At 46.2% G+C, this 58,884-nt stretch overlaps 1 protein-coding gene across 1 annotated transcript; it reads right to left on the reverse strand.

Moving 5' to 3' along the window:
• Window positions 1-5,970: 5,970 nt before the first annotated feature.
• Window positions 5,971-24,929, reverse strand: LOC144120104 (uncharacterized). Its single transcript, XM_077652557.1, has 5 exons — window positions 24,878-24,929; window positions 21,336-21,450; window positions 20,385-20,766; window positions 18,883-19,111; window positions 5,971-6,256 (listed from the first exon to the last, which is right to left on the reverse strand). The coding sequence occupies exons 1-5, from the start codon at window positions 24,927-24,929 to the stop codon at window positions 6,246-6,248; spliced, it is 789 nt and encodes a 262-aa protein (XP_077508683.1). The 3' UTR covers window positions 5,971-6,245.
• Between the last annotated feature and the right edge of the window lie 33,955 nt (window positions 24,930-58,884).

Genomic DNA, 58,884 nt, shown 5'->3' on the forward strand with positions numbered 1-58,884 from the left:
GGTATCGGGAGCCTGTGGGGATCGAACCCCGCGCCTTCCGCATACGAGGTGGATTCTGAAACCTCGAATACCCCCCGCCACCTGGCGTGCAGATAGAAGATAAATGTCAGGTGGAAATAGTGTTTAGTCAGGAAATATGTTGACCCCGAACTCTCGCCAAATGACATAGATAGGGCCCATCGATTAGGGCGGTACTCTGATTCTGGATGCCGTCCGGTGATTGTGAAGTTCAACAACTTCAAAACCAGAGAAAAAACTGTGAAGTGGAAAAAGGACTTAAAAGAAGAAGACGTTCAAGTGACAGAAGATTACTCGTATGCTACACGCCAAGCACGCAAAAAACTGATTGTCTTCGCCAAATCACTGCCCGGGTCCCCATCTTTTAAGCTAAAATACAATAAGTTGGTCGTGAATGACAGATCCTACATGTATGACCCTGTAAACGATAAAACATTTCAGATTACCGGAGAACGCGCCAAGCCGATAACCCAGCACGCGCTTTCGTCTCTCTCCGCTGCATCTACCACTTGTAAATCTGCCTAACGGTTACCGAGGGGCAGTGATCATTGTCTAAGCGCGGCTCAAACATCAGTTTTATTTACTAATATCCGAAGTGTCATCAAAAGACGTACAGAAATCTCCTCTGCCATAAGTTCGTGCTCCGCTGACATCGTCGTCCTAACTGAAACTTGGCTGCATGAATACATACGTGATTCTGAAATATTCGATTCACCAAATCATTTCCACTTCTATCGTTGTGACAGGAAAGATCGGCAAGGTGGTGGCGTACTAATAGGAGTCAGTAAAAAATCGAGTCATATTCTCTCTCTTCACATAACATCAAGCATCGAAATTATATGGGTATCTCTTCAACTAGGATACCAGAGAATAATCCTAGGCGCATGCTACCGACCGCCTAATGCATCTCCTACATTTGTTGCAAAGCTTCATGATACCATTATTGTTATAGTAACGTGTTACCCTTCGTCATCAATCTTTCTGTTGGGAGATTTTAACTTTCCGGGCATCGACTGGTCCTCGGTGCAACCATCCTCCTCTTCGGCACTATGCAAGGAATTCACTAATTTATGCTCGCTGTTTAATCTTACCCAAAGTGTTACTCAGCCTACAAGAATTACTGAACTTACAAGTACATTAGACCTCGTACTAACAACATGCCCAGAACTGTGCTCAGAAATAACTTACATGCCCCAGTTAAGCTACCCTTCTTTGCTCAATTTTTCTGTCAACATTCCCATACAAAAGTCGGCTAGTCACACTAAAATAATACGCATGTATCATCGCGCCCATTTCAACAAAGTTAGAAATGAACTCGGTTCTTTCCTGGCCACTTTTTTCGACGAATTCGACTCGCGATCGGTAAACGCAAACTGGCTCTTATTCAAGAACAAAATCTTAGATCTCACCAGCCGTTTCATACCCAATGCAAAAAAAAACAGCGCGAACAAACGGGGACTAGACGAAGAATACACAGGAACAAGCGCTGACTCTCAACTAAAGTTTAATCACAGGAAGCACACTTATAAAAGGAAACAGAAAACGAAAAAAACACAAAATCAGAACGCATGTTTTACTATGTGATGTCCAGATATGCAACCTCACAGTCACGCAGGAGCAGGGATGGTTGGCTGACACATAATCTTGGTTTCTTTGTCATGTTATACGCCTCGATAATTTCCCTGGTCAACTGGTCGGGGTGTTTGTACAAAATATCAGTAAAATGCAAGGACGGAAAACATGATTGACACTCTCGGCAATGATACTGACATTTTACTGACATTTTGTACAAACACCCCGACCAGTTGACCAGGGAAATTATCGAGGCGTATAACATGACAAAGAAACCAAGATTATGTGTCAGCCAACCATCCCTGCTCCTGCGTGACTGTGAGGTTGCATATCTGGACATCACATAGTAACACATGCGTTCTGATTTTGTGTTTTTTTCGTTTTCTGTTTCCTTTTATAAGTGTGCTTCCTGTGATTAAACTTTAGTTGAGAGTCAGCGCTTGTTCCTGTGTATTCTTCGTCTAGTCCCCGTTTGTTCGCGCTGTTTTTTTTGCATTATGTATCACCAACTCGCCCGCTTATCTATCCTGTTTCATACCCAGTCGCGTAATATCTTATCAGCAGCATGCGCCATGGTATAACGCGTATCTTAAGCGCCTGTCTAACTGTAAGAAACGCTTCTTCCGTTCAGCTAAGAATCGCGCACTGAACATAATTGGTACCGTTATCGCTCTGCAGCTTACACTTACAATTCTGCGGTCAAGAATACCAGAATAGCACTCTACCGGGTATGTTGCTCAATAACCCAAGAAAATTTTGGAGCATCATTAACCCCTCTGAAACGTCTAGAATAATACTAACGAATTCAAGTGACGAACCTATATGTGATACTTCCTGTGCAAATGTACTGAATGATGTATTTTCGAGCTTTTTTTCAAGTGGTGAAACTACGAATATCTCTCAACTGTCTCATAATAACTTTCTCCCAATGTACCCTGCCATCATACATCCTGACGGTATAGATAAAATAATTCATAATCTTAAGATATCCTCCAGTGCTGGCGTTAATTGCATTACTACAAAGTTCCTGAAAAGTACTAAAATGTATTCATCGCTTGCCTTAACTAAAAAATTTCAGCAATCTTTGGAAAACGACGAACTACCGGCCGATTGGAAGATAGGTAAGGTGGCTCCTGTGCATAAATCTGGTAATAAACATTCGCCTTTTAACTACCGGCCCATATCTATTACCAGCATCACATGCAAAATCTTAGAGCACATACTCTTTTCACATTTCTCGCTTTCCTTGAATCAAACTCATTTTCCATCCTTCTCAGCACGATTTTAGGAAATCCTATTCATGCGAAACACAGTTACTCTTATTCGCACACAAACTCCACGCAATTTTAGATTGCCGCTCGATCGCCGACTGCATCTTCCTAGATTTCGCAAAGGCATTTGATAAGGTTTCCCATCATCTTTTGTTACTAAAACTGCACATGGTGGAATTAGACACTGACATTCTAAAATGGCTCGAAGTTTTTCTTACCCATCGTCTGCAATTTGTTGCTGTTAAGAACGTTAATTCCACCGTTCACCCTGTCCTTTCCGGTGTGCCCCATGGCACCGTCTTGGGACCCCTGCTTTTTCTTATATTTATCAACGACTTACCCAGTAACCTTTCTTCTTCTGTACATCTTTTTGCCGATGACAGTGTCCTTTTTCGGGAAATAACTAATATTAGTGACAAACACATAATTCAGTCTGACCTTAACGTTATCTCAACATGGTGTAAAACTTGGAATATGACTTTAAATGCTGAAAAGAGCAAACTAATGCGCATTTCTCGCGTTAATTGTGAATTGCCCGTATATACTCTTAATGATGTGTTGCTTTATCCAGTTACAAGATATAAGTACCTCGGAATTCATATTATGTCTGACCTTAGCTGGCATGCGCACATTGAGCATATCACTAACATAGCTAATCGCATGCTCAGATATCTGAGACGTAACTTTCACGCAGCCCCAACTAACATCAAACTTCTACTCTATACGACACTCGTACGTTCACAACTAGAATATGCTTCATCAGTCTGGGACCCTGGTGTTAAGAGTTTGAGCGACCTACTGGAGATGGTACAACACAAATCAGCGCGGTTTATTCTCTCTGACTTTCGGCACAGATCAGCACAGATCAATTTCATTCACTTATGAATAACCAAAATAAGACTTCTTGAAAATGTTGCGATTTTAACACCTTGGAACACGCAAATTATTTCCATGTGATGCGTTCTCTGTTGCGTTCGAGCAAGCATTCGTACCCTAGCTCACAGGCAGCACGCACGTGCTGGTAGTGTGTCCGTGTTCTCTCTGTTCGTGTGTGAAAGTCTATACACGCGGTTCGCTAGTCGTGTTCAGAAGATGTCTAGAAAATTGGAACGACTCAATCTTCACATTAAGAGTAGACGCGATGGTGTCTTCTCCTCTTTGTATGCGCCCCCTAGTGGCACTCACGCGTGATGGAAACTTTCCACACATGCCGCCATGGTCTGCTCCTCCTGGCAGCCGCCGCGAGAAGGTGACACTTTTCGAATACACGGTTGTAGATTACATATCACCAACTACACACTTTGTTAAACCACAAGTATCATTTAGCAACCATAAAGCGCATTTACTTACAAAGTACTAATCTCAAAAATCGATTAAAATTATCGATCGCCACTCTGCGATCATAATAATGAATAATAATAACAATTGGTTTTTTGGGGGAAAGGAAATGGCGCAGTATCTGTCTCATATATCTTTGGACACCTGAACCGCGCCGTAAGGGAAGGGATAAAGGAGGGAGTGAAAGAAGAAAGGAAGAATAGGTGCCGTAGTGGAGGGCTCCGGCATAATTTCGACCACCTGGGGATCTTTAACGTGCACTGACATCGCACAGCACACGGGCGCCTTAGCGTTTTTCCTCCATAAAAACGCAGCCGCCGCGGTTGGGTTCGAACCCGGGAACTCCGGATCAGTAGTCGAGCGCCCTAACTACTGAGCCACCGCGGCGGGACATCGTAATAATGAATGTTTTCTTTTTTTTGGGGGGGGGGAGGAAATGGCGCAGTATCTGTCTCATATATCGTTGGACACCTAAACCGCGCCGTAAGGGAAAGCAGAAAGGACGGAGTGAAAGAAGAAGGGAAGAAGAGGTGCCGTAGTGGAGGGCTCCGGAATAATTTCGACCACCTGGGGATCTTTAACGTGCAGTTACATCGCACAGTACAGGGGCGCCTTAGCGTTTTTCCTCCATAAAAACGCAGCAGCCGCGGTCGGGTTCGAACCTGGGAGCTCCGGATTAGTGGTCGAGCACCCTAACCACTGAGCCACCGAGGCGGGTGACTCAGCGATCACTAATCATCTATTACCGCTCACCATTACTCATTACCAATCCACAATCGCTTCACCGATCAGAGTCATTGATCACAATTACAATTACCGATCACATTACCGAGTACCAATCTACAATTACAATTACCGATTGCCCACTACCATTACCATTCACACTCTGGGATACACTTAACGACATACTACGCCACTACATACTCGCACACATTTAATACCTACGCCGGATCGATGCCGGCCGCGGCGGTCGCATTTCGACGGAGGCGAAATGCTCGAGTCCCGTGCACTGTGCGTTGTTCACTTTAAAGAACCTCCAAGTGTTCGAAAATATCTGGAGCCTTCCATTACGTCGTCCCTCATAGCCTGAGTAGCTTTTGGACGTTAAACCCTTTGAACCACACCAAACACACCTCAAACACACGTTACTAATACGCATCACAACGCCTTATCCAGGAGCTCATTTATCAAGCTTGAACCAACGTTCTGCCGCGCGTTCAATGGTGAAATGCCGGCTGCTATTTTCAGACATTTTACAAACTCGTTGCGAAAGTGATATGTACGCTGACATGCTAGGTATTCTTCGTGCTTTCTTTGGCGGCCGTAGTAATCCGACCAGTGGGTCCGATTTTAGTCAGTTAAAAGAAGCATTTCCTCGTCTTGAAGACTGGCCCCTCGAAGCCTCTTAGAGTTTAAGCCTTCTCTGCCGCTGGTTGTGGATTTTTAATACGCAGCACTCATTCAGTTGACTGATAATGGAGCTGTAGAGTCTAAACATCAGGCAGAAATCTCAAAGACGAACACCTTCATAGGGCCTGTCGAAAAACTTGCCTTCATCACTATGCACGAGAAAAATCGCAGCCGTGACAAGAGTCCACTGAAAATCCTGTGGAAACACTTGCGGAGCGCCAGAAACAAAGTGCTCTCACGCCTTGCGCGCTCTCATTGCAGAACGATGCTCCCACCGTCAGTGCGTATGCACACAGCGTCTCTTGCACTCGTCAGCCGTGCGGAACCTATTGGCGCCTCGCTGGCACCGGTAGGGCAGCAGTGTCGTGGGCCCCACGCGCACACACGCCAGCCGCCTGCGGCCCGGCGTGCCTGCGGCTGCGAAGACGGGATAGCACAGCAGTCGGTGGCTGCAGTGTTGCTTAGGCTCGGGCATCCGGCAGCGGGCCGAGTGCCCGGCCCGCGACTGCTGGACGGCGCAACGCGAGCGGCAGGCGCTTCGCCACCGGAAGGCCGGGGGATCGGGCGCCGGACACTGGCCCAGCGGGTAGCGCCACTCGAAGCAACGTGTGCCGTTGAAGAACCACAGCGGACGTTTCATGTCGTCCCTGCGAGATTTGCAGACATCAAGATAAAAGCGTCTACGAGTAACGATATTTCTTGCTACGTGTTATATTTTTGTGTAGCAATTCAAGAACTTTTTCGTGGCGAATTAGGTCCGTTCTCGGTAAATACCTCTGCCTCGAATTTTAAATGATTACAGAAGTGTTTTAGGCAGAACACTTCGAACCTTCTGCCAGCATGCCCGTGTGAAATGTCCGCTGGAGTGGCCCCAGTTTTCGCGAAGGATAGTGAACGTACTCCTCGCTAAACCTCAGATATCTGGTTCTAAACAACGTTAGCGCTTAAATCTGTAACCTTCTGAGCAGAAATCGAAGCATTTGGCGGTGCAGTGAGAGTTTTCCATTTTAAAGGGCGCAAACACCAAGATCTCTCACCAGTCACTCGAAGCGTATCGGTTCACGTTGCCCTCGTCCTTGATGCAAGCGGCATCGACGGAGGCATCATGTCCCCGGAGCAGGTTTAACTACGTTCTACACGCCTGGTTCTTCAATGGGCATGAAAGAGCAGCAGATATGCGAACGCGCCAAAACTACTACTGCTTTCTAATGCAGGTTAGTCCTAATCTTTCCTCGTTCTGTAAACCTGCTGCTTTTTCAATGCCCAAATGTTTTGTTTAGCACTGGTACTGGATTTCCGCATGTGTTGAAGTTACTTTTTTGGGCAGGGATATGGAACTGAACCCTGGGCCTCCCTAGGATGATCAAAGCAAGAATCATAACAACGTTGTCGCGTTACTGAAAGCACTGAACGGTAAAATAGACAAAAATCACTCAAAATTCCTGTCCCAGATTTGCAAAATAAAGGAAATGAAAATAAATCTCGAACAGCGAATGATCAATTTTCATGACCGACTAACGGCTGTGAAAGCTGACTTTGCTGCTTCACAATGCTGCTCTGAAAATGATATTGCCCGTTCAGTATCGAACGCTACTCACACCGAAACGACCGCCATTCGTACACGCTTATACGAACTCGAAAACTGATCAAGGCGCGAAATCTTGCTGTTCTGCGGTTCTCCCGGTCAGCACTTGGAATAATTGGCGGAATCGGAAAAAGAGTTAGCGACGCCATTTTATCATCATTAAACATGCAGCTAGGTGATGAAGCTATTATCCGAGCGCATAGGCTGGGCAAGTTTGTTATAAACAAATGTCGTCTGGTGACAGCAAAGTTTCTGAGCTTCAAAATCAAAGAAGCCGTTTTTTTCGATAGGTCAAATCTAAAATAGTCAGGCATCTCTGTTTGCGGAGACTCTAAACGGCTACTCACACCTCACGAAAAAAACTACATGATTTTCGAAAAGCCAGCGGTCATCAGTTCTCATTTCGATACAACGAACTTTTCTTCGGGAAAAAAAATTGTTTATCTATCCCCTCTACCGGACAGTGTGTGAATGCGAATATGATATTTCTAATGATACGTTTGCGCATGTCAACGCTGCCGAGCCTGCACCTCATGAAAACGAGCAAGCTTTATCTTAGCAATCAAACTGTGCTCGTGTTTCTGCAAGTGAAATTTGTTTTCTGTTTTTGTTCAAACACTAGAAGTCTAGTGGACAAGCGTGATGGCCGGTGTTCCCTCACTGATACTTGTAACACCGATGTTTGCATACTCACTTAGACTTGGGTCAACGCAAAGATTTCTAACAACCAGCTTTTAAACCGCGAAAATTCCTTCAACATATATCGATGTGATCGTGCTCTTAGATCAGGCTGAGATGTCCTAATTGCCATCGCAGACTATATTCACAGTTCTCATATGCCTATCGTCTCCTCCTTAGAAATGTTGTGCGCTTGTATACGCATTAACCGCCTTGACGTGGTTTTCTTCACATGCTACCACCCTTCCTCATTTTGCACCGATCTTCATGATGTAATAAATATTATCGTCGTCCGATTGCCAAACTCACTTATATTCCTGCTGGGTGATTTTAATTACCCTAAAGTAAGTTCGTCTGATCCGTTTGCCACCGACCAGTCATTTCAAACCGCAGCATTTCTAAACGAGTGCACTGATTTCAAGTTCTCGCAAATCATAACGCAACCAACATGAACCATGACAGCTAGCAATAATGTCCTAGATCTGATTCTGGCTACTTCCCCGATGTTTTCTTTCAGTCACTTTTCTACCAGGCCTCAGTGACCGCACTATCATTCTATTCTCGTTTACAGGAACCGTGAGTCGCTCCGCGCTAGCGCCAAACTTCATGAGAAATTGCAAGGCAGAATTTGCTTCAATAAATAGAGAACTCGGAACATTTTTCGATGAATACCTACCAAATGTTTTTGCACCTACTCTCGAAGAAAACTGGCCTTTCTCTAAAGGAAGTCAATTCGCTAACAAATAAATACATACCCCTACTTGTCATAACGGGCATGCAGCGATACCCATAGTACATTTCCTTAAAACGGCTACAAAATAAAACGTATAAAAAATAAATAAGTGCGGAGTATTTTCAAACATCTTTTTGCGACTGCAGTCTGTTTCCCTACCTGTTGTCGATTACATGAACTTTCCTCCAATGGACACTACTTATTGACTCGGTCGGTGTGCAGAACTTAATTAGGAAATTAAAATGGTCTTCGTCCTTAGGGGTAGAAGGTATTAATTTGCATTTTTTAAGAGTACTGTTGTGTACTCACTAATAATCCTTTCTAAACTGTTTACTCAAACTTTTGCATTCTTCTGTGTTACCAAACGATTCTAAGGTGGGAAAGCTGGTACCGTTATTCAAGTCCGGTGACGTGCTTTCACCCACTAACTTAATTTCTTTAACTAGTTTTCCATGCAAAATCTTCGAACATATAATCTATTCGAACCTTGTGATAAAAACTCATTTTTAGGAACCATCAGCATGGGCTTCGCAAATTTTTTTCGTGTGAGTTGCCGCTCATATCTTTCTAGTGATGAAAGTGATATCTTTCTTGCTGCCATAGACCTTGGATCCTACATCGTGTGCATATTTCTAGATTTCTCTAGAGCATTTGATCTTCTTAACCTTCAATTACTTTGTATGAACCTTAGCAGGCTTACATTGATTCCAGCTTTTTAGCATGGATCGAAAATTTTCGTCGCAACAGAACACAGTTTGTATATGCCAATAACTGATTCCTCTTCTGCAGTTTACACGGATATACCCCAGGGTTCTGTGCTGGAACCATTACATTTCCTTACCTAAATTAATGACCTGCCTGACCAAAATAACTCTTCTATTAGATTGTCCGCTGACGACTGCGTAACTTAAAGTACAATTCGATCGCTCATTTCGCCCAACTTCAGTCTGACATTAAAAGAATATCGGACTGGTGCAGCACCTGGAACATGCGCCTTAGCCCTTAAAAGTGGAAGCAATGCGAATTTCTTGGAGCACGCCTGTTTCCACTGTCCTTTTTAACTACCAGATTGAAGGTCTTTCCCTGGAATGCGTAACATCTTACAAATACCTAGGTGTTTATATAACCAACAACCTGTCCTTTGTAAACACACATAAATTTCATTTGCAGCAATGCCAATCGCCGGCTTGGAAAGTTAAGGCAAAATTTCACTATGGCACCCTCCTCCTTAAAGGAGTATGGACACCCAACTTTTGGGTTCCTGTTCCTTGTTTGTAATGATGCGGAAGGCACTATTAAACACGGATTACCACTTGATATTCTCCTGCGACCACTAAATAATTTATTATCGTATATATTTCTCATGCTGTTTCGGTCTCGCTATTAGCAGCGGAATGTGGACTGTGACGTCAACGTGTGTTTACAAGTCACGTGAGACATGAAAAAACTGCAATATAATTGCTGCTTTCACATTCATTGTCATTCCGGCTCTTTAGGAACGCAGGCTTTAGCACTGCATTAAATTAAAACCATGAAGCAGCGACTGTATGGACGTTTTACTCTGCCTCACGGGACACAAAACCACCCCTTGACGACACAGCCGTCGTTCGACTATTGAAACCGCAACCGCAACAACTTGACCGAAAAAATTCGATTATACGTTATTTAGCTGCCGTAAGCGAATATCACATGATGATTCATGCGTAGTAGTGGCTTCCAAATTGCTGTGGAGAAGAAAACATGCCACGAAAATGAGGTGTCTATACTCCTTTAAAACTTTTACTCTAAATCACCCGTACGCTCAAAACTGGAATATGCATGCTCGGTGTGGGATCCTGCTCTTGAACGTCACACTGATACGTTGGAGCCTGTGCAAAATCATACTTCACAACTACTCTCGTTTATCCAGTGTATAAAGTATGAAAGCTACTTTGAACCTTCCACTTCTTTCCCCACGAAGAATAATGTGTCGCTTACCTCTCACAAAATTTATCAACACATCGCAGTCTTAATGAAGCGCAGCTCTGAACCTGAATACATTTTATCCCGTAGAATCCACCTTCATAAAGTAGGCATCCCCTTTTGTCGCTTGAACACGTATTTTCACTCATTTATTCCCAAGACAAGCAATAAATGGAAGCACCTGCCCACCTCAATTGCCACAGTTACCGACTCAGATTTGTTCAGATCTTCTCTTGAACATGTTCACTCCCAGTAAACTTCATTTTTGCCGCCTTATTGTTTTTCTTCCTATCTTTCTTTTTTCTCTGTACTTTCTGTGCTGCCGCAAATCCTGTGTTGTAATTACACACACACACACACACACACACACACACACACACACACACACACACACACACACACACACACACACACACACACACACACACACACACACACACACACACACACACACACACACACACACACACACACACACACACACACACACACACACACACACACACACACACACACACACACACACACACACACACACACACACACACACACACACACACACACACACACACACACACACACACACACACACACACACACACACACACACACACACACACACACACACACACACACACGCACACACACGCACACGCACACACACACACACACACACACACACACGCACACACACATGTATATATGTATATATATATAAAGTACAGAATGTCCAGGCTAAGTACAGAATGTCCAGGCTAACTTTAGCCAAGGTTTAAAAAATAAGATATTTGAGGTAGGCCAGGGAAACCATTTACATACACCTACCAACTGCCTTGCGCATCAAAGGATTGTTATTGTTTTGCTCTTCCCATCCGCCCCCCCACCCAAACTAAGTCGCTCATCCTGAGAGACAGTTCATAATAGCCGAGTTTACCAAATTGCTCACTGAGAACATCATGGAAACTACCCACAGTCCTTGGGTCTTGCTATTCGTCCTTTTGAAGAAAAAGGTCGGCTCAAAGTGTATTGGTATTGATTGTTATTACCTAAATACGGGCGTGTACTACCTGCCAGAATAGACGGCACCATTGATTGTCTCTATGGTAGTCGGCAAGTACTGTGAGAAGATGTTTGAGACACCTCATGGCCTACATCAACTTAAAGTTATGGTTTTGGCTTACACAGTGTGCCGGCCAACTTCAAACGCATGATGGACGTCCTTCTTTAAGGAATCAAGTGGTACTAGTGATTTTACTACCTGGACGACGTCGCTGTCTTCTCACTTGCCTATTCTTCTCAGATTGATCACCTTTCCAAAATGCTCAGGCGTATGGCCTCCTCGAGTAGCTGGATGCTTGTGCCCCAAACAAATCTGAATTTGTTCCGGGAGAAAGGGGAAATCAGAACATCAGGAGTATTCACCCATAACCAGTGTAAAACTGAAACGGCTCTTAATAAGGTACGGAAAGTTAGAGAATAGGTGAGCAGAATGATTCAGCGCGTCTCGAATAGACGTGGAAGCCACCGGGGCAAGCACGCTCTGATATTAGCCCACGCTTTCGTGTCTATCCGGATATTATACTCAGTCCCGTACCTGAAATTCAACAAACATGACGAGGAGCGCCTAAACGCGTTTATCAGGAAGGTTATTAAGCGCACACTCGACTTTACGATATCCATGTCGAATCGCAGACTTTAAGAGCTGGGAGTCCTAAATTCACTGCGAGAGCTACGCAGAACGTTCAGTTGTGAAAGTTGGTACAGATGCATCTTTTGTAACACAGCGCGAACAACGTCGGACAAGAATTAGAAGGACACGGGCCGAGCGCTGTGAGAGAATTGCACGAAACGGGACGTCAACCTTATGCGTTTTTGCACTGAAAAATATCTCCAGGTGAAGTTTCTTGCACTTTCCAACCTGTGTGCACAGCTGTTCAATCGAAGATTGTTGAGAAGTGCCACGGGTTGATTCTTGGTCTCAGCTTCCTTCAAGGGTAAAACCTCGAAGTTCTTGACAATCGCTGGTAACGCTTTTTCTTGGAATTGCTGTTCGGAAAAGACAGCAAAGCCGCCTTCTTTATCCGACTGAATCAGCCTCAAGCTATGCGACCACGCGCACTTTGCTATGGCATGTGCCGTACTAGGCTTCTTCTTTTACTCCTTCGTGCGGTCAAGCACTTGCACACACTCAGTAATATATCGGTGTCTTTCATTATCCTCCACCTTTCTTGCAACTGACCTTGACATTGAAAGTTTTTCCGCCCGGTCTAGTCTTGGCTCGAAGGCATGTTTGGGGCCGAGCTTGAGAACGTCAGTTATGTCCGGCGGGAGCTGTTCATCGGAAAAGATGAAAACCTTTCCTTCTTGGGTAGATCCTTTTCTTCTTGGGTGACAGTCGGGGACGCACAGTGTTTCAAAGGAACTCGCTGAGCTGGTCCGACGTGACGCACTATCCACGGAATGATCTCCCGGAAGCTTTGTCCGTCTTAATGACACCCGCAAGCTACTTCCAAGCAACCCTTGAAATGTCTAGCCTGTCGCCAGTACTCAAAGGCCAATATACGGCACGACGTTCTGCTGTGCCCGGCGGACGGCTGCAAAAACCCACAGGCGGCAAGAGCTTCCGTGGAAGCCACTCCTAGCTTCCCGTACCAAGATGCTTTTCTGGCTTGGCAGACACAAACGGCGATCAGCGGCGCGATCACTGCCGCGAACAACGTCGGACAAGAACAAGGACAAGGGACAGCACTCGTCCCGTGGCCTTCTTGTTCTTGTCAGACGTTCTTCGCGCTGTTTTACAAAAGAGCTACGCGAAGCACGCATCATGCATCAATACACAAGACTACCCCTTCGGGTAGAAGACTTCTTGACAGATTACACCTCTAACTTACAGGCGCAACACTACAAACTGTTAGAATTCTGGAACATTTTGGGCAGAGGCCTTCGGGTTCGACCTTTTGCCGAAGGATATGACGCAGGACATGCTTGCCGGAAGACGAGAAGAGCGTGCTTGAGCTCTCGAACGCTATATGGTGATAAAACAGGTATCCGTGGCGTGAATGTAGCCGGTCGCAACCGCGAGGGGTGGAATGCGGCGGCAGTCATCCACAGAATAACACAGGTAGACGGGCTCTCCTTTAAAGCGCCGCATGTAACACAAGCCGAACAAATTGCTATCGCATTTGCAGTCTCGAATTCTAATTCGCGCGTGGTCATCACTGACTGACGGAGAGCCTGTGAGAGCTTCACACGGGGTAAGGTGCCACTTTTCGCCCATAGAATTTTGCAAAATAGCACGAGGAACGAGGATCCCGCACCCAGTTGTCTAGACCCGTGGGCATCAGGGACTACGAGGAAATGAGGCTGCGGGTACAGCTGCTCCAGTACTCATTTAACGGGAACCCCTAGTTTATTTCATGCATTTTGGGACACAGGAGAGACCAAACCTCTTCAGTTCCTGCCAAATATTGCATATTATTGCGAAACTGATCGCCGCTACGCAGCCCCTGCAAAGGGACTCAGAGGGGCTGACCAGCGAATTCTGAGACGACTCTAGACGAACAGTCTTCTCTTTTCAGCAATCTTGAAACTCTTTGACCGGACAGTCAGTGGTACTGCCCACTGTGGGGAGTTGGCTGACATCTACCACAGAGTGTGGGCACGGCAACACAATCCGGCTCTTACCCTCTATCCCAACCCTACTAATGAGGACAGGGAGGCGACTCTGCTCGGCTGCTCTGAACTACTTGCTCAAGAGGAGTTGGTCGTGAAGGCACGGATGGCGGTATGTTCCAATGGCGTCTCGGACTACCCCTCATATACCACGCAATAGTTTTTCACCATCCTCATCGATCTTCTATGAAGGCACGTCGCATTTCCCGGGAAGGCTCAGGCAAGAAAAGGCCTTTGTAGCTCGGATCTCAAAGCTTACCACTTCGCAAGTCTTGGGAAACTTCCCTGGGCCACCACCCGCCCCCCCCCCTCTCCCTCGTAGTCCGTTAGGCGCTATCTTTTCTCAGCGGCGACCCGGGCCCTAACTAGTAATCGCCTCCGCCAGCCGCACACTCTTTACATCAGAGCACAATTATTCTACGGAGCTGTGTGCTTAGCCCTATTGTGGCCGTTGGGAAATTCCAGCCGTATTTATACGGCCACTTTTTATAGTACTCACTGCACGAACTCTGTTGACTATATGGTGATAACCCTAACGGGCCGTCCTGTTCGTTGAGCCCTGCTACTAAAAAGTACGATTAGAGGACTCTGTTTAAGGCTGGTAGGCAACACACACGTACGCCGGCTGCCCTCCAAAAACCCCGTTGGCTCGTCTGAGAATGCATGGAGTGCCTGTGACGCCGGCCTGCTCTCGCTCTCTGCTTTTGCTAACGGTGGCGCAGAAAATCACCAGGATGCTGAGCTCCGCTGCATTTTCAACCACCTCAGCTCCGCCTCATATGACCCTTCGATGTGCCAGTTTTTTTTCCGTGATCAAGCGCCATAACGCCGTAAGAATAACCCTTTTGGCTCCTACCTCTTCATCGTTCTGCCCAAGCACCTTCACAGTGCTGTACTGCGAGAACTGCATCAACTCTCCACTGCTGGCCATCTGGGTGTCTTGCGCTCTTAAGACCGCGTGCATCCTCGATTCTAATAGCACCACCTCTATCCTTTTGTAAGCCACTATGTTGGTGAATGCGGCCTCTGCCAGTGCCGCAAATGACCAACATTCTCCGAACAGGCCTTTTCAGTCTAGTGACGTCTCACCCGAGTCCAGCCGTCCCACCTTGTCGGACTGGACCTTCTAGGTCTAATTCCCGAGTCCACCTCTAGAAATAGATAAGTTGAAGTTGCCACGCACTATGCCACCCGGTTCGCAATCAAATGGACACCCCCCTCCCCCCACCAGTAGTGCTATTGATGTTGCGGATTTTCTTCAAGACCTAATCGGACATCATGGTGCTCGCCGCCAACTCATTGCCGAACGTGGCCGTTCCTTTATCTCCATGCTTGCAGCGACATAAACCTTCCTGCTCCAGCAAACAAGATAACCAGCGTTTGTCACCACCAAACAAAAGGCCTCGCAGAGCGCCTCAACCGCATCTTCACAGATATGCTTGTAATGTACGCTTCACCAGACATTCGTGACGGAGACATAGCTCCCCCATATGTTACATTCGCTTACAACTTCTCCTGCCATCACACTGCCGGTTGTTCCTGTTTATATTTTGTCTACGGCCTCTAGCCTAAATTAACTCTCCACAAGTGCCTTCCAACCTCTTGTGCTCGCTGTTAGAATGCGCTCGCGACACAACTGCTCGTGCTGACGACGTCCGTCCACTCGCATGCTCCCGGCTACTTGCCACGCAGGCCTGAAATAAGGAATCCTACAGCTACCGTCACCGCATGGCATTCTTCGCTCCTTGGTACCTCGCCTATCTTTGAAAGCAATCTCGTGGCATCAAACCCCACGAGAAACTTCTTTCCTGTTATGCTGCCTCGTATCGTATGCTCCATCAGGTAACCCCCGTCACCTGGTAGATCGCTTCGGACTTCCCCGGAGACATCACGTCCCGCTGAACACGATGGCGCGTACGCATCGCGCCTGAACCCCTACAACTAGCCGTGACCTGAAGCTTCCTAATGGACACTGGGTCGCTGACCACGTAACCAGTGCTTAAAGTCAGGGGGTCTCGGGGGTCTCATACGCCCCACCCCAGGGATCTGGGAACACGCTTTCTTGAAAGCAGGGACTGGCAATATTCGATGCATTAAACCGTTTCTTATTCTTCGTGTCAGGGGGGGGGGTCGGAACATCTCTTTATCGTTGCCAAACTCTCGCTGTGATTTTTGTAATAATCATTAACATAATTATTTAAAATTCGAAAGAGAAAAATTGAAAGTCGGCAGCACTACACATACAGTGGAAGAAAACCCGTGCCCTTACATCAAGAGCAAGTCTAGAGCTGACCGCCCTGCTCCAAGGCTACACAATAACGGCCACAGTGGCATAGCGTGGGGATATAATTTATTTTTATTTTTGTCATACAAATTAGCAAACACTGTTAGAACCCATTGCCATAGTCTACTGTGCGGCTCAATCATGTAGAATCTTAAGGTTTGACATATACACTTATCTGACTCTACCTGGCGGTTACTAATATGTGCTATACGAAAAGCACAAAGTTCACATAACGAACACAGTAAGCCACTCTTCCAGGTAATAAATATTTTGCCATTTCATCTTTTACGCACATTCATTTACCACTTCCGGACGCGAGATGCTGGAACTGGTAAAGCAATACGCCTTCTTAGGGCAGGCAGTGACAGCTGACCTGAATCATGAGAGGGAAATAATTAGAAGAATAAGACGGGGTGGAGCGCATATGGAAGGTTCTATCATGAATGACAGTTTACAGCCGCCGCGGTGGCTCAGTGGTTACGGCGCTCGGATGCTGACCCGAAAGATACGGGTTCGATCCCGGCCGCGACGGTCGAATTTCGATGGAGGCGAAATTCTAGAGGCCCGTGTACTGTGCGATATCAGCGCAATTTAAAGAACCCCAGGTGGTCGAAATTTCCGGAGCCCTTCACTACGGCGTCCCTTATAGCCTGAGTCGCTCTGGGACGTTAACACCCTCATAAACCATAAAAGACAGTTTACTAATATCCCTTAAGAGAAAAGCATACAACAGCTGCATCTTACCAGTACTCAACTACGGCGAAGAAAAGTAGATGCTGAGGAATAGGGTTCAGCTTAGAAAAAACGCAGCGAGCCATGGAAATAAAAATTATAGGTGCAACGTTAAGAGACCGGAGGCGAGCAGAGTGGGTGAGGGAACAAACGCGGGTTAATGACATCCTAGTCGAAATCAAGAGGAAGAAATGGGCTTGGGCAGGGCAGTTAATGTGAAGGCAAGATAACCGCTGGTCCTTAAGGATAACGGAGTGGATTCCAAGAGAAGGCAAGTGTAGCAGGGGGCGGTAGAAGGTCAGGTGGGCGGATGAGATTAAGAAGTTAGGAGGCATCGGGCGGCAGCATCTGACAAAGGAAAGGGTTATTTGGAGAGACACGGAAGAGGCCTTTGCCCTGCAGTGGATATATTCAAGTTGATGATGATGATGCTGTACACAATAGAGTAAAATGTAATAATCACATTAATGCCTCTGTTTTGTTCATCTTCTTGACCTACAAGAAAACTCTCCTACGGAAACTTTAATTTCCCCCAAATAACATCCTAAGTGAACGGCTGGTACAATATGCAGGTAGCAAGGTTTACAACAGTTTAATGGCAGAGATAGAACAATGTTATAAAACTTGTTAATTATTAAAAACTTACTCAAATTCATTTTATGAAACCTATTTGACCAATGGGATGGTTGTTTTGTGTTCGTGTCTGCTGTACTGTGGAAATTTGGTTAGATTTTGTAGAGAGTAAAAAATGCCAGATGATGTATTTCATCTTTGTGCAGTGTTTGTGGTCTTTCGCCGATATTTTTGTATTTCTCATTTTCCCACAGAAACTGTGGTTTTGCCTGCATATATGTAAGTTTCTTCAGGTCTGTGACATGAACTAAACAAATGACCCTTAGAAATGACTTTTACCGTTTGTATAAAAACAGCCGGCAGCCATTTTCTCACTGCCTCTTTTGTCCACTTCGGCTCGAATCACTAGAGAGCCATATCGTTGGAGCCCGACTTTAAGCGTTTCACGTTACGAGGGTGGAGATTGTTGGTGGTCCCTGAATGCCTTCTGTGGAGGTGGTGTTCAAAGGGAGGTATAACCTGTCTCTGCATCGGCTTGCGATGGTCTGCCAGGATCACGGTGGTCGACAAAGCGAGCGTGTACGATCGAGTGCTTCGAGCACGAAATGTTCGCATACCTCATTTGAGAAAGACATCCAGAGAAGGAAACAGACATTGAGGAAGGCGTGGAAGTTGTGGCAGTGATAACTGATGGCCTCTTAGAGCAATCGAGTGGAAATGAAGGGAGGCGTACCCTGGAGAGACAGAGAGCTGGTAGATGCATTACACAGCGAAATTTTCTGCAGTAGTGTATCCCCGGCCGGCGCAAAAGAACGCCGAAGGGAGATCGGTGGGAGAGGAGTCTTTTGCCCTGCTGTTTCCCTGCGCTTGGCGTCAGGAGCGATGATGAAGCTGCATAATGAGGATCAGTTCTGGTAAACGTCGTGGGCAAAACACGTTAAGTCTTTTTAGTAGTTCGCTCCTAAACGAGGCGCTATATTGGTGGAGCATTGCAACTCAATGGATCGTTCGAATCAAATAGACCTTAAACGCTTGTGCAGCAGTGTACACGTACCTCCCGCATGCACCAAACAGCGCCCTCTGGCTGCAGCCGTGAGCCCTCTTGGTGGCGTCTTTCGGCAGGCGGACGTGGTGGCGAACCGGTTGGCACTCTTGGCACACACGTGCGCGCTGTCGTCGGTGGCCGCTGTGCAGAGGCCCTCGCTGCGCTTGTAGTAGAAGCGGGAGCGGCGAGGCCGCGCGCAGTACGTGTACCACACGGCGCCGCAGCGGTTCCCGTGAAGCTGCGTACGTCAGTGTAAGCAGCCATCATTTCTTGCATAGTCCACGCAGAGCCGAGAAGTGCGATGCCATTTCAGCTGTAGTTGTAGGTTGGCTGGCGTGACTCATAGAAGGCCGGACTTGAGCGGAACCAACTACTTTTCACTAATCTGATTGTCTCCGCAATAGTCACTACAGAAACGTTCACTAGTGCACTTGCGTATTTACGACGTTTAATCAACAAATAACAAGCTCAACGACAGCGTTTTAGCAGGTTATTTGAATGACGGTGCCTTCTCGAAATATTCACTAAAGCATAGGCAAGTTGCAATTAAGTAGTATCGATGCTGAGCTTAAAGGCTTCGTCCGAGCCTTCTGTAAACTGCGATTTCTTCAATATATTCCCTGCTATATTAGGCCAGCCCGAACACAACGCGCCGATTTATGCGAATCATTGTGTGTAAATAGTACGTTACTGCTAGTGAAATTCCTGAATTCCTCTCAAACGAAGATTTCGTAACGGGCGAACTTTTTGTGCAAAAAAACAATCAAGTTTCGGCGCCAAATACGGCACTATTGCGCGACTTTTCTGAAAAAAACGTAAACAGCATTACAATGAGCCCAAATACTTGTATCTCGTTTACACTAGCTGCACAATAGCGCGGCTGGAAAGCCCAGAGCATTTCGTCTAGTTATGTAAACCTAACATTATTAATAACAATATTAGTTAATATCATCGGGTTAGCGGCATCGATTATAAAAGCACAATATACTAAACGTAAAAGCCAACTGCAATCAGCGATAAGGCCCGCAAACCCCCGGTAAGCACTATTTTCGTCTCATACAAAGCAAAATTCCTACCAAATCAGCGACTTCTTTTCCTGAAGAGACTTCCGCACGGTTTATTGCAATACTCTAATGTTAGCTCTCTTCCTTCCTAAAATTGTTTACATCGATAGTATACAGTGGAAGGTTTTTGCACTGGGAAGAACACTCTTAAACACGTACAGCTGCGGACGTAAATAAATGGAGAACGCTATTCCGTACTAATTGCAATCACGCTTTCCCTGTCGGATATGAAGTAGTATTCCTTGTTCATGAGCAAGCGCACTTGGGTGCACTACGAGCTTTGACACACCAGAGTTCCCATTTACATTTATGCATCGCTTGAAAAAAAGAAGAAAACAGATTTTTACGTTTTCTTTTGTCCCCAAGATGTCCTCACCAGAGAGCGAAAGCAGCTACTAGTGTGACTCCATCTGGAAGACCAGTAAAGCGGCTTCTTTACGCACTCACCCGGTCTCGGCGCAAACTCATTGTGCGGCGGAAACCCGAGGACCCTGCGCTGGCATCCGCGGAGACCACCGCTGTGTGCGCCACCAGGTGCTCTCCGCTGGGACCACCGTCACGCAAGGAAGACCTTGCGTATCTATAGGAGAGCTCGAGGACGACCGCCGAGGCGCTCAGCGTAAAGCCTAGAGCGAAGACGCAGAGAAAAATTCTCAGGCCCCACGAGCCCAGCTGTAGGCCGCTGGCCGCGTCGACGTCCACGCGAGCCCGGTGTTTGTGACTGCAGCGCGGCGAATGCGCCCTGGACAGGTGCGTCGAGCGAATGTCCTTTGCGACTGTTTTGGGCCTCGGTAGGAATGTCTCCGATGATGTTGTTGTTGTTGTTAGCCTATCAAAAAATGGCACATACCCACACTGGGGGATCGGCCGATGGGCGCCCACCTTCTTCTTCTTCTTCTTCTCCTCAAGTAATATGGCACATACCCACGTGGGGGGGATTGTCCAAGGTATAGGGTAGAATGCCAATGAAGCATTTGCGCGGGGAAGGAAACGTCAGAAGACTGAATCAAGATAAAAAAAAATTGGGAAAAATAAAATGAATTCAAGAGGTATGAGTCATCCGGAATAGAATCAATCTAGCCCTTTTTTGGACATGCGAAAGAATTTTGTGTATAGCTAACAAGATAATCGATTAGTTGCACTTATGTAATCGTGAAGGTAGCCGCATACACTGCTTAACGGGAATCCCTTGGCACTCGCACCGAACGATAGAAGAACCTTCTTCTTCTTCTTCTTCTTCTTCTTCTTCTTCTTCTTCTTCTTCTTCTTCTTCTTCTTCTTCTTCTTCTTCTTCTTCTTCTTCTTCTTCTTCTTCTTCTTCTTCTTCTTCTTCTTCTTCTTCTTCTTCTTCTTCTTCTTCTTCTTCTTCTTCACCCCAGGTACATGGCACATACCCACGCGGGGGGACTGGCGCCCACCATGACCGGCTCTTCTTCTGCAACCACGTGCCCGCGTGGCAGTACCTTGCTCCCCATCAGTTTCTTTTTCAACGACAGCTGCCCGTAACCTTCCTCTGCGTGGAAGGCGTAGATTGCGGACACCGGTACTGATCCTGCGGCAATCATCATCATCATCATCATCACCATCAGCCTGAATACGCCCACTGCAGGACAAAGCCCTCTCCCATGTCTCACCAATAAACCCTGTCATGTGCCAGCTGCGGCCACATTATCCTTGAAAACTTCTTAGTCACATCCGGCCACATAACTTTCTGCCGCCTCCTGCTACGCTTGCCTTCTTTTGGAATCCACTCCGTTGCCCTTAAGGACCAGTGGTTATCATGCCATCGTATTACATTCCCTGCCCAAGGCAATTTCTTACTCTTGATTTTGAATAAGAATACATTAAGAATTATATCCTATATGATATGAGACAAGCAGCGGTGACGCGTGGGTCTAAAAACTAACATGCGGAAAACCACAAAACTGTTCAACAGTCTTGCAAGGGAACAGCAGTTCACAATTGGTAGCGAGGTACTGGAAGTGGTAAAAGAATACGTCTACTTAAGGCAGCTAGTGACAGGTGATCCTGATCATGAGAGGGAAATAACAAGAAGAATAAGAATAAGGTGGAGCGCAAATCGTAGGTTCTTCCATATCATGAATGACAGTTTACCAATCTCCCTCAACAGTAAGGTGTACAAAAGCTGTATCTTACCGGTACTCTCCTACAGGGCAGAAACGTGGAGGCTAACGAAAAGGGTTCAGCTTAAGCTAAGGACAGCGTAGCGAGCTATGGAAAGAAAAATGATAGGTGTAACGTTAATAGACAGGAAGCGAGCAGAGTGGGTGAGGGAAGAAATGCGGGTTAATGACACCCTAGTTGAAATAAAGAGGAAGAAACGGCCTTGGACAGGGCAAATAATGCGAAGGCAAGATAACCGCTTGTACTTAAGGGTAATGGAGTGGATTCCTAGAAAAGACAAGCGTAGGGGAGGCAGAAGGTTAGGTGGGCGGATGAGATTAAAAAGTTTGCAAGCGTAGGGTGCACACAGCTGGCAAAGGACATGGTTTAATTGTAGAGACATGGGAGATGCCTTTGCCCTGCACACAGGGCAGAAACGTGGATGCTAACAAACAGGGTTCAGCTTAAGTTAAAGACAACGTAGCGAGCCATGGAAAGAAAAATGATAGGTGTAACGTTAATAGACCGGAAGCCGGCAGAGTGAATGAGGGGACAAACGCGGGTTAGTGACACCCTAGTTGAAATCAAGAGGAAAAAATTGGCTTGGACAGGGCACGTAATGCGAAGGAAAGATAACCGCGTGTTCTTAACGGTAACGGAGTGGATTCCAAGAGAAGGCAAGCGTAGGGAAGGCAGAAGGTTAAGTGGGCGGATGATATTAAGAAGTTTGCAGGCATAGGGTGGACACAGCTGGCAAAGGACAGGTTAATTGTAGAGACATGATTACGCCTTTACCCTCCAGAGGGTGTAGTCAGGATGATGATGATGATCAAGCGTTTGCTTCCTGACCCACTCTGCCTTATCACTTCTTTTAACGTTACACCTATCATTTCCCTTTCCATAGATCGCTGTGTTGCCCTTAACTTAAGCTGATCTCTTTTCGTTAGCCTCCACGTTTCTGTCCCGTAGGTGTGTACAGGTAAGATACAGCTTTTTTAGACGTTTCTCTTGAGGGGTATTGATAAACTGCCATTCATGATCTGAGAGAAGCTGCCACATACGCTCCACCCCATTCTTATTCTTCAAGTTAATACCTTCTCATGATCCGCATCTGCGGCCACTACATGCCCAAAGTACACGTATTCCCTTACCACTTCTAGCACCTCACTAACAATTTCGAACTGCTGTTCCTTTGCAAGACCGCTGAACATTACTTTTGCTTAGTGCACGTTAACTTTAGGTATTACCATTCTGCTCTCCCTGTCTAACTCATTGATCGTATTTTGCAGCTCATCTCCTGAGTTACTTAGCAAGGCAATATCATCAGCCAATCGCAAATTACTTTGGAATTCTCCATTATGTCTTATTCCCCACTGTTCCTAATCCAGGCCTCGGAACACCCCCTGTTAACAGGTTGTGAAAAGCACTGGCAAGATCGTGTTCCCTTACCTGAAACACTTCCTTATTGTAATTTTATTGCTGACTTCATGAAAGAGTATGGTAGCTGTGCAGTCATTACAGATATCTTCCAGTATTTTCACGTAAGAATCTTCTACACTTCTCATTCCGCAATGCCTGCATGACTTCAGAGGTTTCCGCGGAGTCAAATGCTTTCTTGTAATCAATAAAAAGTATATATAGATGTTGGTTATAACCTGCGCCTTTCTGTATAACCTCACTGATTGTGGGTATATGATATGATGTGGAATATCCTTTATGAAAGCGTTCCTGATAATTTGGTTGATTGAAGTCCAATGTTCTATTGTCCGGATTCTATTAGCGATTACCTTGTAAATACCTTGTAAGAATTGGACATTAAGCTGATTGGTCTGTAATTTTTCAAGTCCTTGACGTCACCTTTTTAAGAATTAAGATAATGTTAGCGTTCTTCCAAGCTTCTAGTACGTTCAAGGTCATAAGGCATTGCGTATACAGAGTGGCTAGTTTTCTAGCACAATCTCCCCTCCGTCCTTCAAGAGATCTGCTGTTACCTGATCCTGACCAGCTGCTTTCTACCTTTGCATTGCTCCTAAGGCTTTGTTTACTTCCTCTTTTTCTACTGGCGGGATGCCCCATTGCTGTGCTCTACTCCTTCACTTTTTAACGTTCTGATTGCTTTGACTACTCTATAGATTTGTATACAATTCTTCGGCTGCTTTAATTTTCTTATCCATATTGCTATTGACATCGCCCCTCTGTCTCCCGGCGCATACATCTGATTTTTACTTATGACTAGTTTTCTCTTCACTCCTTTAGGCTACCTGTGTTCTTAAAGCATGCTAGACATTCTCCATGTTGAACTTCTTTATGTCTGCTACCTCTGCGCTCATTTATTAACTTTGAGAGCTCTGCCTGTTCTATTCTATCCATACGGTTAGACGCTTTCTTGGTTTCGCGTTTCTTAATCTGATTTTCGTCTCCTGGGATAGCTTGCCGGTATCCTCTCGAACCACCTATCGCCTACCCTTACTGCGCACTCTGTACTTATAGCTGTGAGACATTCTTTCATTGTTCGAACTTGAAGGCCTCGCCTTCCAGGGAATGTGGTCCGCGAGCCGTGGTCTAAACTGTCGAGTGACACACCCACAGGCAGTGCCAAAAGACCGATTTATTCCGGACAAAAACAACACTTCAAACGAAAAAAACACAAGAAAACAGCGCTACACTGTAGCATGAAGTAACTAATAAACACAGTCGCAAAGACAGTTAAAAAGAACTACACAGAAAGTACAGTAATTCGCGGATAATTCCAAGCGGCAGCGATGAGGGCTTGAAACGCTACATAAAACCTGGCTGCTTGCGTAGCAGCCACTCACTGTAAAGGGCTGTTCCATCCTTGCAGATGCCCCCTCCATCTGCGCTCTTCATCCCGGTACGGTGCCGGCCCGCCGTCCGTGTACATCCTGCTGGCTCGGGCTGACCTCCGAATCCGTCACCACGATATAGCAACGCTTCCCCAAGAATCCCCTCGCGCGCTGCTTCGCTGGCCTTATCAAGCATTCCTCGCAGCGATCGCCACATCTGGAGAGGAAATGTTCGAACATGCACAGTTGGGCTGCCTGCGCGCGCACCTAGATGACTGGAAAAGAGCGCGCGAATTTCAAATGGCTAAAAAACGGGACGCGTAAAGCCCTACAAAGCGATGGTGACATCGAATTTTTGAAGGCGAAGGCTCCAGCGTGCAAGCCGTCTCGAGGGATCTTTGATGTTCGCCAGCCAACACTGCGAATGGTGATCACTGACGACTCTGAAATGGGGGCCGTATAAATACGGGCGAACCTAGGTCACTTCCCACACAATTTCCAGGTATTCTTTTTCAGTGGTGGAATAGTTCGCCTCCGAGCGTCACAAGCACCGGCTTGCGTATGCGATTACGCGTTCGAGACCACCCTTCCACTGCACAAGGACCACACCGAGGCCGATGTTACTGGCGTCTGTATGCAGTTCAGTGTCGGCTGACTCGTCGAAGTGGCCAAAGATTGGCATAATTTGGAAAAGAGTGGGCAGGTCACCGAAGGCCTGTTGTTGCTCCGGGCCCCAGAAGAACGGTTCGGCATCTTTCTTGAGCCGGGTGAGCGGCTCAGCGATCTGGGAGAAGTTCGGCACAAAACGCCGATAATAGGCACAGAGACCCAGAAAGCGGCGCACACCGCGCTTATCGGTTGGCACGGGAAAAGCAGCGACGGCGGCTGCATTATCGGGGTCAGGGCTGAATCGCTTAGCGCTAGCGATGTGGCCGAGAAACTTCAACTCCTGGGAAGCGAAGTGACAGTTTTCGGGCTTGAGCGAAAGACCGGTCGAACGAATTGCATCGAACACAGCGCGCCGGCGCCTCAGGTGCTCTTCAAACGTGGCGGAGAAGATGACTACGTCATCCAGGTGCACCAGGCAGGACTGCCATTTTAGATCGGCAACCACGGTGTCCATCATCCGCAGGAAGGTGGCAGGAGCCGAGCACAGGCCGAAAGGAAGCACCCGGAATTCGTACAGACCATCCGGTGTAATAAATGCGGTCTTTTCCCGGTCGCGTTCGTCCACCTCGATTTTCCAATAGCCACTGCGTAAATCTATTGACGAGAAGTACGTGGCGCGGTGTAGCCGGTCCAGAGAGTTATCAATGCGTGGTAGAGGATAAACGTCTTTTTTTGGTAACTTTGTTTAAACGTCTGTAATCAACACAGAACTGTAGGGTTCCAACTTTTTTCGCCACTAGAACAAAAGGCGATGTCCACGGGCTCGTCGACGGCTGTATCACGTGGTCTTGGAGTATTTCTTGAACTTGGTGAATGGCATCCCGATTCTTTGAAGAGATCCGATAAGGCGGCTGGAATAACGGTCGCTGGTTTGCGTCAACTACAATGCGGTGCTTTGTGAGCGGAGTCTGCCTAACCTTGGACGAGGCAAAACAGTCGAAGAAAGATTCGATCATGCTCTCGAGGCAGCGTTTCTTATTAGACGGGAGGTTAGGGTTCACGTCGGTTTTTATGGAAGCGGTTGGTGCCTCCACTGATGCCGGGATTTCGGAGAGCGCGTGTTTTGCCGCGAATTCGCTAAGTTTTTCGAAATACGCTATATATATTTTCCCAGCCAAACACTGGGGTTCAGAACCAAAATTAGTCACCAAAAGTTTGGTTCGCCCACTGTTTAATTCAATAATGCTGCCTACACAGACTTGCCGACCCAGGAGCAGTGAGTTGCGGTTTCAGCGATGCCACGAGCTCGAGTGATGTTGTCGCAATCTACGGTAACAAACATGCTGGCTCTTGACGGATCAATACGTGGTCGTCACAGACGCATAACTTAGCCCTGCGGGGCTCGGTATCGTCGTCGACAGGGCTTTGGGTGAACGACACGATCAGCTCCTGACGGTTGATTACGGCACCGTAATCCTGCAGGAAATCCATACCGAGTATGAGGTGTTTGGAGCACTCGGGTAACACAGGAAACAACCAGGGAAAGACACCGCGGATCTGGATTCGCGAAGTGCAGACACCGATCGCAGTTACCACGTGGCCACCAGCTGTCCGGATCTGCGGCCCAGACCAAGGGGTCAGAACCTTCCTCACGGCCGTGGCTAACCGTCTGCTTATTACAGTAAAATCGGCGCCGGTATCCATGAGTGCGGTAACGTCGTGGATGTCGGCGGATATTGGAATTTCGGCGGAAACCAGTCAGTTGCAGCGCGTCATCGAGGTCGTCGGGTTAGGTCGTCGTCGGTCGGAGCGTCGCGGCGAATCGTCGGCTGGGGGCTCTTGACTCGGTCCAGTAACGGTTGCCCTACACCCGGAGGACGCAGTCTTCAGTTTTCCCGACGTGGGGACGTACCTCTGAACTGGCCAGAGGACGACGGGCGGCCTGGCGATCGGGACTGGCGTCGTTGCGAGGTCGACTACTGTCCGTTATCGGCCAGGTACTGCTCGATGTCCCATGGTCTTTCACCGTAGCGTCGCCGAGGTGCGTCAGGTGAAACACCCCTTAAACCCATTCTGCGGCAGGGGCAGTGGCGGAGGATGTGGCCGGGCTCCCCGCAGTAGTAACAGAGCGGCCGATTGCTTGGCGTACGCCATACGTGCGCTTTGCTCACGGGGGGCCTGAACTCCTGCGGCACGGAGGGTACTGTTGCGATTGGCTCCTGCAGACATGGGACAGGAGCGACAGGGAGAAAGGCTCGCTCCACTGGCCCAGGACTTCATAGCGCCTCTCTGTACGTCATGACGGAGGACGCCGGGTTTGGAGCTGGCGGTGGCTCCACAACTCGTCGGGTTTCTTCGCGGACCACGTCCGTTACGGCCACGATGCTGACCTGTGGAGCTTCAAAGCGAAGTTCCACCAGTTCCTCGCGTACAAAGCTTCTTACAAGCTCCCGAAGCTCCTCGGCGGGCAGCGACGTGGGCGTGTACTGGGAAGCGGCTGCTAGAGTAGCCTGACGTCCGTAGTGGGCGCCCCGTTCCTGCAGAGAGCGCTCGATACCCGTTGCCTCCTTGGTGAAGTCCGTCACTGTTCTTGGCGCGTCATGGACCAGCTGCTATTTTACGCACGCATTAAGTTGCGTACCTTCTTGGCTTCGGGCATAGCAGGATCGACCCGAATGAACAGTCCCGTCATGTCCTCTACGAACGTTGCGACGCTCTCGTTCGGCTGCGGTGATCTCGAGCGCAGCTCGATTCAGCTTTCTCTTTTTTTTTTCCTGCTGGTAAATGTCGCTAGCAGCTGCCGACGAAAAGCCTCCCAGGCGGTAAAGAAAACTTCGTGGTTCCAAAACCACGTTTTGGCCGAGTCCTGCAGCGCAAAGTAGACGCGCAGCGTTCGCTCGCCATCCCACTCATTGAAACCCGCCACTCGGTCAAAGCTGGCCAACCAGTCTTCGACGTCTTCGAACCTGTCCCCGTGGAACGGTGGCGGCGACCGAGGTGCGTGAAGGACGAATGGCGGGGCACTTCCGGGATGCTGAGTTGTCTGGCTAGCCGCGGTGGGTGTCATGGCCCTTACCCGCGCTGTCAGTTGGCCGAACTCCGGTTGTAGGCCTCGCAGACGGCTGCTCGACTTGTGGACGGGTGTTGAGAACAGGCGTCAAGAGTTTCCTCGTAGTCAGAGTACATGGGACGCTACCCTGCACTTCCACCAAATATGTCACAGATAAATGGTAGAAGCACACAAACCAGGTTTAATTAGACGCGCTGGGCGTGCAAGACAACAGGGAGCTCGAGCGAGGATGATGACAAAACCTCTAGCCCCTCGAGTCCGCAAGGCATGGCAATTACCATCTAAAACAGTTCGGCCGCGGTATGGCGCCACTGGATTTATTAGTACTGTGGCAATATGTTCATTGATGCAAGCGTGCGTACGTAAAAAAGTATAAACAAAATATAATATGAAGAAGGCAAGGTGTCAGTGACATTCACTGGCATCCAAAAATTGCGAAATTTAAAGTGAACGAATTTCACCGGGCAGGGAGTTCCAGCATTCTATTGTACGTAGGTAAAAGCTGAATTTGTACATGTCAATCCGTGCGTAAAGTGGAGCAATGTTTAAACAGTGGTGGCGCCTAGTAGATAATACAGCAGTAAAGGTAACATGGGTGTTCGTTGCCATAAGGTGCGGTGAGTTAGTGATCGTGTAAATATATTTGAGGCACTCGATGTACCGGCGTATTGAAAGCGGAGTTAGAGACAATGCGCTGAGATTAGAAGAGGGCGAAATTTTAACGAATATAAAACGATTTGCCTTCTGGACAGATTCACGTTTACTTGGTGGTACGGGCTCCAAACAACTGAGCCGTATTCGATAAACGGTCGGATTAGCGTTTTGTAAGCTAGAACCTTTCTATGACGTGGTGCTGCACGTAATGTGCGCCGCAGATACCCGAGTCTCTGAAGTGCTTTACTATAGCTAGGTACGTCAAAGCAAAATAAATGGTTTTTCTTCCATTGCACTTGAGTTTCTCAAGCTCTTCTGGGGACCTAATCAACGTCAGGTCTCCACAGTTACCTTTCTTTAAGTTGACAGAGTTGTTGCATCAAGAAATAACTTATTTTGGTCGTGTTTCTTGTGCATGTTTTGGTGTGTAAAGCAGGATGATTTGGCCCAGACAGTACTCCGATTGAAACATATTGTCGCAAGACTTAAGCGTAACGATTTCTCTATTCACTGCGATGCATTCGTAACTTTTTTGCCATGATATGGATTCAGTACAGGAGAACGTTATTATCAAAGCAAGCAATAAGCACTTACATTCATGGCATATATATTATTCCAAGAATTTTTATTAAAAAGATCAGTAACTCGCATTTTTTTTTCAGCTCCAAGTAAACGTATAGTTTTTCGCCGCGGCATGTACGTTCCCGGCTGCGAAAAATTTAAACCATGCCTCAAAGTGCAATCCTCAAGAACGCATACTATCGGCACCGTAAGATCCTTTGTACCGCTTCCGCACTCAGTTAAGTTGGGATCACCATGTGGAATGTTGCCTTACCAATCGCGTCGATTCTTCAGTAAAACGTGGATAAAATGCCGAACATGCATGTTACTGCTTCACAAGTGCGCTTGTTGTTGTCAGAGGAACTACTCTAACATATTTCGTTCCGTAAAACGTATTAGCTAAAGCTATATTTCCTTTTTTAAACATTTTTTCTTCCCCAATTAGTCGGGCATATGCACTGAGGTGAAGCCAGCCTTACAGTTCTGAAAGGAACAGCTTGCACCTAGCGCATATTTTGGCCACATGCACAGCCGCCCCAAAAATCCTATATATGTATATAGATCTATATGATGCAGGACGGGAGCACGTACAATATAAACTCCTATTTTATCGGGTGCGAAGGTAAGTTAGTCAGCTTGCTCCCTTTAAAGGAGTGACATTTTTAGTTTACCTTACGACTCCACTCACTCGAAGCTGGCAAAAAAGAAGCATCATCCAGTCTACCTTCATTAATGCCTTCAACAACTGATGCGAGCACAAACTGCAGGCCAGCTTCACAAACCGGGTATACAGGCTCACGCAACAAGGATACCCGTCACAATTTGTCAGCACTGTTGCAGAAAAAGTGCTAAAAAGTACCGAGCGCGAAAAAAGTGGGCGACCGGCTGAAGCGCGCAAGCAATAAAAAAAGGTTTCTGTTATCCATTACATGCACCAAATTTCACAAAGCCTTATGAAAATTGGAGGGAAAGCAGAAGTAGACGTTGTCTTCTGTGCCTCCCAGGGCCTAACGCAGCTCTGTCGGATTGTAAATGAAAATGAAAAAAGGAACAGAGGGTGTACCACTCGGCACAAAAATTCCCTAACTTCATGCGCGGAAGGCGTCGTTTTACTCAATTCTTTTGCCATCCCGCAAGGTATACATCGGCCAGACAAGCGGATGCATCAGTTAAAGGCTAAGATAGAACGAGAATGACTTTTGAGGTACATCACTCAGGAATCTGCCAGTCCACTGCCGAAATTGTGACCCAAAAAAGCCATGCCACCCAATGTTCAAAAAACGCCACTGTGTTAAAAAGCACCGGAACAAACTGACACGTGAAATAGTTGAAGCCACCGTCATTTTGAGGCTCTAGGGTGAATGTTTAAGCACACTGTTGGTTTCACTGCCGGAAAAAGAGATTGCCTTTTTTCTGGATCTGTTTGACCTAAACCATGGTTTTACAAACGAGTTACTAGAATTGCTTTTTCTGCCAATCTTTCTTTTGTCGCGTTTATTACTATTTTTTGCGCTTTTAGCCTTCATAATTTTTGTTGAATTTTATTTATTGATATTTTATCTTTCTCTCTCGGTTTTATTGCACCTCATCTTCTACCGTTAGCTTTAATTGTTGGCTTCACCTTTGTTCCTCATGCGTCTCGTTTCACCCCGTTTTATCATTTAGTTATTTAGGGCACCTCATCTTCTGTGTTTATCTATGTTAACTGTTGGATTCAGCTTTGTTGTTGCATTTTCGTTTGCGTAGCAGATCATTTTGTTTCCATTGCGTGTTTTTTCTTGCCATGTACTGCGCGTTTCACATTTTTCCCCGCGCTTGATTTGTGTATGTGTATGTTTTGATTCTATGTTATCGGACCAGTTCTTGAAAATACTTTTGGCCAAACCGCATCACTACTACAGGTGTTGATGGTTTTTTAAAGAATGACTTGTTAAAAAAAATTGTCTCTTTGCTCTGGTTTTATCCTTCCCTGTTCTATTTTTTCGTTTTTGTTCGTAGCCTTTGTTATTTCAAGACTTTTTTCCATGTCACTGCTGTAACCACAAGTGCATTAAAATTTTCGCCGCTTGTTGGCGCCTGTCTTTTGGGTATACAGCGCGTTCAAAATTATACTTTACTGATTTTTGTTAAATGCGAAATGCCGTATGCTAATGCCCTTTTGCACGTTGGTAATGCGGTCAGACGGACACAAATTGGTGTAATAATTGTCGCCTTAAATTCAGTAATTAACTGAAATTCATTAATTAACTTTTTATTGGTTGAATTTAGCGTGCATATGTATATTGAGAACTTGGAGGTAGTTGCAGCCGCCGCGGTGGCTGAGTGGTTATGGTGCTCGGCTGCTGGCCCGAAAGACGCGGGTTCGAACCCGGCCCCGGCGGTCGAATTTCGATGGAGGCGAAATTCTAGAGGCCCGTGTGCTGTGCGATGTCAGTGCACGTTAAAGAACCCCAGGTGGTCGAAATTTCCGGAGCCCTTCACTACGGCATCTCTCACAGCCTGAGTCGCTTTGAGACGTTAAACCCCCATAAACTAAACTAAACTTGGAGGTAGTTGCTTTCGAGGGCTATTCTATCTCGTACAATTTTAGTAACGCGCCTGTGTCCTGAGTTGCGCGCGTCCGAGATTTCGTCACGGTTCGTCTAGTACGAATGCAAGACAGCGGGTTGAAGCACCTCCCTCGTGTGGCGCAGGTGTTGCGTATGGCCTCGCAGAAGCGTGCAGCGAGCTGCGACGCGGATGACTTTTCTGAGCCAGCGTTTTCCTTCTTTACGATCGAAACCGACAAATCACTGTTCGGCGGGCGAGAAGGGAGGCCTATTTCATAAAGAGATTGCTTCTACAGCCGGTAGAAAGATGCGATGCCGTTCGCTGCACACTCTTGCAAGGCGGAGTGCCGTACGCAACACCTGCGTCCCACGAGGGAGGTGCTTCTCGCCCACAGTCGCTGTCTCGCATGCGTAAAAGACAAACGGGGACAAAATTTCTGACGTGTGCAACTCAGGACACAGGGGCGTTACTAAAACTGTACAAAGCTTTTCTGATAGCAGGGCGGGGTGCAGGTACCATTGGGGCGGCCCGGCAGCGCGCGGAACACGTGCGGCGCGGGTGCGTGGGGCATCGTTTCGCCTTGAGCTGTCAAAGTGGGCTAGCTTGCTAACTGACGAGATCATTAGGCGTTTGACATAATTCCGAGAATGGCGAGAATTCTGTGAGATGTGTGCATCATTGGAATGAGAGTTCCGGGAAGAATCAAGGCAACTAAAGTCTTGTCTAGAATTTTTCAACAGGAAGTTCAAGGAAATGACAAGTAATTGCTGTCAACAAAAGGAAGAAAATCTGAAATTAAAGATAAAAACCAACCTCTCATTAGGGAATTCTCGCAGCTGAAAAAAATAAATAATTGAGATATTGAGCTATACTTTTTGAAAAAAAAACATTAAGTGGAAAAATATTTGAGAGGCGCCAAATGAAGGCCCAAATGAGGTGCTTGAACAGCTTGGAGAGGCTGTACATGAGCAAATTACGCGAGGCGATAATGGCGTGCTTCACCGCGTTCCCTCAAAAAATAGGGCATGCCCACACATTTTTTTTCCAGTTTCCTACAAGGTCGAAGTAGGACTCTGTCCTTACAGTAGTCCGTAAACTGCGTTTTGCAGAAAGTGATGTGGGTAGATCTGGCACCGGGCCCGTATAGGTGAACGAGCACTTGTGCCCGCTGGTAAAAAGGCTATTATCAATGACCGTTGAAAGAAAGGTAGAAGCAGCGGTGCGTTACGTAGTATCGGGGCAAGAATGCTTTTGCGCGCAGGAGCGAAACTTTCTCCGTCCCTCAAATCAGGTCTATAAGTGACGTAGACAAGATAGACTAATTATTCTGTGGAGAATTGAAATTTTGTGAGTGGTAAGCTCTCAATTTTTTTTTGAATATGGATCATTTAACATCACACAGTACTAACGTGTCAGCCTCCAGTAACAGCAAGTGTATGCCACGCCTTCACCTAAATGCCCAATGTGCTCGGAATCAAGAAGCTGAAATTAGTGGTCTACGTGGCAGATCTGACTTTTTCTTTCACGTCGTCATTTTTCAGTCCTGAAGTTCGTCATATACCTGGCTATATGTCACACTCCTGTATACCGCAGCCGTAAGAGGAGTGGTGGTTTCATGCTACTGCTAAAGGGTATTTTATGAAATTCAGAAAGGTAGAACGTTGGGCGAGTTGGTACTTAATTTTTTCAATCATCACAAAGCGCACAAAAACACCAGGACACAGACAGAAACGCGCTCTTATCCGTGTCGTTCCTTTTAAGTGTCCTGGTGTTTTTGTGCGCTGTTTGACGTTAGAAAAAGGTATTAAGAGCGTTAGCTCTTATTCATCACGTTTCGAGATTTCCCGGGGTCTGCTACAACCCTGAGATTACAGCGCCATATATGGCAGCAACTACTCATCACATTTCGAGATTTCGTTGGGTCTCCTGCCACCCTAAAATCACAGCGCCATCTGTGGCAGGAACTAGAAAACAGCACATCTCGCCCTACGAATTGTAGCGCCATCTACAATAGCATTCTAGAAACAACCACCTGCCACGTATCAATTATGACGTCGAGGTCCAATATGGTCGATAGAGGTGGACCCAAAGAAAGTTGGGTGGAACTATGTGAGTATGACATAAGGGGACGAAATGGCGGCGTAGTGTCGCTTTCTCAAACCCAAGATGGCGGCTATTAAAATTGGTTGTGCCCTCCCATTCCTTTCCCCCCTCACCAAATATTATCCTATAACGGGGAAGGAAAACTGTCCCGTTACGGGACCGCTATATATGTACAAACTCGTTGCGCTATATATGCTCCGACAACAAGGGGAACCCATCCGGGGACAGCTGTGTACCAAATTTGGTAGGCAAATAAAACCCTATGAGTTGAGGTTTAGAAATAATTGGTTTAGAATAAATAATAGGTAAACATTGTATACATGCAATTAATATTTTAAGCGTTACCTTATCGCACCGCAGGCCGGATTCTAGGCCCACCTTGACCACCTAACGAAGCAAATTCCGTTTGGGACGTATCTTGAGGGGGTGTAACTGCACACCGAAATGGTGTGCATCGTAATTTCTTTGATAGATGGCCTAGGTGTCGATCGCTGCGCTAGGCGGCGCGCGTGCACAAGTAGCTTAGTATGATGGCAATCCACACCGTTTGAAAAGGTATTAGTGGGAGATGTGCTGTTTTCTAGTTGCTGCCACAGGTGGCGCTGCGACTTTAGGGGGGAAGGTGACCCAACGAAATCTCGAAATGTGATGAGTAGTTGCTGCCATAATGGCGCTGTGATCTCAGGGTGGTAGCAGACCCCTGGAAATCTCCAAACGTGATGAGTAAGAGCTAACAGCTAACGGTCGCTACTTCAACGTCTTCCAGACGGTGGCGGCGTTTTATTGATACTACGAGCTTGTAGATTCTTTCTCAAAAATTACTCAAGATTTTGATACTCATCGCAAAAATTACTAAGTGCATCATCTCTGTTATACACAGACTAACGGGAGGAAGCTTCCTAACCTTCTTTTCATTTTGTGATTGTTATTTTGAATGGATCAATGTGAAAGCGACTGCGGTTTAGTCCTAGGAGGCGATTTTAATATCGATCCTTTCAGTGCCACTCCGCAACGAATTGAGCTTTACGATCTCCTAAAGACTAACGCTTTCGTCAATCTAATTAACCAAGCAACAATTGCGAAACTGAAAACATCAACATTATTTGATCTTACCATCGGAATTGATAAATGCACTCCACTTGCCTCCGGCGTTTTGGACGTTTATGTAAGTGACCATTCTCCATGATTTCCGTCGCATTCTTGCAGACGCCTTAAAATCGACGTATCCCTTTGTTTTGAGCGAGAATACACATTTTCGCGCAGTTCTGAGAGATAAAGTTTTTAGAACAAACTAAAGGACATGTAAAACCGACGCGCATAAATCTGGCTACTTTCGATCTAAAACGACGTATCCCGTTGTTTTAAGCCAGAATACAAGTTTTCGCGCAGTTCTGGGAGATAACGTTTTGAGCACAAACTCAACGAGTTTTAAAACCAAAGTGCTTCAATCTTGCTAGTTTCGAACTCAAACGACGTATCCCGTTGTTTTAAGCCAGAATGCACGTTTGCGCGCAGTTTTGAGAGATCAATTTTTGAGCACAAACTCGACTTGTAGAACCTAAGTGCTCACATTTAGCAAGTTCAGTTGTAAAACGACGTGTCCCGTTTTTTTGAGCCAGAATAGACGTTTTCGCGCAGTTCTGAGGGATAAAGTTTTGAGGACAAACTCAACGACTAGTATAACCGAAGCGCCTAAATCTGGCTAGTTTTGATCTGAAACGACATCTACCATTGTTTGGGCTAGAAAACACATTTTCACGCAGGTTTGAAGGATAAAGTTTTGAGCACAAACTCAATGACTTGTATAACCGAAGTGCCTAAGAGGGTTCACCAGTGACACTGCCCATAGGAAATACATGGAAAATTTCGGAAGCTGTAGCCTGTCTAAAAATATTTCCATATTCATGGGGTCTGTGGCAGCGTTTTCTTCTTTAGTGAATGGAGGAAATGTTGCGGACCGATATTATTTTTAACCTTCATTTTTTACAAATCCGATGTAAATATACAGAAAAACTGCAATTTTAGATATTTCGGTCTTTTATGCAACATCATGAAAAACTATGTTAAATGTTAGAATTTCTTCTGCAGCATTTCCTCCCGTTTTCTTTCTGCATTTTTCAAGCCTCAATTTTCATCTCTATCGAGCTTGGTGTTTGTGTTTTTCAGGCTCTGAAAGTTGTGTATACTTTTTCAGTGGGTATTTGAAATTCGCACCAAATTTAATTTGCGCGACATGGCTTCATCTGGCGTCACAATATTTCGTCGCTACTACACTCTACCACCAACCTCTTGGGTGTTTTTGTACGTGGGCGCAGGATCTTACTCAGAACTTGGAATTACTAGAGCTCTTTCTTTCATTTTTTCTTGCTTGGGCTGAATTCGGAAAGGATTTCTGCTTTTCTTTTTTGCTAGAGCTCTTGGTCCGGAAAGGAAGTGGGTTGCAAGGCCACACCCAAAAGCGCCCCCTTTACCCCACCCGGCAGCCGCACAAAAAGGCATTGTTAGTGCGAAAAGACAGAAAGGGGGCTCCCTATTCAGGACACTGTGGGAGAACAGAATTATTCCTTGCCCAGAGCGGTAACCCAGGTGTCGACACAAGTCAAGAATGCAGCTACAAATAGTCCTCATAGGAGGCCCTGGAGCAAACAGCGGTGCTTACATGAGCCCAACACCCCTGGTTGTTGAGTTGTCGTGCCGAAAACCGCTACTGGATTCATGTAAATGCGCGCGGAGTCGGGAGTCGACGGGTTGGGTCCAGTAAACTCCGCCGCAGGCGTAGGTGACCCAACTCGACCCTGACCCGATGTGCTTGTAAACGCTGTCGAGTCGAAAAGCAGGGTTATTGAGAGGGGAGAGGATAAATGCGAAATTGTTTTTCACATGCGCCGTCGCGCCTCCGATACAGCGATGGCGCGCCTCAATATTGCAGGCTATGATGCTTGCTCGACGCTTCGTGTCGCTACAGTTGAACCGGTCTCGAATCGCTAAAATCGAGTTCATGTAAACACGAACTGGTTGAGTTGGATTGACCATGCACAACCCGGTCCCCGAATCAACCCGACGCTATGGGGCTCATGTAAATATGGCTAATTGCGTCGACTGATTGTCATGTCGTAGCAATTGACCTCCTTTCACTGAGGCACTTGCCAATCGCCTGCGATTTCACGCCATACTCGCGGTCAACTATCTGTGGCAGTGCAACAGCCCACATCAAGGTGAGAAAGGACCGTTCCTTCTTTTTCCTGCTCAGCTTCTGATGCACTGCAACTGCGACGTCATGAGAACCTGTCGAAGCCAACGTTCGCCTCTGGCTCCAAACTAGTGAAACCATAATGTGTCGGATCGGCATCGAAACATCGGTTCTCTAAGGAATCTTTGGTCGAGTGTCGCTCCTTTCTTCCAATTCTCCCTGGACCAGGCATATCTCAGCCAGAATGTTCGCATTATCAGTGCAGGTTCTGTGCGCTGTACGCGGGTAAGCGTGGGTGCACTCTGTCTGCAGAAAGGAGATCGCGGATTTCCGAGCCCCCCACTCCAGAATAGACATCTCCGTGGTGTAAATAAAGTGATGTCAAACGTCCATGGCTAGGCTGGCGAAATCTTCCAGTTTTGCTTCTTAACCAGTTTCGCATGTGTCAAACATTCTCCAACCGTTTTCATTTTCCCGATTAGATACGCCTTGGTATGCGCCACACCTAGTCGAACCTCCTGCACTACACTTTTAAAAGTCGAATATTTCAATAAAAAACACGCTCTGAAGGGGCGATATATAAATACATACATAAAATATATAATACGTAAACGTATATATAGTATAAAATATATAAAATTCATAAAAAGCAGGAAGCATAATGAGACTTTCCCGGAAACCAAAGTAGGTGCGGAATTTTCGCTTTCAAACGCGTGACGTCATGACTATTCAGGTGCGCTGCCGTGTTTGTGTACAGAAAGAGCGCACGCGATTGGCGTGGTTGCAACGCCCATCTTTTCTTCTATTAAACTTCAATTTTTAATATTTTTCAATAATAAACCACTAATAGAACTATGTCTACAATAATTTGAAGTCGCTTGTGCAACGACGAAATTTGAGTTCAACGTCACCACGAACAGCAACAAGACGATCTCAGTGCTTTTGCAAACCACACATCTCACACTTTTACCCAAGTCTGATTTGGTCCGTTGTGAAATTATGAGCAGTGGACAGGAAAAGAAGTATTTCAGCAGTAATTTAGTTACTGAAGTACTATCGCTCCTAAATAAACTGAACAATTCGGCGACGCCGGTAGCAAGAAACGTGCTCGCGCTGGTCGTAGAAGAGAAACCTTCAAGATAAGGCGCTAAAAACAACTGCAACCACTCAGAATAATGTCGAAATAGTTGCGCCTGGCTGCAATCCTTCCAGATAACGCTGATCGCATCTCGCATAACAGTGATATTCCCCCGCGCCAACGGTTTTGAAGTCGAGCAGACAAGTAGCACAAGAGTTTCGCGGAATTACTTCTGTCAAAGAAGCATTGGCCCGATGCTTCTTTGACAGAAGTAATTCCGCGAAACCCCGATGCTTAAACAAAAAGTACGGTCAACAACAGCAAAGACAATGCAAAAGAAACACTCGAAAGCGCAAACAATGAGAGCGCAAAAAGCTTTTCACTGAGGTCGCGTCGTCCAATCGGCGTCCACACTTGTACACGGTCACCTGGTTGTATCGCGAGTGGCGATGGAGGATTACGCGGAATGCGGAATAGCTGGCCAATGTTCCGAAGAGGAGGTTTTCCGAAGGTGTGTCAGAAGATGACTAACATTTACCTTTTCTGGCTAGGCGAAATCAGCACTGCTTCTAACTACAGGCTGTATACCCCACCCTACCATTGTAAATGTATTTTCGCAGAAAATATGCGAGGGAGCTTAGGGGGGATCCAAACCGGAAAACGTACTTTTCCTTGTGGCAGCTAAGTGGCGGGTTACTGGAAAAAGGTCCATTCTATGACCACCACCCATTGAGACCGGTTATTCTTTTGTGCTTCCGTCTCCCAGCTTTGGAAGGACATACACAGAAAGTTATCGGCCCTACTTTTGTTCGCAGAAGAACTAATACTTTTGTGGTGCGGTCAAGTAGCTGTCGCGGTAGAATTTATAGACCTGGAGGGGAAATAGAAGTTCCCTCCTTTTTGTGGTACTTAAGTGCTGCCAACTATCGAGAGAAAAAGTTCAAATCTGAGTTGCCTCGTAGCTGGTGAGCCCTCTTAAATCTGGCTACTTTCGATCTGAAACGACGTATCCAGTTGTTTTGAGCCTGAATACACGTTTTCGCGCAGTTCTGAGAGATAGGGTTTTGAGCACAAACTCAACGACTTGTAAAACCTAAGTGCTTAAATCAGGCTAGTTTTGACCTGAAAGGACATCCCCCGTTGTATTGAGCTAGAATACACGTTTTCGTAAATTTTGAGCACGAACTCAACGACTTGTAAAACCGAAGTGCCTAAATCTCGCTAGTTTCGATCTAAAACGACGTATGCCGTAGTTTTGAGCCAAAATACACGCTTTTGCACAGTTCTGAGAGATAAAATTTTTAACACAAACTCAACGACTTGTTTAACCGAATTGCTTAAATCTGGCTAGTTTCGATCTAAATCGAAGTATCCTTTTATTTTGAGCCAAAATACAGGATTTCTCGCAGTTCTGGGAACTAAAAGTTCTGAGCACGAACTCAACGAACATTAAAACCGAGGTGCTCAAATCTTGCTAGTTTCGAACTAAAACGACGTATCCCGTTGTTTTGAGCCAGAGTACACGTTTCAACGCACGTCTGAGAGATCATATTTTGAGCACGAACTTAACGACTTTTAAAACTGAAGCGCTTAAATCTGCCTACTTTCGATCTAAAACGACGTATCTCTTTGTTTTTAGCCAGAAAACAGGTTTTCGCGCAGTTCTGAGAGATAGAGTTTTGAGCACAAACTCAACGACTTGTAAAACAGGAGTGCTTAAATCTGGCCAGTTTTGATCTAAAACGAAGTATTTCGTTGTTTTGAGCCAGAAAAAACGTTCTCGCGCAGTTCTGAGAGATAGAGTTTTGAGCACAAACTCAACGACTTGTATAACAGGAGTGCTTAAATCTGGCCAGTTTTGATCTAAAACGATGTATCCCGTTGTTTTGAGTCAGAATACTATTTTTGCGCTGTTCTCACAGATAATTTTTGAGCACAAACTCAGCGACTTTTAAAACCAAAGTGCTTAAATCTGGCTAGTTTCGATCTAGAACGACGTATTCCCCTTGTTTTGAGCCAGAATATATGTTTTCGCGCTCTTGTGAGAGATACGTTTTCAGCACCAACTCAACGGCTTGTAAAACGGAAGTGCTTAAATCTGGCTAGTTTCGATCTAATACAAAGTATCATTTTTTTAGCTAAAATTCAAGATTTCGCACAGTTCTGGAAGATAAAGTTTTGAGCACGAACTCAACCATCTGTAAAACCGAAGTGTTCAATTCTGGCTAGTTTCGAACTAAAACGGCGTATCCTGTTGTTTTGAGCCAGATTACACGTTTTCGTGCAGTTTTGAGAGATAAAGTTTTGAGCACAAACTCAAAGACTTGTAAAGCGGAAGTGCTTAAATTTGGCCAGTTTCGATCTATAACGACGTGTCCCGTGGTTTTGAGCCAGAATATATGTTTTCGCTCAGTTATGAGAGACAAAGTTTTGAGAACAAACTGAACGACTTGTAAAACTGAAGCGCTTGATTCTGGCTAGTTTTGATCTGAAACGACATCTCCCGTTGTTTTCAGCTGGAATACACGTTTTCGCGCCGTTTTGAAAGATAAACTTTTGAGCACGAACTCAACGACTTGTAAAACCGGTATGCTTAAATCTGGCTAGTTTTGGTCTAAAACAACATATCGCGTGGTGTTGAGTCAGAATGCTATTTTCGCGCAGTTCTGACATAAGTTTTGAGCACAAACTCAGCGACTTTTAAAACCAGAGTGCTTAAATCTGGCTAGTTTTTATCTAGAACGACGTATTCCCCTTGTTGTGAGCCAGAATATATCGCGCACTTATGAGAGATAAGTTTTGAGGACGAAATGAACCACTTGTAGAACTGAAGTGCTTAAATCTGGCTAGTTTCGATGTAAAACAACGTATCCCGTTGTTTTGAGCCAGAATACACGTTTTCGCGCAGTTCAGAGAGATAGTTTTGAGCACAAACGCAACGGTTTGTAAAACCGAAGTGCTTAAATCTGGCTAGTTTCGAACTAGAACGACGTATCCCGTTGTTCTGAGCCACAGAACATGTTTTCGCGCAGTTGAGATAAAGTTTTGAGCACGAACTCTACTACCTTTAAAACCGAAGTGTTCAAATCTGTCTCGTTTCGAACTAAAACGACGTATCCAGTTGTTTGAGCCAGAATACACTTTATGCCGCCCCCTGCTGCACTTGCCTTCTCTTGGAATCCACTCCGTTACCGTTAAGGACCAGCGGTTATTCAACCTTCGCAGTACATGCCCTGCTCAAGCCCATTTGTTCCTCTTGATTTCGACAAGTTCTCACTAAGACGCGTTTGTTCCCTCACCCACTCTGCCCGCTTCCGGTCTCTTAACGTTACACCAATCATTTTCCTTTCCATAACTTGCTCTTTCCACGTTTATGCCACATAGGTGAATACTGGTAAGATACATTTCTTCGACATTTTTCTATTGAGAGATATTGTTACGCTGCCCTTCATGATCTGAGAGAACCTACAATATTCGGTCCACTAGTCATTTTCCTCTTTCCTTTCCACTTCCAACACCTTGCTACCAATTGTGAACTGCTGTTTCCTTTTGAGACTGTTCAACGTTACTTTGTCTTTCTGCACGTTAATTTTAAGACCTATGACTTTCCTATGCGTGTCTAACTCATTGATCATTACATACATATTTGTTCAATCTTGGTTCTACTGAATCATTATCTTTACTATTTTGCTATTGCGGCATGCTCTCGTCTTTTGTGCGTTTTACAATCATTTATATTTATATCATGCGCAGTGCTTTTTCTTTTTATTTAGTTATTTATATGGCATTTTTGTTTTATCCATACTACGTCTTTTGTTACCCCAACGCTATGCTCCTATATTACATTTTTCCCTCTGAATTTTGCATTGCACGATACTTAACGGTTTCCTTTCTTGCTTTGCATTTCTCGCTGTATTTTGCTATTTGTTACTCTTGTGTACTGCCCGACAACTTCTCTCGGCAATGAGGGCAAACCTGCAAAGCCGAAACACGGCTTATCTTCCTATGCAGCGCAATATAGTGTCCGGTTTCACTGAACAGTTTAAAACATTTTTAACATATCCTTATATTTTCGTTGTCAAAGGGCCACGGAAAAAGGGTTTCCTTGATTGCAACGAATTCATTCATTCATTCATTCATTCATTCATTCATTCATTCATTCATTCATTCATTCATTCATTCATTCATTCATTCATTTATATATCTCTATTGACAACGATGGCCTAAAGCCTATGGGGGAACTGGAAGGTTTAGGTGAGGTTCTGTACGCAAGACTCCGAAACAAAGTCCACCCGGGCACTGACCTTGCACTTGGGTTCTCCACTATAGGCTGTCCAGTCTTCGTATATCTAAATGTGGAGGGCAGAGGTGGAGCTTAGACGTAGGCTAGCCGTGTCGGGGCAAGTTCAAATAAGGTGCCGTTAATCGACGTTACAAAATCCGGGCAATCGGAGCAGCCGATCTTGGTCCGACGCCATCGACTCGGGATGGCCGGGGTGCATGCTTCCCTCGCTTGCGCGTTGTAAGCGACAATCTGGGCCGGGCGAGAGAGGACTGAAGAGATTGTTTAGGCCACGACAACTTTGATTCGCTTACGAGAAGCTTCCATAGATGGCAACAGGTTGGCTAGCGATGAAACGAGGCAACCAAGCGAGAGAAACGTGCAAAGCACCCGTCCTTGTGCCGAGCTGTCGGCGGAATGACCCAGTCTTAGAGGCTCCTCCCCTGTGGCTTTCTCTTTATTGGTAAAAAAGTTGTCGCCGAGTATACTTATATCGCTTTTTGTTCCCTTTACACAATGCCCCTTTGCGACTTGTAAGGTATTTTGAATGCATAACAAACAAACCACCGGCGAACTCAGCCCCATTTATCCTGTGCTCCTTTAAGACAGCATGTGACGACTGAAGAGGGAAGGAGGCTATCTTGGCAATTGAAATACCGGATACGAGAGCGAACGCCCGCAAGAGCGTTGTCGCAAACGAAGTCTATCGAGGGTTCTCTGTAATCACCGCGGAGCATCACCAACCTTGGCGGCATGAAAGCGCACACGATCATTCTGGTTGGCAGGGAGGAATCTACGGACGTCGCCTGTAACGTCGATACAGCCGTCAACAATGACGGCTTGCCTCACTGGTGATGTCGGAGATTAAAGGCGCCATAACGCTCCGGTCTTCCCGTCTTGGCTAACTTAAGTTGCGTGAAGTGTGGGTTCAAATGCGACCGCTCCCATCTCATATGAACGTATGCAAATTTTGGCGTAAAATGGGGCCGTGCGTTCCGAAACACCTCCAGTGCCACGAGTTCATAAAACTTGGTCACCTGAGCTGTATCGATAATCTGCTTCTGGTCTCCCGAGCCGTTATCGGCGAAACCTGCAAGGCAAGAGCGCTGAAATGTTCCACTGCCGCAGGCCACATGGAGCGCCTTCTAAACGTTTCTAACGGTTAAAAAAGAACTAGCTTTGACCGGGCAAATCGTCAAAGACAATTTAAAACATTTTAGCTTTGAAAACCACTCTTAGAGATGGTCGTGAAGAAATGTTACTGCTTAAGCAAAGCACACGGATCCCCCCCTGCGCCTCCTCCTCAACCACCTCGCCTCCCCGTCCCATCTGAGCATGCCCCGTCCATGCACCGTGGATAAGGAAACTCAGATATCATCGCGTGCAAAAGCATGGCCAACGCGTCCAACAGCATGAACTACTGAGGAGCCTCGGCCTAATTTTGCATCATCCAGCTCAAGCAGTGCGCGGATAAGCGCTCGGAACAATATCGGAAAGTGTTTTCGACGCCGAGGTGAATACACGCCGGTGACTGCCATTCGCACACTGCTAGAGACACTGCACGAGGTCATTCCTGTGCTTCAAAGTTTTGGCAAAAAAAGCTTGCCAACTTCACTATAACAACTAAAGCAGTGTTAGGAACGCCTTTCGATGAAATAATAGATTTTACATATTTCACCATGTTTTCTAGAATTGCCGCTCTCTTCCCGACAACGGGCAGTGTACACTTTTTGCAAAAGTGGATTGTCTCCAACTATTCCATACGTTTAGAAAAGAAAAAAAATTACGGGGGCACTTAAGCGATTCTTATGATGCGTAAATACGAGAGCATTTCTTGTCGCTGAGTTTAGCGTTGCGGTGAAACGTTGCTGAGTTTAGTGCTGCTTTGCGAAAACGCAGTACGACAAATCGGACATATTGCGATCCATGATCTAAGTTTTATTTGTGGAGGTCTCGTTAAAGGGGCTCTGAAAGGGGCTCTAATAAAGTGGCAGTATGCCTTGGATGTTAAAGCACGTCGCTTCAATAAAGTTGTCCAGGAAGAATTTTTTAATGTTCTTTGTAGAACAGCTATCTCTGATCAAAATTTGAATTGCAGCGTTTTCGCGCCTTTCTATCTCCTCTCGTCACATTTTGCACGCTGGAAGGTCGGTGCTCCTCCGCCGGCTATACCTCCTGGGGAGAGCTTCCTGACCCGCCGGAGCTATGCGGCTTATTGGCCGCGGCCGTGGTAGCTGCCTGCGTGACGTCTGAAAGAATCTAACCAATAGCCATCTCTCAACATGTATACGTAGATGCGAGCGACGGAGGAGGGTGCGAGCATAGAAAAGTCGCCGGGAAGGGCTCGCCTACTTTCGCGCATGATTGTGGGCTCTCTGCTGCTTGTAGAAGTGTATTATATGGCTCAGGTGTTCATGACAACACAATGCAGTGATTGAGCAAGTTGATGTCCTCTCCTCGGAAGGTGTTTCAGAGCCCTTTTGAAGTGGTGTTTCACCCACACTGCGCTGAGTGTTCTTTCTCAATGTCGTCGTCCATGGGTTCTGGGGACGGCATCCGCGGGGCCAGATAGATCGACAGGAACATGACCTTGTACTTGGAGAGTATGTCGATGCGTTCCTTATCTCTGCACTGTGCATTGCATGTTCTCGAATCCCAAGTCGATTCCGGTGTCTCTCAAAGTGATGATTGCATCTATGGGAGAAGTAAGTCTTAAATAGACAGATCAGCACTCATCGCGCCGATGAACGCTGGCGTTGAATGTGAGTCCTGATCGAAATCTACGAAGAGCCCGGACTTGCCGCGGATGCCTGAAAACGAACGTTTGGGACAGATTTGGAGACATGTATACGCATTACGGGGGCACCTAAACAGAGAGCTGGCCGCTGCCATCTTGAGCATGGTCTACTTAGTTATCTGACTGAGGGGGTATTGTATAGCCACCCCAGGGAGGAGGAGGGGTGAAAAAAATCAAAATGAAAATTGGTTTTTGGTGAAAGGATATGGCGCAGTGTTTGTCTCACATATCGGCGGACACCTCAGCCGCGCCGTAAGGCAAGGAATAAAGAAGGAGGGAGTGAAAGAAGAAAGAGGTGCCCTAGTGGAGGGCTCCGGAATACTTTCGACCACCTGGAGATCTTTAACGTACGCTAATATCGCACAGCATGCCGGTGGCTATTGCGTTTCGCCTCCATCGAAACGCGGCCGCTGAAGTCGAGTTCGAACCCGGGTACTACAGATCAGTAGCCGAGCGCCCTAACCACTGAGCCACCGCGACGGGTTAGGAGGCGTGCTGCCAAAACTGTTTCCATTCATTGCGGATGTCGACGTGCCCTACTCGGAGGGGAACAGTCGCGTTCTGTAGTACGAGGAGGAGGATTTCCCTCTCTTGCCTTGGCAGCGGTGATGGCACTTCCAGGAAGGTGGATGACGTCGTTCGAGTGCCGCGTTTCTCCACGGGTTTCTGACGACGGAGGGGTTTTATCTCAACGAGCCTGCGCCATTTAATATGAGAGCAGCTATCCCATTCAAAGCCACGGGTGAAAGGAGAATCGAACTGCCGAGAGATAAGAGAAAGAAAAAAACATTTCTTTAACCAAAGGAAGAATTTGCAGGAGCTGTGCGTTTGATGCCGATATTACAGGGCTCCACTGGCAGCAGCTGACCTGGGGACTAGCTGTACGATCCAGGTCCAGGTTGTGGCTAGCAAGGGCCGTCTCTCACTTCTCATGTGTCGTCGATTGCACTGTTAAGGTTTGGTCTGCGAGCTGAGAGCCGCGTGCGCACCTCGTTACAACGGCTTCCTTTTTCTGCATATAAGTGCTACAGAGCTTTAGGAAACAGGTTTGTAACAATATAATGTAATTTGTATTTATTGTCTTGTTGTTTGTTTCAGTCCTCAGTCTTACCTAGGTCTGAGTTAGGACCCATACTATGAACAAACAAATAAATAAAACACAGGTCAAACAACCTAACTTGCGTAAATAAGGAGGGGACGTCGTCATACATACTAGCACGAATAAAAAATTATATGTGCTCAATGAAAGGTCAGCCCGAATTTCTCAGACATAATTCAAATTTACCCAGTTTAGAAACAGAGCCTTAATACCGTAAATCTCTCCGCAAGACGAATACATTTTTTAGGAAATTTTCAAGCCACTACTTACAGTAATAAGAAAACACAGAGTTTAATAAACAGCTTGAGAGGTGTTATTGCCAAAACTAATATATAGAATTACTTTCTTGCGAGTTTACCCGAAGCGGAACATAATAGTACTGATCCGTTTAACTGTTTCCGTCGTGCAATTAGCAATGCAAAATTACAGGTATGTTTGTGCACTATGCGACACAGGATTAATAAATCAGCATATCTGCCTTCAATTTTTAAGGAGGAGCCAAAGTATATTTTCAGATTAAAATGCAATACAATTCATGAAATTGACAGTGTTTGCAATATTTAAATGTGCGGAACATAGGAACACTTGATATTTTTCCTAGAATTGATTACTCGCTTAAATGTAAGTGCTGATACCCCTGCAAAAATTGAAAACAGCAACATTTATATTCCTTCAGAGAACTGGTGCGCATAACACTGAAAATTTTCGTCCAATTTCAAATATGCCTTCTATAGCTGAAATAATAAAAAATATGTATTGTAAATCATGGAATACATTCTAGACAACCACAGCATTTTTCCGCCTAGTCAATACGTTTTCCGGCAGGGACAAAGCACTCGAACCCGCGTGGAAAATTTTTCGATCAGTTAAGATCGACAGTTTATTGTAACATACCCAAAAATTCCAAAAAAAAGCATTTTTACACAGGAAAAGTTTACTAGCGAAATTTATTGTATATTGTAAGCTTTCACACTAACAATCAATACATCTGCAAATGGCAGGTTCGCATTTTTTTTTTCTATTAACGTTTTTTCTACCGCCGAAAGGTTCCCCACTGGTTTTCTAAGGCAGTCTTCACTGCTCGATGCGAGCGATGGAAACAATATGAAAGAAAACTCTTGCTACATATCGGGAGAATGGACGATTACCTTCAGCATTTCTTACCAATTTCTTATAGTTTCGCAGTTTTCCAGTTTTGTTCACGAATGTTGGACATGCCAAGTTGCTTGTGCGCTCCTTCTTGCGGTTGGTAACCTTAAGGCATGGAATCGTATCGTTTAGCGACATAGCTTTAATTGCTTTGCATAAATTGCTGTAGTGAGGAGACCGTCTCTTCTCAGACGTATGTGTACTGAAGTTCACGCCTTTATTGAGTGGTTGTTATTGACAGCCTTCACTTAGATGTACACTCTAAACAGTAATACACATACAAGGGAGTAAGTTGTCCTCTAGCGCACATCCTTTCATAAGCGAATGTGCGACAGAGGACAGTTTACTCCCCTTTTTTCACTTTTCTGTTTAGAGTGAAGCTGTGCACTTTCGTCCTGCTGCTCAGGAGGAGACCTCTATTTTTTTTTTCAGTGGAACCAAATGTCTTATTATTTTAAGAGAAATGCAGATCACCTGTAGCCACATTTCTCTGCTGCATTACACAAGCGAAGAATGTACAACCATCCTTGAGCGGCTTTTTCCTGTATATTGAGTGCGAAAGCAGTTCTCCTCCCAGAAGCCCTTTCCCCGGGGACGCATTTATATCCCTAGACAATTTAGATGTAGTGATTGCGGCAGTTGATTTGCTCTTGTTGAGGTAGTGCCAGTTTTTATAGTCGTTCCTCGTGTCACGAGCAGAGATGGGCATCCTCACGACGGCGAGCCCTCATGAGGGCATCCTCACTCTCACCTCATGAGGATTTCAATCAGTGAGGTGATGGTGAGGGAGGAAAGACTTGATGAGGTGAGGGCGAGGGAGGGCAAGATGCACGGTCTGAGGGCGAGTTTGATGGCCCGAACCGCACTCCGGGCTGACGCTTCTTGCTGTGCAGCCCGTTGTGAATTCCCGCTTTAGAGCGCCAGTTCCTAGAGTGAAGGTTACCAGGGAAGACGTAGTTTCTGCAGTATGGAGGTACATGTTGCGAACGCGAAAGGGAGGGAGCCGCACACTTTGTCTGTCGCCGCGATGCACTACACCGCTGAAGATACTATGCCTAAAAAAAAACTCTGCTCTGACTAAAAACCCTATTTTTAAGAACTGTATAAAGTTTTAGGTGAAACACCCTGTATAGTGCGCTAACATGAAGGCAATGGTCGGGCTGGGCGGTTGGCCCCCGGTCCAACGGCAACCGATTATGTCAGATGATCAGAGTGTAAAGCATGTAGAAATTATGCCTATTAAGGCTATTTAATTCCCAAGTTCTAAGCCTTCTTTCCCGGAACGACGTACAATTTCAACTTATTGAAGTTTTGACGAACTGGCTGGAGCGCAAAAACATTTTCTAGGAACTCTATCGCACTCTGAGTAGTTCAGTACAGTCGTATCGTCCTATTTCTCCTGGAATTGCGGTATAGGAAAGCGGTGCCGCAATGTGGTTGGCCAAGCCAACCACTGTATTCTTACAGTGGAAATAAAGCAGCAGCTGAACCAACTTGGTCTGAATCATCGCTCGCTTCGTCTTGAATTATACGAGGTGCTAACAAAGAAAAAGTTGTACGGCTCTCCAAATAACACGAACATCTCTTGGTTTATTTCTGCCCCTGGGGCGGCGTGTGACCATGTAATCGCGCGCCTGATTTTATAAACCAAATTTCTTGCAGGCATGGTAGGGAACTGACACCAAGCGTTTGGGTAACGCGTAGACGTGCAAGAAAAAAAAACACGTCATGTTTAGCTTGAGGTTAAGCGCGAATTATCGTACGCTAGCACCATTACCCCCGTTTTGCATGGTTTATCTTGACTGTCTATGTCTTTGCTTGACCTGAACTGGCTTACTTCGGTTTATGTATCATATTACGTAACATTACGTGATGTTTCATCATTTTAGACTTGTACTGCGGTAGAGTAGGTCAATTCTCTTCATTCACGTATGCATGGGAGTCCTGATTCCGTTCCTGGAGAAAAGGTGCAGCTGTAAAGCTACGCGCCACTGCCTTGCAACGGCAGGTGCTGTCATCGGTGGTCCTTACGAAGCCCATGTTGTTCCTGAGGAACCTGTCGCGACAAATAATTAATTGAACTGCCACGTTGAAAAATTTGCTCACAATACTGTCAGCAGCTTGTGATGACGTCAGAACGTCAAATTACCAAGATGGCCCAAGTGCTAGAAGCAGGCTTCAGACAGACAGGCAACTGCGTTTCGGTGGAGTGGAAGCGTTAGTGTACTAAAATGGCAATCACAGGAATTGTTCACTCCAGCCGGGTCGCTAAAATGCAGCATCTGGGCGGAATAATGGTACTCAATAACTCCAGGAGTCTGATTTTGGTGTGGCCTGAATAATGTTTTATTTTATGTGGCAGCATAAGGGCTTCATTGCAGTGGAAAGCCGGCATCGCACTGGGGGAAGACACTAAAGAAATAAAAAAAATTCATGGCTGGCGGATCGGGATCCGAAACCGCGGCAGCGCCGAAAAATTGGTTCCGCTGGCCGCTTCTTCAGACCACTACACCATCGCCACAGTGGTATTTACTACAATGAAAACATATTCTAATAACATTAACTAATTTATTTACAAACATTTTAGGAAACGCCACGAAACACATCGCAAAAAGACAGAGCAAGAGAGCACTAGACGCGAGGTAATGCTCAGCACATAACCAAGAGAGAATTCCACTCTGATTTAAAGGCGGCCGGTTCATGCACTTTTCTGAGATCAACAATCAGTTGGGAGAAATCTTCACATCCTGCCTGTATCGACTGCCAAGCTCTCGAGCTGTGCTTGCAGTGTCATCGTCTTCCTCATGTACACACGTTCACGCATGTTAAACTTCCAGTATCCCACACTTTAGTTTGAAACCATGGTTTTCATCATCTTCCATCCGTGCGCTTGGAAGCGCCATGATACGTGCATGCAGCAAACCGCACGAAATCGCGGGAGATTAGAGGCAGTGAAATTCAGAACACAATTTACTGTTTCAAAGTCATCGGGTAATGACAATTTATCGACCTGCAAACCTTCCCTATTCTAGGTATTCGTGCTTAGCACTTATTGTAATTATCATGGTAAACGCTACTTTATTTGATAAATATTCTTGACGTACATTTGTATTAGTACTAAGACACAAAAACGCGCTGACTCATTTTAGCAGTGCATATAGACAACAATGAAATGTTATAAGCGCAAGGCGCATGCATGCATGCAGTGCGCGCCAGAAGTAAAGGCCGAATGATATTTTGGGGCTCAACTCGTAGCCATCTCTGTTCTGTCTCACGTATTATCTGAAAACACACGCATACACACACACACACTTACACGGATACACACTTAAGCATCTTGCCTCTCGTCCAATAGCGCCTTGAGGGCTTGTCATATGTTTATTACTCAGTAATATCGCCAGAAATTGCCAACTACAACAAAATAACATGAGTTTTAAAACGACTGTTGCGAAGGTGAAACTGAGAGATGGCCAAAGATGTCAGGGCGAGGGAGGGCCAGCAAATTTTTTGAAGTGAGGGTGAGACTGAGAGAGGAAAAATTGCAAAAATATTTTTTTGGAAAGGATGAGGTAGGGCCGGATAACTTTTCAAAATGACGGTGAGAGAGGAAAAGTAAAACTTAAGGCATTTGCCCACCTCTGGTCCTGATATTCGCGTCCAGGCAGCTTCCAGAATCTATTGAAGCAGGTTACATGAAAATAAATGTATGACCCTTTATCCCAAATAGTCGACGCTGTTTCAACTGAGAAAAATTCGGCCATGCCTCTCAGAGTTGTCGCAGCCGGAAAACATGTCGCAAGTGTGCATCACGTGATCAAGAATTAGAAAATTGCAACGCTGCACTACAGTGCGCGAACTGTGAAGGGGATCACCCCACGCACTCGAGGTCGTGTCCGACCTGTAAAAAAGAATAGGAGCTAATAACCATAAAAACAAAAGAAATATAACTTTCAAGGAAGCACGTCAGCGATTCAAACAGGCACAAGGCACATTCCTCTTCACAGCAAGAACAAATACCATCGATGGGGTGTGACGGGGCGCTCCACCACACCGGCCTTCGGCAGCTGCCCAGGCCGCACACAGTGAGCCTGAGGCCGGTCCATCCGCGGCCCGGGCAGACGCAGCGCAGGCTGCCCTGCCAGCTCTAAAACAAGCAGTGCTAGCCCAAGGGTCGGCATCCCGTAGGAATTTCCCCCCGGCGGGGGAGTCCTGACACTAACACACCCGCGGCTTCTCCGCGGTCCTCCAGCACCTCTGGTACGGTGATGGACGCAACTCCCGGTCCACCCGCGTTGCAGCGGCGATACAGCTCTCTTGAACGAAGAAAGGACGAAGTCCTGATTACGGGCCCAAAACTGAAGTATATCTCTTCGATTTCCCCCCAAAACATGCAAACATGACTTTTTTAATGCAGTGGAACTGTATAAAGCGGTTGGACTCAGCATCGTCAGCTAGAAAACATTTACAATCTGTTCTGTATATCTTCCTCCACGTTTACTACTAAGTGTCCATGATCTACAATAACTGATCGATGAACTTCCAGAGCCATCTCTGGTAGTTAGGGATTTTAACGCCCGCTCCCATTTTTGGGGAAGCGAGCGGTGCGACTCTAGGGGCCAAACAAATGTAGTTTTTATACTCACAAATAATGTATGTCTTTTAAACATAACAAAGGCCACATATTGCTCCCCAGCTTTGGGAAAAATGAGCTGTCTATAGTTATCTTTATTTCACCTTGTGTTTTTTACGATTTGGGATTTCATTGAGAACACGTATGGCAGCGATCACTTCCCTGTACTAATCAGTTTAACATTGTGGACACGACGAAGCATGGTGCATGAATGACGCTTTATTGAAGAAGGCGAGCGGTTATATAGGCAAGCGGTTAGATAACAGAAATGGGGGCTGCTTCTGTCCGGCTAGGCGCGTGTGCATGACTTCCACTACGTCACATCTCCTCTCTCTCTCTTTTTTTTTTAATCGTCGAATCAAGTAGAGTTTCAGAACTCAGGCGCCGGGCATCTTCGTGGTGGTTGGCGCTTCCGTTCACTCCTGCGGAGTTGTGTAGATTCGGATGTCCCTGTAGTGTCTGGGACTCCCACAGCTGGCAGCGGCGCGGGAGTCTTGTGGCCTGGAGACGAGGGAGGAGGAGCCGGATTGAGGTGTTCTCTTGTGCGTTGAAACTGTTGACCCTCTTCCGTTTTGACGATGTAGGCACGAGGAGTCTCAGCCCGCTGTACGACCGTGACAGGGGACCATGATCTTGAGGGCACATTGTACATAGTTGCGGTCGAGCCAGTGCGAAGCTCTGGAAGAGGCCGTGTACCTCTGTTGTAGAAGCAGCGTTGCTTGCTCCTGATGTCTTCTAGCCTTCGTCGCACGGTCTTGGGTGGCACTGTTTGTGGCTGTAGGTGGCTGGTTGGTACAGGAAGCAGCGTTCTTGTCTGTCGGCCCATGAGCCTCTGCACAGGGGACTTCAGAGAAGAGTCCCGAGGTGAATTTCGATACTCAAGCAATGCGGCACAAAACACAGTGCTGCCGAAACGAAACCGCCTTAACAGCTTCTTAGCTTCCTGTACTGCTCTTTCTGCCATTCCATTCGAGCGGGGATAGTACGGACTAGACCGGACGTGTTGCAGGCCAATCTTATCGGCGTAATCCTTGAACTGTTGGCTACTGAAGGGTGGTCCGTTGTCTGTGCAAAGTCGCCTTGGGAAGCCATGTGTTGCGAAGATGTCATTGCATGCTGCAATAACCTTGTTGGCTGACGGCGCTTGCACAAGCCTGATTTCAAAAAAGAAAGAGTAGAAGTCAACAACGACTAAGTACTCGGCACCGTTGTGATGACAAATGTCAGCTCCTACTGACTCCCAGGGCAGAGTTGGTATCTCGTGACTTAACAGCGGTAGTCACGCATTTCTTGATTTGTACTTTTGGCATGTTTGACAGCGTTGAGCGACTTCCTCAATATCGCTGTTTATACTTGGCCAGAAGACAACGGTTCGGGCGCGTGCCTTCATTTTTTCTGCTCCTGTGTGCGCAGCATGAAGAGAAGCCAGTACCTCACTGCGCAGTCTGGCAGGAATGATAAGGCGATTGCTCCGGAACACAAGGCCGGATTCAGTATGCAGCTCGTCGTGGAAGCTCCAGCAGCTGCGTAGCTCGGTAGTGACGTCAGCTTTGTCAATGGGCCACGCTATGCTTGCATACTGGCGAAGCTTCACCATGCTTGGGTCACGGTCCGTCTCCCGCAGAACTTGCTCCAGGCGTCTGTCTGAAGCTTGAAGACAAGCGATAGTGTTAACGTGGAAATGCGCGCAATGTTCTACGAGCTGTGCTTTATTAGGAAAACGTGATAACGCGTCAGCGATGAACAGTTGTTTTTCCGGAGTATACTTGACATTTATATGGTATTTTTGTAGGCTTAGACGCATACGCTGCAGGCGGAGAGGGCACTGGCATAATGGCTTCTTGAAAATTATTTCGAGCGGCTTGTGATCAGATTCCACAATGACTTCTGGCTGCCCGAAAAAGTAGTCGAATTTTTCACAGCCATGGACGATTGCTAGCATCTTTCTCTATCTGCGCGTACCTTTGCTGTGCTTCTGTCAGCGAGCGAGATGAGTAAGCTAAGGAGTGTCCATCCTGCATTATCACAGCGCCAATTCCGTTTTGGCTGGCGTCTACAGATAGGGTGATTGGTTTGCCCTTCTGGTAATATGCCAATATGGGAGCCGTTGCTAGTGCTTCGCGCAGTGCTTCAAAGCTTTTTTGATGTCTGTCTTCCCAAACCCATGCAGCATTCTTTTTTAAAAGTTCTCGGAGCGATGCTGTGAGCGTTGACATATTAGGAATGAAGCGGGAAACGAAGTTCACCATACCCAAGAATGTCTGTAGCTCTTTCCGGTTGTAAGGGGCCTGCACGTGGAAAATATCTTCCAGTCTCCCTGGATCCAGGCTCAACCCGTCGCGCGTCAACACGTGGCCTAGGTACTTGACGGATTCCTGCAAGAAGTTACACTTTGTTTTGTTCAATTTCAAGTTGTGCTCCTGACATCTTGTCAGCACATTGACAAGATTTGCGTCATGCTCTTCTTTAGTGCGACCCCAGACTAGAATGTCGTCCATTACGACTGCTGTGCCAGTGAGACCTTCTAGTACTTTGTGCATGGCGCGCTGAAATATTTCGGGAGCCGAAGAAATGCCGAAAGGCATACGTAGGAACCTGTAACGACCGTACGGAGTGCTCATTGTGCAAATTCTGGAGCTTTCCTCATCCAGTTTTATCTGCCAAAATCCCGTAGCGGCATCCAAAGTCGAAAAGTATTGTGCTCCACACAGAGACGGTGCAATGTCTTCTAGCGTTGGCATAGGATAATGTTCCCTCAGCAGCGCTTTGTTCAAATCAGATGGATCGAGACATATGCGTACATTGTCGTTCTTTATGACGGTAACCATGTGGCTGGACCACTCGGTTGGCTCGGTCACCTTGGAAACTACTCCGGCTGCTTCCATGCGGTCCAGTTCCGCTTTTACTCTGTCCTCGAGTGCGAACGGAATCCGGCGTGCTGCTTTGACCACTCCTTGGGAACCTGGCTTGAGCTTCAAGTGGTAGACGACACCCTTGAGCTCCCCTAATCCGGAGAAGACGTCTTCATACGGCTTGACTACGTCGTACAGCTCTTGGTGCTCCAGTGAAGCAATTCGGCGAATCAAGCCTAGCTTCTCGGCAACTGAGCCGCTAAGAGTCACGGGTATGTCGTCTTCCATTACGAAGAATGTCGTTTCAAATGTTCCCTTGGGTCCGGTCACATGAAGGTGACTACGTTTCGTTGCTTTTTTCTGAAAGCCAAAAAATGTGTTCAGCACGACAGCGCAGTTTTCGGGTTGCTTTTGAGTTATCTTCTGCAGCTGGCTGCGTGATATGACCGAGCAATTGGCTCCTGTATCAAGCTTGCAGGCAACGGGCGTTTCTTCTATTTTCACGATTGCAGTCCAGCGGTCGTCTTTCTTGCTGCTTGACGATAAAGTTTGCAACCAGAAATTATCTGCCTGTCCGTCTGAATTCGCTTCCAGTGACGCCACTTTTTGCTCTTTCACGCAGAGGTTAGCGCTCTTCGTTTTGCACGCAGCTGCAAAATGATTTCTTTTGCCACATTTTAAGCACTTGCGTCCCTTTGCAGGGCATGTTTCACTGTTGTGAACACGAGCACATTTGTTACAGCGACTTTTCATTTGGAGGACCGCATTGACCTCCACTTGACAGTTCTTGCTGGAGTGTATTTCTTCACTTTGCTCTTTGCCGTGTTCCCGAGCTCGACACATTTCAACAGTTTTGGCCAAGGAAGCATTTTCAGAAAGAAGCGTTTCTTGAAGCTTCTTGTCTCTCATTCCCAGAATGATTCTGCTTCTTAGCATGCGTTCTTCCAGCTCACCGAATTCACAGCTTTTTGCTAGTACACGCAGCTCCGTTAACCAATCGTTAAAATGTTCGTCTTCCTTCTGGTCACGCTTTCCAAATTGAAACTCGTGATAAGCTAGGGTTAGTGCTGGTTTGTAGAACGCTTCAAACTTTCGCTTCAGTACAGCAATGTCGCTTTTATCCTCTCCAGCATCAAATACGAAAGTGCTGTACGTTTTGCGTGCGTCTTCTCCAATACTGATGAGAAAAGTGGCTGCCTGTACCTCTTTCGGTTGTTGGTCCAGGTAGGTTGCAGTTGAGAAGAGCTCGAACTCTTGCTTCCATGCTTCCCAGCTATGCCAGACATCTCCCGTTGTATCCAGGGCATTCGGTGGTGGCAGCAGCGAAGTGACGGGGGCGGCAGGCTGGGCGCGGTGCTGCTCGGCGTCTGTCATGGCTCTGGTCCGATGAAATTACCCGGGCCTCCCGGATTGCCGTGCTTCTGCCGTCGGTTACGTTGCCCGGTTGCGTTGCGCGATCGCTAACCGGCCACTTCTGACACCATGTGGACACGACGAAGCATGGTGCATGAATGACGCTTTATTGAAGAAGGCGAGCGGTTATATAGGCAAGCGGTTAGATAACAGAAATGGGGGCTGCTTCTGTCCGGCTAGGCGCGTGTGCATGACTTGCACTACGTCACAAACATCTTCTCCGGAAATAATCCCAACAAAACCACGACGTTGGAAGCTTAATTTAGCAAACTGGCAGTTTTTTAGAACGGAAGCCACATTAGAAAAATAGTTTCAGAAAATTTGAGCATTGATCTGATAAATGAAATGCTCACGAACTGTATTATAACTGCCGCACACTTAGCTATTCGTCAGTCGCTTATAGTGGGTAGACTGAACCGCAGGTTGTGGTGGACACAAGATTGGACGTAAGCAAAAAAGGAACAAAGTAAAGCTTGGGGTAAATTTCGCCGATAGTATACTCATGAAAACCTCGTTTAGTTTAAAAAGGGAAGAGCAAAAGCTCGGTACGTTCGTCGCAGTGCCAAGAAAGCCTCATGGCAAAGTTATATTTCATTTATAAGCTTTAAAATAGCGTAAAAATGCGGGAACAGGTTCGGAAATTAAATCTCAACTTCTCACCGTTCAAGATCCCTCTTTTGACAACACCTTGCCCACAAGCAAGCATAGGGGAACAGGCAGACATTTTGGGAGAACACATCGCTGCACTTTCTAGTTCATCTCACTATACGCAGTTCTTCCTGAAATACAAAAGTATTGCCGAAAAACAAAGATTCCCAACAAGTGGAGGGGCAAACCAACCATACAACAATTTAATCACTCTCCAAGAAATCAATACTGTACTGTGTGCCGGCAAAAAAACTGCTCCAACACCCGACCAGTTAGACTATCAAATGCTTGCCCATCTTTACCAGCCTGTCATAGAGGCACTCTTGAATTTCGTTAACAAAATTTGCATAGTAGGAGAAATACCTAAGGAGCGGAAGAAAGCCGCCATAGTGCCACTACTGAAACCTGGAAAACCACCAACTTCCCTTTGTAACTATAGGCAGATAGCCGTCACAAGCTCTCTCGCCAAATCTTTTGAAAATGTCCTTAATATAAGACTAACATTTGTCCTTTAATCCCGTCAAATTCTTCATACCCATCAATGTGGTTTTAAAAACGCATGCTCAACTGAACATCTAGTGCGCCTCGAAAACACAATAAGAAAAGCTTTTATACACAACGAGCTCTGCCTTGCCGTTTTCTTCGATATGGTGAAAGCGTATGATACATCCTGGAAGTTTGGGATCCTCCGCGACCTGGGCGACCTTGGTATTCGTGCCAGGATGTTCAACTTCCTGAATGACTTCCTTTCCGACCGCTCATTTCAAGTACGCCTAGGATCAACCCTGTCCAGGAGCTTCGTTAAAGAGAACGGGGTTTCTCAGAGGTGTATCTTAAGGTCGACATTGTTTATTATAAAAAATGAATTCCATGAGTAAAATTATCCCAAAGTCCATCCTGTGTTCAGAGTACGTTGATGATATTCAAATAGCTTGCAAATCCTCAAACGTAGCAACATGCGCAAGACAAATGCCGTTGACAATGAATAAACTAGTGGCATGGGCAGATCAGAATGGTTTCCTGTTTTTCACACAGGAGACAGTAGCCATTCTTTTCTCGCTGGAACGAGGCATACAAGCTGACCCATTCATACGCCTGAACGGAACACATATACCCGTCAAAAATGAGCACATATTTGTAGGGATAAACTGTAAAAAAAAAATCACTTTCCTGTCTCATGTAAATGCACTGAAAAAGAAAGCTCCTAGTTGCCTGAATCTACTTAAAGTACTGTCACGTAAACGTTGGGTTCCTGACAGGACATGTCTTTTAAAAATTTAGCGCTCCGTGGCAAGCTCTACCTTAGATTACGGATTCATAGTTTATGGGTCAGC

Source organism: Amblyomma americanum, chromosome 2 (genome assembly GCF_052857255.1).
Source record: "Amblyomma americanum isolate KBUSLIRL-KWMA chromosome 2, ASM5285725v1, whole genome shotgun sequence".
Lineage (NCBI taxonomy): Eukaryota > Metazoa > Arthropoda > Arachnida > Ixodida > Ixodidae > Amblyomma > Amblyomma americanum.

What these genes read in the sequence shown, in the direction of transcription:
- LOC144120104 (XM_077652557.1), bottom strand. Translation starts at nt 24,929, where the DNA reads ATGAAGAGCGCAGATGGAGGGGGCATCTGCAAGGATGGAACAGCCCTT. An exon ending in GTGGGCGCCAGTCCCCCCGC is followed by an intron (nt 20,767 to 21,335) that starts GTGGGTATGTGC and finishes ATTTTTTGATAG; the next exon opens with GCTAACAACAACAACAACAT. An exon ending in TGAGTTTGCGCCGAGACCGG is followed by an intron (nt 19,112 to 20,384) that starts GTGAGTGCGTAA and finishes TGACGTACGCAG; the next exon opens with CTTCACGGGAACCGCTGCGG.